The sequence below is a fragment of the Scophthalmus maximus genome, chromosome 9, assembly GCF_022379125.1.
Source record: "Scophthalmus maximus strain ysfricsl-2021 chromosome 9, ASM2237912v1, whole genome shotgun sequence".
Taxonomy (NCBI): domain Eukaryota; kingdom Metazoa; phylum Chordata; class Actinopteri; order Pleuronectiformes; family Scophthalmidae; genus Scophthalmus; species Scophthalmus maximus.
The window spans coordinates 15127957-15195787 of record NC_061523.1 but is presented as its reverse complement, the minus strand read 5'-3'; the positions used below and the strand labels follow the sequence as shown (position 1 = coordinate 15195787).

The 67831-nt window shown below is 42.6% G+C and overlaps 8 protein-coding genes across 18 annotated transcripts in view; 5 read left to right on the top strand and 3 right to left on the bottom strand.

The window, feature by feature from the left end:
• The window catches only part of si:ch211-276i12.4, an 8612-nt gene extending 5489 nt beyond the window's left edge, over positions 1-3123 (bottom strand). For 4 of the 5 annotated variants that reach the window (XR_004796056.2, XM_035650105.2, XM_035650109.2 and 1 more), the window contains exons 1-2: positions 2695-3123; positions 821-2438 (exon numbers count right to left, since the gene is read on the bottom strand). Coding sequence is in view for 4 of the 5 variants with exons in the window: in XM_035650105.2 (XP_035505998.2) it covers positions 821-2438; positions 2695-2807 (1731 nt within the window). In the remaining variant the exon portion in view is untranslated. The remainder of the gene's footprint in view (positions 1-820; positions 2439-2694) is intronic. The other variant, XM_035650108.2, reaches the window with a different exon arrangement.
• Positions 3124-12670: 9547 nt separating this feature from the next.
• scyl1 (SCY1-like, kinase-like 1) lies at positions 12671-22304 on the top strand. 2 transcript variants are annotated; one of them, XM_035650104.2, is made up of 18 exons: positions 12671-12943; positions 14022-14162; positions 14888-15010; positions 15158-15384; positions 15613-15703; positions 16364-16519; positions 16693-16851; positions 17088-17195; positions 17744-17857; positions 17956-18111; positions 18228-18416; positions 18913-18988; positions 19099-19302; positions 19395-19543; positions 19632-19706; positions 19878-20198; positions 20480-20558; positions 20726-22304. In XM_035650104.2, the coding sequence occupies exons 1-18, from the start codon at positions 12686-12688 to the stop codon at positions 20848-20850; spliced, it is 2751 nt and encodes a 916-aa protein (XP_035505997.1). In that variant the 5' UTR covers positions 12671-12685; the 3' UTR covers positions 20851-22304. The 2 variants fall into 2 exon arrangements, with proteins under 2 accessions (XP_035505997.1, XP_035505996.1); XM_035650103.2 differs by having other exon boundaries at positions 12683-12943; positions 19632-19721.
• Positions 22305-23506: 1202 nt separating this feature from the next.
• On the bottom strand, positions 23507-26994 carry LOC118319602 (phospholipase A and acyltransferase 3). 2 transcript variants are annotated; one of them, XR_004796057.2, is made up of 6 exons: positions 26886-26994; positions 25955-26019; positions 25586-25694; positions 25147-25415; positions 24473-24656; positions 24093-24255 (listed from the first exon to the last, which is right to left on the bottom strand). XR_004796057.2 is itself a non-coding variant. In XM_035650111.2 (5 exons), exons 2-5 carry the CDS (start codon positions 25967-25969, stop codon positions 24130-24132), a joined length of 519 nt encoding a protein of 172 aa, XP_035506004.1. In that variant the 5' UTR covers positions 25970-26019; positions 26886-26989; the 3' UTR covers positions 23507-24129. The 2 variants fall into 2 exon arrangements, 1 of the variants encoding a protein (XP_035506004.1); XM_035650111.2 differs by lacking the exon at positions 24473-24656 and having other exon boundaries at positions 23507-24255; positions 26886-26989.
• An 803-nt stretch (positions 26995-27797) lies between these two features.
• ints5 (integrator complex subunit 5) lies at positions 27798-33074 on the top strand. The gene is made up of 4 exons (XM_035650102.2): positions 27798-28033; positions 29077-29329; positions 29489-31465; positions 31917-33074. The coding sequence occupies exons 1-4, from the start codon at positions 27939-27941 to the stop codon at positions 32634-32636; spliced, it is 3045 nt and encodes a 1014-aa protein (XP_035505995.1). The 5' UTR covers positions 27798-27938; the 3' UTR covers positions 32637-33074.
• Positions 33075-34275: 1201 nt separating this feature from the next.
• Positions 34276-46841, top strand: ganabb (glucosidase II alpha subunit b). 3 transcript variants are annotated; one of them, XM_035649978.2, is made up of 25 exons: positions 34276-34381; positions 35118-35219; positions 35312-35420; positions 35729-35856; positions 36697-36876; positions 37026-37091; positions 38297-38354; positions 38479-38560; positions 38668-38764; positions 38883-39063; positions 39255-39408; positions 39877-40112; positions 40253-40379; positions 40555-40634; positions 40975-41115; positions 41260-41356; positions 41619-41720; positions 42482-42725; positions 42922-42986; positions 43165-43241; positions 43416-43490; positions 43660-43773; positions 43892-44001; positions 44305-44405; positions 45352-46841. In XM_035649978.2, the coding sequence occupies exons 1-25, from the start codon at positions 34362-34364 to the stop codon at positions 45459-45461; spliced, it is 2856 nt and encodes a 951-aa protein (XP_035505871.2). In that variant the 5' UTR covers positions 34276-34361; the 3' UTR covers positions 45462-46841. The 3 variants fall into 3 exon arrangements, with proteins under 3 accessions (XP_035505871.2, XP_035505870.2, XP_035505872.2); XM_035649977.2 differs by lacking the exon at positions 34276-34381 and adding an exon at positions 34831-34977; XM_035649979.2 differs by lacking the exons at positions 34276-34381; positions 37026-37091 and adding an exon at positions 34832-34977.
• An 805-nt stretch (positions 46842-47646) lies between these two features.
• Positions 47647-54444, top strand: si:ch211-114c17.1 (pre-mRNA-processing factor 39). Its single transcript, XM_035649840.2, has 15 exons — positions 47647-47783; positions 49541-49791; positions 49915-50040; positions 50158-50276; positions 50540-50707; positions 50856-51036; positions 51161-51265; positions 51436-51553; positions 51670-51824; positions 51984-52110; positions 52336-52607; positions 52912-53096; positions 53190-53264; positions 53621-53792; positions 53919-54444. The coding sequence occupies exons 1-15, from the start codon at positions 47726-47728 to the stop codon at positions 53988-53990; spliced, it is 2184 nt and encodes a 727-aa protein (XP_035505733.1). The 5' UTR covers positions 47647-47725; the 3' UTR covers positions 53991-54444.
• Positions 54445-56305: 1861 nt separating this feature from the next.
• ubxn1 (UBX domain protein 1) lies at positions 56306-61311 on the bottom strand. Of its 3 annotated transcripts, none has more exons than XM_035649843.2 (10): positions 61288-61311; positions 60167-60231; positions 60001-60054; positions 59393-59520; positions 58783-58861; positions 58230-58421; positions 57797-57848; positions 57579-57704; positions 57246-57429; positions 56306-56954 (listed from the first exon to the last, which is right to left on the bottom strand). In XM_035649843.2, the coding sequence occupies exons 2-10, from the start codon at positions 60223-60225 to the stop codon at positions 56914-56916; spliced, it is 915 nt and encodes a 304-aa protein (XP_035505736.1). In that variant the 5' UTR covers positions 60226-60231; positions 61288-61311; the 3' UTR covers positions 56306-56913. The 3 variants fall into 3 exon arrangements, with proteins under 3 accessions (XP_035505736.1, XP_035505734.1, XP_035505735.1); XM_035649841.2 differs by lacking the exon at positions 61288-61311 and adding an exon at positions 60646-60703; XM_035649842.2 differs by lacking the exon at positions 61288-61311 and adding an exon at positions 60338-60620.
• Positions 61312-65333: 4022 nt separating this feature from the next.
• The window catches only part of ehd1a (EH-domain containing 1a), a 13978-nt gene continuing 11480 nt past the window's right edge, over positions 65334-67831 (top strand). The window contains exon 1 of the mRNA XM_035649851.2: positions 65334-66227. Coding sequence (XP_035505744.1) covers positions 65839-66227 — 389 coding nt within the window. The 5' untranslated portion in view covers positions 65334-65838. The remainder of the gene's footprint in view (positions 66228-67831) is intronic.

Genomic DNA, 67831 nt, shown 5'->3' with positions numbered 1-67831 from the left:
TAGCTCTTATTCAACCAATTCACTCTCACATTTTGCTTGGTGCTGCCTGACATGTCTCATTGGATGTACGATGTGTGTCGCTCACTCTCTCAGCCTACATAGTTGAATCATACAACATATACAGTAACTAAGGGTAGCACATTGGGGGGGGGGGGGGGGGGGGGGGGGGGAAACAGCAATAACATCATTTTAATGTATTAATCAGGTAACTTCAAATAGAGTTTCCCTTAAAAGTACGTGGACTATCATCTGCTGCATTGCTGAAGAATGACTCAGCTTGCAATGCGCAATTCGACACAACCCACACAGCCTGTGACGCAGCTGCACTGCCCCTGCAAGAGGACCAGCACTGCGTATGTTATGCTCATCCTGTTCTCTCTACAGTGACACTGCCCCCTCTTCGCAGGCTTTGCCTTTTGGAGCGTAATGACTGACTCATTTTAAAGTTAGACTCACGATATATATATATATATATATATATATATATATATATATATATGGTCTTTATTACATAGAATATACATATTATAGTGGTTAAAGGTTTTAACTGGCTGAGATACTACTAATGGTTACCTAATACTTCCTGTGACTTATTTTCCTGTGGCCCTTAATGGTGGTCAACCATGATGTTTCAACCACATGTTCTTATTCACGTCTCCTGACTTTTCTAAACTGAAATAAGGTGTGTTCACTTGAAGAGTAACATCTCACTTTCATTTTTATAACTTGGCTCCTGGAACCTCTCTTCACTCCCATCTTTTCTGTCTCATAGTGTTGTAACTTATTAAAAAGAGCAAAAACACAGTAAACGTTAACTCACCCTGCGTTGTTTTGAATGCCCCATATATTGCATATGGTGTCGACTACTCCTCTCTGAACTGTGACTGGTAGCTGTGGAGGCTGTGTCTCTGGCCCTGGATGAATCAGATTTTGTAGATGAAGACTCATATCCAAGGCCTGCTCCTGCACCCTGAGCAGAGGATCTCGGGGTGCTGTTGGGTCCTTGGTGACCAGAGTCTGGGTGCACCTGCTGAGGTGGGTGCTGGTGGAAGTGTTGGGTATGTGGAGAGTGGGAGGCAGTGGGCTGCTGTTTGCGATGGTGACGTTGTTTTGGTTGGCTGAGTTCGGGGCTGGTGCTGGTGCCATCAGTTAAGTGAGAGCCACATATGCCATATCTATCTCTTGAGCCTCCAGTGGGCGATGGCCTACTGTCTTTCCGGCTGTTTGCATGGTGAGTATTGTGGATGGCAGGGTGAGGGTGGTAATCGGGGGGGCTACCATCATGGTTCCTGGCTGCATATGAAATCAGTTTTTCAGGATTAGAACAGTCCGGGTGTTTGCGAGAGCTGCCGTGAGCTGATTTCTCCTGTCTGTTGTACTGTTTCGGATGCCGCTCCCTCTCCTCTCCCGAGGTATCTCTGTGCTTCTTGGGTGGGAGCTGAGGTTTGACTGGACTAGGTGTCTGCGGGGTTGGGGCAGCTGCCTTCCCAGTAGATTTAGTATTGTTCACACCCAAGATGGTGAGAGCTGACGGACTTATAACCTGTTTTGTTATCTCATCTAGAAAGGCTGAGAATTGCAGCTTTCCTTGCACAAAATTTGACCTGGCTTGTTGTATCTCAGCTTCAGTGGTCCCTTTACCTTTCTGGGCACTCATATCTTGTCCTTTGGACACTCTTGGTGACAGCACCTCCATCGACTTTGCCTTGCGAATGTCAGTAAAAGGCTTTTTGTTCTTCAGGATCCCTTTGCTGGGTAGCTGGATGGAGGACACTGCTCTCTTCGGGCCCCTGGAGACCCCAAGCACAATATCCTCCTCACTAAAAGCGAGACTTCGGTTCAAACTAGCTGTCTTATATAAAGGCCCATAGTTCATATGCGATACCCTGGATTGTTCTCCTCCACGATCACTTTCATTACGCTGCAGAAGGCCTTCTTCACTTCTGCTGTGACCTCGGTCAAGGGAAGAAAAACAAGGCTTTACCCTTTGTTGTGAGTTTCCATGAATCTCGTCACAAACATTGTCTTTTTTGCCATGTTTGATGGTGGCAATCACAACGGGCTCACCGCTGCTGTCTACCTGAAAATCTCTGCGCACATCTAAGATGTTGGAGCAGGACAAGGAATGCTGTGGACGCGCAGCATGGCGAAGAGAGAAGGGATCATTAGCGCTCGGCCCTGTGTGCCAGGAGGTAGAAGAAGAGGAGGAGGAAGAGGATGAAGAAAGGGAAGAGGATGAGGCTCTAGAGAGAGTTACGGGGGTGTGGTGGTTGTAATGTAGCTCGTCCTCTTCACTGTGGGAAAGTTGTTGTGTTTGATGACGATGGTGGGAATCGTGGTGAGGACTGTCATGGAGATAGTGACCATGATGGTGGTGTCGGGGCTGCCCATGGCTTTCATCTGTATTTCTATCTGTGTCGTCAAACATTGTGTATCTACTGTTCAGCAAAGTAAAAAAAGAAAAAGGAAATTTAGCACAAGCCTAAGTGTACTGTTTTGACAGTAACTGTGAACACTTTGAACTTATAACCACCTGTATATTTGATTCTCAAGGATCAACTATAAAACATCAGTGCCTTGAAACATAAACTCTTCATAACAATGGCACATTTCAGAATGTAAGTTACTTGTGTATGAAAACTTAACATAACAATTTGATATAAACCCAGACCGGACTGGAATGAACCGTCCTACCTGTGTGACTGAGGGTCTTGGTGATGGTGAAAATGATGCTGATGGTGGTGCCTCCGTGGCTTGATCTCGTCCGGGGCAGAGGGGTTGTGAACAGGCTTAAAAAAGGTTTCCATCGCCCTTCTCTTTCCTGATGGTAGGCTGTGGTTTACTGTAGAAGGGGCACTGATGGTGGTCCGTGTTGGTTCCCAGCCGTTTCCTCCTCTCAGGAACTAATATGTTTCTCCGCGAAGCATCTTATCTGTTGATGTCAGCTGCAAAGATCATCACATCAGATGCAACAATAATCTACAGCTATTAACAGTCATTCTGACCACAAAAATGAGTAATAATGTATTCTAGGCTAGTTTATAAGTCCCCAAAAATTTGCTAGCCTGCGCTGAAGATAAATCTCAGCAAAGAGTCCAGCTGTTCTCCCTCCGTGTCTGGCTGCAGAATAATGGGATCATGAGCAGGAATGGATGGATTCCAGGATGGTGGTTTGATTTTTCATAAAGCCTGATGTAACAGCTCGGTGCTCACTGAACCAGCTACAAGAGCGGGACATTTGTCCTCATAGAGAAGACAATCGAACCGAGCCCTGCGGACACGATCCATAACAGGCCTCACTAAAGCCACTAGTTACTGCAAAAAGTAATATTTGTTCAGATGTTTTGGGCTGCCTCACGCTTCAACTTCATGTCTAGATCTTTACATCTTGTGTAACTTTTTTTTAACCTTGTTTTTACCAAAATAGCTGTTAATATACAAAAGGCATGTTTTGGCATCAGCCAAAGCTATTGACCGGTCCACAGCTGCCCCATTTTAAGAGGTTTCCTGTGATCATTCCACAGAGGCCTTTGTAATTACGTCAAGGGTGAGTGATATGACAATATATGTATCCTTCTGTTTTTACTCTGGCAGCTATCCCCTCTAATATTTTAATATTCTCCCCATTAATATTTCAGGTTGTATTGAATAATTGTTTGCAATGTTGCAAGTCAGTAAGTGAGATCTTTAGAGTTTTCGAACATTTTCCCTCAAAGTGGTAAAAGTGCTATGATTTGTATCATGTATTTACTATAGCTGATTACTCTCATTTGTTTCATTAATAAATAAATCATTTTACAGAGAAATGAATCTATTGTGGTAAATACTGTGGTATACTCTCACTTCCTGGTTATAAATAAGTATATCATTCAGTCTGTGAGTCATAATGACTTTGATTAGGAAGTCATCACACCAAGGTCCCGATCACAACATAGGAGTCGAGGCCTTTGTGTGGCATGATGAGTATCACATGAAAGGGTCACTATTTGTAGTGTCTCTGTGGCACCGACTATATCCTGTCTAACGACCATGAAAGAGATCACTTCATTGAGCCTGGGAGGGGCCGAAACTCATCAAGGGAACAACTCCACACATCAGGGTGTTGCTGATCAATGGTACAGAGCTATCACAAGAATAGTTACATAAGGGCGGTTGCCCAGACATGTCCGTGTGAGTGTGATCAATGTCAAAAAATCAGCTCTGCTGGAGAAAAAACACAACCAAGACTGGTTTCATGTATCATGAAACGTGACAAATGGCATGCCCCTGCACTGCGCCCTCTGCTGGTGAACTACAGTATCTCACGTTCTACATTTGAAGGACTGGTAAATTTCCACTGTCACGGCAGCTGGCAGGAGATGTTTCTGGATATTTCCAGTCCTCTCACGTATAGTCTTCAACTAAGTCTAGCACTGTATCACTAGTGTTCATGTTGAATGGGACATGAAGCCTTCAGTAACAATATAAATGATGGGAAATAAATCTAGAGCTACATTATAACCACGACACAGCAGCTTTTACAGCCACTACTAATATACAAAAAAAAAGAGAGAAAGCTATGTTATTGAACATGGCGCACCAAAAGTAGAGGAGATGAGTTGGCTCTTTTCTATTGTTCTTCAATCACAAACAGCAAATCATTGCAGTAAAGGGGAAGTAGATCCGGCGGGTCAGCTACATTCTAGTTTTATCCGGTTTGCAGGACCTTGTTACACACAAGTAAAGATTCATCCGCGTAGCTGTGACGTCAACTGTTTTGCCCATTCGTTTTTCTTCGTTCAATCCTTTGAAGATGTCTTTTTTATAACAATTTACCTCGTTGTTTCGTATTTCAGGTATTTATATATAATCAATTAAGCAAGAAATATCAATAAAAAATACCACAATCCCCTCTTCGTTGTCTTAAAAGGCGACTACAGACAAGAACAGGACCTAGTGTTTTAGTGCTGTGTTTAGCGGTACAAAAGTCATAATTTATCCTCACGAATTTGATCAATTTGTTGTCCCAAATCTTTTGAACACGAGTCTAAAGCCCCGTTCAACACATGTAGGCGTTTTTGTTGCGTGAAAGCGGGACTACTTTTTCCTCATCGGATGAATATCTCTTCGTGTCTCTTCGGCGACTCACCCAAACAGTATAAGTACAGCCAGTGACGCCCCTCCATTTCACTGCAACGACACCATTTCAGCGAGGCGTGATGCGCGGCGCAGGTTAACTCGTTCTCGTCTTGTATTTTATTTCTTCTTCTTAATACTTAGAAAATCTATCGCTAGCAATGACGATATGCCGATTTGTTTCATCTAACTTAACATTTTAAATAGTGTTACAATCTAGTGAACTGATGCGAGTAACCGAGCTTTATGCCGTGCCTTGTGAACTAATATGACTTCGATATCACGATATGCATTCTATAATACTTTTTTTTTTTTTTCGAAGGATGACTTTTTGTCACTAATCCGTTTGTTTGATTAATACGTGTCAGTGGGCAAATATCAATGAAAATTACCCTTGATCGAAACCCAATCTTCTCCGCTTTTGTCGACTCAATTTAGTAATCGAGCTAACGCCATGCTAGGTTGCCCTCAGCCAAGACCGATGTAAACGCTAGCTGTTCAACCTTGAATCGACTTGATGCCATAAAAACGGCTGTAATAACTCTTAACCGGTCGCCGAGATAATACGTCAGCTCAATGTATTCTTTTAATAATAAAACCCAGGTCGCTGTTTTTCCAAACTGCAGTTGGCTCAAGATGGGGGCCGTGACGTAGGAGCTTGCTGGCTATTGGTTGATTTGAATAACGCGCCTACGTGGCCGATCTTATTTTTGCCTTTTGTCACTTAAACTAGACAAAGTTGGAAATTATGAGTCAGGAATTATTTCCACCACGAGCCTAACAATGGGTACAATTTTTTTTTATTGTCTCGAAAAACTATTACTTATTGTATGAGAGCAATTCATAACACAATAGCCGTTTAATTGTGACTGAGAAAAAAATATAATTTTTTATTCTTACCAGACAGCGAAGTCCAGAATAGTTAAAATGTTTAAAGGCTACATATCTAATATCATTAGATAATATAGAGGACTGAAACTAAAGCAAGCCAAGATGGAAGACATCAAATTAAATGTAAAAACTCTAGCTTGTTTGAAAACCAAAGAGACGGTCAAGACAATCAGTTTGTCGACAATTAAAATGTTCCATGAGGCCCAGACCTCGGTTGATGGCATTGTTTGAGCAAGCAAGTTTTAAAAAATTTTTTTATTTATAACTGAGTAATCCGAGTAGTCACCCGTTGGTATTGACCGAAGAAATGAAGAAAGGGGAAACTGCAGTCTTGAAGGAATCAAAGCTCACATTACTAGAGTTCTAGGCTGTAGCTCATGACATCACTACTGAGATAATTCTACGTGGACGTTTTTTTTTGTTATCAATTTTTTTTAAAGTTGTTTAGAAGACAGAAGATTTTTTTTGGTGGGGGAAATGGACTGAGTTATCACAGGGAGGAATGGACTTAGTTATTAGAGGAAGATCACTGGACCAGCGCGGCGCGAGGCCATGGGATTCGGGGAGGACCAGAGTGGCGCCAGGGAGGACAGGACCAAAGGGCAGGACAGGACCAGAGTGGTGCCAGGCAGGGGAGGACCAGAGGGCATGGAGGGCAGAGCAAAGGGAAGCAGCTGTCGGCGAGTGTACACCAGAGGGAGCCAGAGCCGCAGAGCAGAGTAGCAGCGCACCACTGAAGCAGCAGTTCCAGAGCAAGCCTGCCAGTGATCAGAGCGAAGGACAGGGTGCAAAAGTGTCTTCTAGCGTCACAAGTTAAAGCAAGGCGGTTTGTATTTTGGGTAGAGGTATCGCTGTAACATTCTCATTCATTTAGGTTTTTTTTTAATTACCGTACAACTGTTGTAGAACACAATTTCTCGCACAGCTCTCTCTTCCTCTTTTCAGGCAAGCCGTGTAAATCGTTTTGTACCGTGGTCACCCCTCCTGTATTGCGCTGACATGAATGTGGTGGTGTCTGCCGTGGTGAATGCCTTGATAAGTGTGCTGGCGAGAGGACCATCTTATCGGATTCTCCGACCCCCCTGCAATCAGAAGTAGTTCCCCCAGCTGGAGGGAGAGGCGCTCTCTTGTTGTTCAATAGGTCTTCCCCAACGAAGTTTCTGCATTGGAGTGTGAGAGTGGATGGTCTCCTGTGCAGCCGGTTGATGTGTCTATACAACATCTCTTCAGTACTTCAGCAGCACCGCATCATTGGTACAGATCAGCTACATCTACCTCTTAACCCAGCAGTGAGTTAATGCATGAAATGTACATGTGGGTGTAACTATCCTGTACATAAACTCATCATTGCCTATGCTGTATAGAATACAGTTATTTTGGAGTCAACAGCAAAATTGTCCAAATGGTTGTTCTTAGCTGTGGTACATATTTTTGTTAAGGGGAGGGGGTGGGGGGTATTTAAAATGTGTTTCGAGTTCTTCTTTTCACAGGCCTCGCCCCAAAAAGCTGATCCATCGAAAGAATTCCCCCGTGCTAGCCGCTTGCTTCAAGTTGAGCTCATCTTATTTTCTATAGTGCTATGGATCGGGATCATGTGCACCCACTGCTGTTTAAAGAAATGTAGGAAGGTATCTGGTTTTTTACAAATGAATGTTAGATTCTTTATTCTACGCTATTTGGAAAGTGGTGTAAATGGGGTTTCATGTTCTGGGCAATGGGAGGGTGGGTGTGGGCCTTAATCAGTCTCTCCCTAGACTTCACAGCTCCATGTTACCAGCACAAAATGGCGACCTATTTGAGTAGGAAACATCCAGGGGCACCAACAAGCTTCAAGTGGACACTTTGCTTCGCAGGATAGCAGCCCCAAAACTAGTCTCCAGATGTAGCAGGGAGTGTGGTAACGAGTCTCTTTACTAGAAGTCATTGTAATTTTGTACAGGCTTCAAGTTGTTGTGGGGTTGGGAGGGGGCTGTGTATTTGTGACTCTTGCAGATTAAGTTAAATGGCCCGCCCTTCAAAAATCTACGTTCAAGTCCTCGGCTACGGTTCATAAAGGAAGGAATCCCTCGTCCTCAGGCCTGTGGTATTTAAATGCTTCTTCAGGAAAATGGTTTCCATCTTTGAATTGTTTTCATAGTTTAACAGTTGTCCCTATTAAGGCAGGTGTACTTGATTACTGTAATGCCAGTGATTGTCTTGTAGTGGTGTACTGCTTTATTGTATTTGGGAAGGGTATTGTGGGGAGAGAGGCTTTTTTTCCTTTGCGTTTTTCAGTGTGCTGTGTCCTGTGCGCTTTCCAATACCCAAGATCATCGGGAATTCTCCTAACTCATTGTATGTACAAGTTTCCTTGCGCATCGAGTATCACGTAAGGGCACTAAATGTATTCACATTTCTCTTAACATTCATTGTCTGGCTAGATGCCTCCATTGCAATTCCTTTGCAATTAGTTACTATGCTTTGTATTAACAAATACAATGAGTCAACTATCTGTAAAGGATTTTCTTATTGCATAATAAATGCATAGCTTGTTGTGATTGAATACAGTTTTGGTATGCATTTGTTCTTTTGGGGGGCTTGTGTGGGGGAGCTTTTCTTGTGCTTTTTCAGGTATGACTAAAGCTTGGAGCTTTGTAGAGCACGGATGTGACCTGGGCTCGAATGACATCCTTTTCAAAGTGGAAATTGAAGGCAGATAAGTTGGATCCATCAAATATTGATGTTGGAAAGCAGACCCTAAATGGGTCACTTATCATCTTGAATGGGCTCAACTGCCCTCATTGTTCTTGAAATGAAAGCAACTTGCTATACTTGACTGTAGAATAGCACTGCTGTGCTTTCTTAAGAGTCTCTTGTGATAACTGGAAGATTTGATGGGCTGTCATTGATTCTGACGTTATCTGCAGTAAAGCATTTGGGTAAGGATAACAACAGTCAGTTCTACGATACTGTGGGGGGGACGGGGGTGTTTCTTGTCTGCCTCTCGTCTGATCTTACAGAACAGCCCAAAGGAAGAATGCAGTCTACCTAGGACAACACAGGAGTCATCTCAACCAACACGCAGTTTGACCTATCGGGAGTCAGGTTCTTTTGATAGATTGAAACAATTAGCCCTCAGCTATTAGCCCTTGCGCAAATGTGCATGTGGCAGGTTAGTCATATCGAAGTACGTGGATTCGTGCAACTGCGAAATTTAAAAAAGAAAAAAACAGTAGCTGGGGAAAGCTGTGCATTGTGCAGCTATAATTTGGTCTGGTAGTGCAGCGCAAATGTGTTGCTGTAGTTATGTTGTGCATTGGGTTTGCCTGGGTGTATCCCTACGCTTCTCTTCACAGAAATAAGAGTGCAAGACTGGTTCAAGCACGAGTGAAGTCTTCTAACCTGGAGCATGTAGTAAGATGTTGGCTTAACTTTTCCAAATAAACTTCTGCAATGTTGTAGTTGAAAAATGTAATCTTGGAACTGGCTCTATGTTAACCTCAAATCATCAGTAACAACAATGCTTTACTAGCATTCCTCTTTGGCCACAGGGCCTTTTGCTTTGCATCTTAAACCATAAGATGATTAGAACTCAAATCTTTGAGTATTGTGTGGTGGGTGTGTTGTGTAGATCACTCTTTGTTTCAGATCATTCTCGTCTGTCCACTCGATCTCGCCTGCCTCTGAATGCAAAGCCATCTGTGGAAGCTGTCAGCGAAAATGAGTGTGGCCCCTGAATGAAGTACCAACCCCCTCTGCGCTTGAGCTTTAATCTGAACCCCCGTCGTCCTTCGCAGAAGCCCCGCTCTGTTTGTGTGCCTTTTTCTTTTCCCTTTGGTTTCTCAGGTCAAATTGCCCAAATTGTCTTTGTCATCTGGGATGGCCTAACCTGTGATGGAACACTGAGAATCCAGTCACATTAAGATCGAGCTGCAAGCTTTTCTCGCTAATACTGCATCACTTCCGTCTCATGGGTGCTAAGTTAAGTAATTTCGGTTCCCTTGATTTTTCTTTAACATACCATGGCTTAAATGTGTAACTCAACATATTGCATGCACATCAGCTCTGCATAACATTTTACTCGTAATACACAACATGATGTTCGTGGAAGTCTTGTAAACATTGCAGTAGTGTTCGGTCAGATGGTGGGGGGGGGGCAACACTTTTCTCTCTTTTCAGATTTCTTATTCAGCTAAACTTGCTGCTGAGCCAGTCGACTTAAACCTCTGCAGGGAGTCATGGGATGTCTTGGTACAGCCAGCCTCTAGGGTCTTTATTACTTTGACGGATTGAGCATCGCGGAGGAACAGTAGCCGTGGTAAATGGTGCTACGCCGTTGGTGGTAAACGAAAACTACATTGACAATTTGTCATATTGGATGATTGTTGGGAGTTTATGTGGGAGGGGGTGGGGTGGTTTAAATTGTCCATCTTCTCTCCATTACAGCGTTAAACGTGGCAAGAAAGCCTTCACAGATCGTTTGACCCGCGAGTCCTGCCGAAGGGAAAGCGGCTTTTAATATCACCAGGGATTCTGGTATCATGGCTTTGTTAACATGGATAAAAGAATATCGTGGAATGAGTCACGCCAATTCAGTGTCGTTGTGGGGAATGCTGGGGATTGGGGAAACCAGTTGTCTCTTTCTTCTAGTTTCAGCCTCGTGACCAAGAGAAATCCCCTTGTGGTGACAATAATATAGCAGCCCGGTGTGGAGGGGTTTTCTTTTCCTGGAGGAACAAACTTTGTTTTGTTCCTCCAGGTTTTGCTTTTTGCCCTTAATGCAGCAACAACAAAAAAGCAAAAGACTCCGGTGGTGGCACTCCTGACTGTCAGGACAGGGTTCAATTCCCTGCGGTGTCTTGCTTTTTTTTTAGTATGCTTGGTGGGTGTGATAAATTTAAATGGCAAATATGTTGGGGTCAGTCCCCTTTCAAATTGGGTATTGCAGGCCTTTTACTCCTGCTCACTAACATGACAAAACATTTGACAGGAATATAAATGGGGTTATGATTAAAACATTTTTACATTCTCTTCTAGATAAAGTGTATAATGCATTTATCTTTTTAAACTTTTTAAAAATATATATATGTAATTTTAGTATAATTTTGATCAATAAAGCTTTCCTTTTTGTTTCCCAGGCTTACAATTGTATTGTACATTTCTACACACTACTTAGTCAGGTTAAATGATAATGAAATTCTGGCAAACAGGATTGACATTGGGAAGCTGAAATCCTTTACTTATGTTTATCACACAGCGTTGCAAATGCCTTATGCAGCCTAATATTGAGTGATTGTAATTCACATGAGGAATTGGAACTTTGAGTGAAGGGAGGCAGTATGATCCAGGTGATAAAGCATTGGATTGTCTTGAATGTCTTTTTCAATGTTGAATGTTGGGTTCAGGTTTAATTATCTCAGAAATGATGGCCACATATAGCTTGGAAAGTACTTGTCATAAATACAAAAGTGTACATAAATGATGTATTTCCTGTTCGTTTTCTATCATTGTGACAATTAAAAATATATTTAATTGGATTTTGTGTCATTGTTTGAGTCTTAAACATATCTTCATGTATTTAAGATTCAACTGCCATCAGTGTTTGCAAACATGTAACACAAATTTTTAAATAACAAGTGTTAAAACTGTACATCTCCAAACCCATATGTTATCCCTGTTAACCGTATCAACTCGGTCTCAAAAGCTCAGAGGTCAGGAACCTTTAATGTCCAGTGCATTTGTATTTTCCACGACATACTTGGAAACGCGTAAATTGAGCAGAAGGTAATAATACACAAATGAGTGACAAAGGAATAAAACAAGTCACCAGAACAGCTTCAATACACCTGCATGTCACACTATCCCATGTTACAGTATTGTTATAGTACTGTATATTTGTAAAAATAAATAAATAGCATGAGATGCAATCAAATAGTTGAGAAAAATTGAAACATAACACCCTGAAGGTTAAAGTGACCTAAGCAGAGTCTTGATGTGACAATAGCTTATACTCACAGATTGGAGGTCTGACATCTAGGTGTGTCATAGCAATAACATTGAATGTTAAGGTGATAAATAGAGGCCATCATAATGATACTAATGATTCAGGTAAATTTTTAGCGTTAGGTTTGGGTGAGGGACCTTTTTTGCGTTTGGATTGATCCACGACAAAGGCACATGGAACAAAAAAAACGAATATCTTTGGGGTCTTATTGACCCCTGTTGGTGGTTTATTGGGTTAACACAAATTTAGCTTTAGATGAAAAATGTTGTACCTTAAAGACCAAAAATATTTGAGTTCATATTCTGACTTACTGGTGCAGAAGGAAATGTTTTGATAATTCAAATGACACCAAATCATTTAACGATCTTTGGGGCCTGTTGGCTCCATAGCCATGTTGTTAATCCATGTGGTGCATGGGAGGCCATAATCTTCATCTCTCATAATCCCTGTTTTCTAAATTTTATTTTCTGATTTACCTTTAACTGCCATGTGGTGGACATTTTACTGTGATGAGAAATTGTGCTGTATTCCTAATTCTAACCAATGACTGAAAAGGACAACACGAGGTTTCACTGACAAAAAAGGCAACGGATTGGGGATTTTAAATGTAATTTAAAAGTTGATCTTAATTAGAATGTAATTGATATGAAGTTAAATTACAAATAAAATGTTTACTGACACTTATGACTGACACCAATGTACTGTGGAACTAATGGGCAGAAGCAAGGTTTCCACGGAGCCATTTCACGTCCGGCCCATATGCGAGCTAGCCTCTTCCTCCAGCGGTCTGTTTGGTTCTTCGTGAGTGCGTTGTGTGTGTTTGATGCGGTGTGGAGGAAAGAGGAGATGTGGTCCTTTTTCGCCAGGGATCCTGTCAAAGACTTCGCTTATGAAATTCTCCCGGACACCCAAGAAAAGTCTGGAATATGGACTCTACATCGCGGGAAGCGGAAGGTGAGAGACGCAGCCCGCTGGCGAGCCGTCGCTTGGCGACTAGCGTCCGGCCGCTTCGCCGCGGAGGCCCGTCCGTCAGTTAGCATGTAGAGACGTGGTCCGGTGTCGCACCGGCGCGGCTATAAGACAAATGTGTCGGGGTCCGTCTCGTCTGTGTGGCTCATTCCCTGTGAGACGTCCGACTTGGGCTCATTTTCTCGCCAACGAAGTGAACCCGTGCTTTGTTTATTCGCACGCACAGACACGTCTTTCTCGCCACGTCACCCGCCTTCAGCCGAATTAACGACCTTCATTTCCGTCGTGTTCAGGCTGAAGCGTCGGCACACGAATACAGGTGTCGTCTCTCATCGCCGGCAACACCTCGCATCACCACAGTCCAGGTTATTATCGCCGGGAAGCTGAATCTAGACAGTCGTCCTCGACTGTGCAGGGCTACACGGTGACAGCTACGCTGCAGCAACTTCCTGTTTCCATCGTCCTGAACCGACTCCTTTAGTCCATGATGTGGTGGCATGAGAAGACCTGACTGGTCGTTGTCTGATTTGATTGTTAAGCGTGAATGTTATAAATCTGGCATTTTCACCAGCACTGATTTTAAAATGTTGTTTGTTTTTGTATCACTGAACGCTTTAGAGCCTCGTTACCTCCCTGATTAAAAAGAAACCCACAACGTTACACTCACCCATACGATCACTGAGTTCTACCAATCAGATCCTTCTGGATGTCCCGAGGTCCAGACTGAAGCATGAAGCACATCTGGCCTTTGCAGTAGTTGCTACTAAACTGTGGAATGGTCTCTGCCCCTCCACATCAGGACCAGTCCAACTCTCCACACATTAAAAACTTGCCTGAAAATAAACATTTTTTACTCTGACTTTTGAAACAAGTTGAGATTTATTGTGTGGTTTTATTCTAATTTGGTTTCTTGGCTTCTTGTTTCATCTTCTCTAATCTCCCCTATTTTAGCTGTACAGCACTTTGGTCACCGACGTCTGTTGTTTTCAAACGCGCTTCGCAAATAAATTTACTCGACTTGACGTCAACAAGTGATTCATTTCACCCAAACCTGTCTCCACAGACCAATGGAGAGCCAGTGTCTGTGTTTGTGTACGAGGTATCACAGGGAACAGATCCGCAGACACAGCTGGCCAAGGCTGCCGTCAAGCGTATGAAGACCCTGCGTCACCCCAACATCCTGGCCTATGTGGATGGATTAGAGGTATGTGTGGTTTTGTCAGTTTATTGGCACCTACTCTCATCTTCTTCTTCCCACGCTGCCGCTGTTTATGATGTTTTGCGGGAAATGTCGTAGCATGCTAAGTGACAGCTTTAGTGTTCAGATTTGTTTTGTCTTGTAACTATTCCATAGTATGATTAGTTAAATCTCATCTCAACTATCTGCTCTTCTCTGCATGTTTACGCTCAGGTAGAGGTGAGTGTGAATATGCCACTGCAGGCCGTGAATATTTGTCCAATAGTTTTAGTGAATAGTGTACTACATAATGTACATGGATTCTTACACTGTTTCCTCAGTTTGTTTGTGAATTAAAGTACAATTGTCTTCGGCGTTGTCTGTGATTGTACATATTTGTAATTCTGAAGACGTTTACCACTGAACACACTGCCTTAATGTAGTATGATTCCAGACATAGAGCCGTTTAAAATGTTATTGTTTGTACATGACTGTGTTGTCTCTCACTTAGAGAATGGGGAATGATTATGGTCCTACTTTTATTGCCTTTTATACAAACCTGTTCTGCTGAATCAGTATAGTTTATTGTTTTATGAAACATTGCTCTTTTGTATAGTTCATCTATTGTTTCTTTGTGTATTGGTAGAATATTTTTTTGCCATTGTGAGGTGAGTTGTGAGTTTTTTCAGAGTGAGTCTGGTGCAATTAAATTGGCCATTTTTAACAGTTGAATTTTCTTGTTGGTGCTACAGACAGAGAAGAGCCTTTACCTGGTTACTGAGCAGGTGACACCCCTGGCAGTCCACCTGAAAGCCCAGGCAGAGAAAGGCGGTGCTGGGGAACTGGAGATCTCCTGGGGACTGCACCAGATAGTGGTAAGGACAGGACTTTTTGCCAGTTGATACTTTTAGGTGAGTCATTTCTTTCACCGTCCTCTTCCTGCTATTTAATCCTTTACTCTACCTCTGCCATTTGCCACCCCCCCCCCCCCCCCCCCCCCCCCCCCCCCCACACACACACAGAAAGCTCTGAGTTTTCTGGTCAATGACTGCCACCTGCTCCATAACAACTTGGGTGTGTGGTCTGTTTTTGTGGATCGAGCCGGAGAGTGGAAACTAGGGGCCCTCGACCATGTGGCCCCTGAGCAGGGCGACCCAAGCGGGTTCTCGCTTCCTGCCCCAAAGGCCGTTTACCCAGACATGGAGAAATACGACCCACCAGAGATGTCCAACGGCAATGGAGAGAAATGGTAAAGGAGCGATCTCAATCCTGAATCCTCTAAAATTGAGAGATCATAATGAAACAGGAGAAGCAATAAGAATAGTTGAAGGAAGTATAAATACGACAACATGGTTCATGATAGGACTATGTAAAGATAACTGAGTAAAGTGTTGATGAGATGGTTAAACCCGGCCCTGGTCACTGCCTACCGTTCTGTGGAAACTTTTGTATTGAACTATATGCATGTCTGTTGCAGGGCAGGGGAAGTGTGGCGGCTTGGCTGCCTGATCTGGGAAGTGTTCAATGGGCCACTACCTCGCGCTTCCTCACTCCGTTCACTGGGAAAGGTACATCACCTCGACAGTTTCTTTGTGTAACATCTGCCATTGATACCATGGAATAGGCTCTTCTGGGAGCAGTATGTTCCCTTTGCTGTGGACTTTTTCATGCACAAAAAAGCTTATTGACTCTCTGCAGGAAGGGGAAAACCCGAGGAGAATAATCTGTCCACTTATAGTCACATGCTTCATGTACTGTATATCATGATTTATTTGCTAAGCCTGTGTCCATTATATTTTGTTTTGGTTTCTATTCATTTAAACATATTTATATATACACTTTCTCACCCCAACAAAGCATAAAACAGATCTTTATGCCCAAATTGAAAAAGTGTATAAAAATTGGTAGTTGGAAACTCTTCTTATGGTGATGTCAAATGAATAGCTAATATTCAACATGTTTGAAATGTATATTAATCTATTATTTATTTTGCATCAAAAGACAGCCATTTTGCACATGTAAAGATTACACATTGTCAAATTGAACTTAGAAGACTCGGCAGAGACCATGAATGAGACCAGTTTGTTCTTGCTAAGTTGCCTTTAGAGCAATTCGACCTACATTTGCTTCGTGGGTTTGGTGACAACTAAAGGGAATCTTTGTTTGTGACACATAGAAGTGTCGTTCACAGGCTTGTGTTCTCTGTCTTGTCCTCTTTGTGCCCACAGATCCCGAAGGCCTTGGTCCCTCATTACTGTGAGCTGGTGGGGGCCAATGCCCGGGCTCGGCCCAACCCAGCCCGCTTTCTCCAGAACTGTAGAGCCGCCGGGGGATTCCTCAGTAACAGCTTTGTGGAAAGCAACCTTTTCCTGGAGGAGATACAGGTCTGCAGACTTGAACACAATGCCTTAGAGCTACAGTCACACCCTACTTGAATAGTGACATTTTTAAATTGGGGAAAAAAAGTTTTAATGTGACAGCATAATAAAAATATATAGTTATTAACTGTATACAATAGATGATATGATAGCTCACAGTATAAAATGGCCCTGTCTAGATCAAGGAGCCAGCCGAGAAGCAGCAGTTCTTCCAGGACCTTAGCGACAATCTTGACTCCTTCCCCGAAGACTTCTGTAAACACAAGGTCCTGCCTCAGCTGCTCACCGCCTTCGAGTTTGGCAGTGCGGGCGCCGTTGTCCTCACACCACTCTTCAAGGTAAATCTAAACGTTGACGCCCTATTAGAAATCAAATGGATTACCAGAGAACCCCGCCAGTATGAGCATTCCAAATAAAGGATTAACAAACCATTGTCTAAACTAAGTCAAAGTAAGACATGGTTTTTATTTGTATTAATATCCCAATGTACACTTCATTTCAGGCTCAGCAAAGTTACACCTCTAACCACTTTCAAATCTCTCTCTGATCTCATCCCCGTCTGTCCGTGTGCTAGGTTGGAAAGTTCCTTTCGGCAGAAGAATACCAACAGAAAATTATCCCCGTCATTGTGAAGATGTTTTCCTCCACAGACCGAGCCATGAGGATACGACTGCTGCAGCAGGTGTGTATTTATTATATACTATACACATGCAAGTGAAAATGTTATGTCTTTTTTTGCTTTGAATGTTATACATGGAATAAGTGCAGGCCTGTACTGTATGTTATTTCATTTCCCTCAGGTCTCCCATTAAAATCTGCTACTCACCTATTTTATAGCCAGGAAAGAATAACACCATTAACGAGAATGTCCCAAACAGTCCCAACAGTCCCCTTGAATTCAATCAAGAAGCACCAAATTGCACATATTCACAGATTTCACTCCCCTCAACATACCAGACATGGCCTTTCATTGAGATCCATGAATTATTCCCTGGATAATTGGAAAAATGTTTTTGTTTTTTTTAACACTCTCTCTTGCAAAGTTTCAAAATCCGTTCAATAGTTTTTGTGTAATCCAGGGGGGCAAGAACGTAACCTCCGGAGGTAAAAGGTAAAATAGAATAAAATAAAATTATTAAGCCTGGAAGTTTTAGTCTTTGTTTAAGGACAAACGTTTATTCGCTCTATCATTCTTCCTTCTTTGCTTCTGTCCGTCTCTCTGCATCTCAGATGGAGCAGTTCATTCAGTACCTGAATGAAGCAGCAGTCAACTCCCAGATTTTTCCTCACGTAGTTCACGGCTTCACGGACACCAACCCTGCCATAAGAGAACAGACTGTCAAGGTAGTTTGCACAACACAACCTCAACCCAGGAGGAGTTATACCTCTGTGCTGGTTGTTTTTGTTGCAGCCACTGCTGTCTTTTTTTCCTTCCTCTCCAGTCGATGTTGTTGCTGGCTCCCAAACTGAACGAGGCCAACCTGAACCAGGAGCTCATGCGCCACTTTGCCCGGCTGCAGGCCCGAGACGAACAAGGCCCGATCCGGTGCAACACCACTGTATGCCTGGGCAAGATCGCTTCCTACCTCAATGCCGGGGTAAAGCACACCCACACCGTCATGCAACGCTTCATTTTATGCAAAAAAACAACTTAAACCAAAGTTCAGCAAGAATCTGTTCAAACGGGGGAATGTGGTAAATCCTCCCTTCACAGACTCGACAGCGTGTTCTGATTTCTGCCTTCTCGCGAGGCACTAAAGATCCCTTCCCAGCTTCCCGCTCCGCTGGTGTGCTGGGCTTCGCCGCTACACACAACTACTACAGTGTAACGGAGATTGCTGCCCGCATCCTCCCCACCCTCTGTGCCATTACTGTCGACCCTGATAAGAGCGTCAGGGACCAGGTAAACATGACATTACTTTCATAACATATTAAAAGAGTACTTGGATTGTTATTTTTAGTTGTTATAACTCCTATTTGATGGTGAAGAAAGACCTGGATTGAAGCTAATAGTTAATTCTTGTGGCAGATGTTTATTGTTGTTACATAAAACGTAGAAGAGAAAATGTATTTAAGGTTATTTAAGAACAAAATAATGGTAGATTCTTTGTACTTGTGACCAGCGGTGTGGTGAGCTTATACACACTCTCTCCTCTGTCTACACTTTGACTGTTTATCTGAAAACACAGCAATTCTTCAAATTCTTGTATGAGACAAGGACATTAGTTATAAGCTTTAGTGTTTATCTGACTTTGTTATACCAGTTGTTTTTACTAAGGCTAAGCATCTCTCTGGCTTATTTATTCAACTTTGCATTCTGATGTTTAACCGTTGTAGATCCTTTTTGTTGTTTCTCGATTACACTAATGTATGAGCTCTATTGTCTTTCTCTCTGTTAGGCATTCAAAGCTATCAAGAGTTTCCTTTCCAAGCTGGAGACTGTGTCAGAAGACCCCACCAAGCTGGCTGATATAGGTATGTAACATATTTACTGAGTTGCAAAGTCTGCTCTCATTTTCATGTCTAAATTTGGCAAGGAAATCTAATACGTTTTTTAATAATTCTCTCTGGTGTTTGTCCTCCAGAAAAGGATGTAGCGTCATGTGCTCAGCCTGCCGGTGCTTCTTCCGGCTGGGCCGGCTGGGCCGTGACTGGCATGTCCTCGCTGACTTCTAAGCTGATCCGCAATGCTCCAGGGACCGAAGGAAGTGCAGCAGCTGAGGGAAGTGGGTCCACCAGCACCACCGGCCCTACTAGTGCCACCGACACAGAACCTGCCCCTGCATCTGGTAAAGTTAGCAAATATTATTGAACCAGTACAGACAAAGTCTTAAGACATGCTATCTGAAACCTAAGCTCTTGTTTTTCTTTCTTTTCACAGGTTCTGATGATAAAACTCCACAACTCTCTCTGAGTCACCCTGCTGCCTCTAGTCTTGCCAACCAATCACAGACTCTCGAGGTAACAGACAAAGATCAAGAGCCAATAGGAGACCGGTGGGATGAGGAGGAGGACTGGGGAAGTTTGGAGGTTGGATTTCACCACTTTTCACTGAAATAGAATCCTGTTACATAATTGTAATTTAAATCTTATAAATCGTTGATTCTTTGCCTCAAAGGAGCCACAGAAATCTCACACAGAACCCGAAGACTGGAACACCGACTGGTCAGGAATGGCATCTTCCAAAAAGAAGGTCGGCGACAGAGGAGTATGAGCCCTTTAAATATGATAATAATTATATCAAAACACAATAAACCCATCTGTCTGTAGGAGTAAAGGAATTTTGCTGCTGGTATTCTCCAAATGTTTTTGCTTTTAATAGTATTTCTTCATTTCGATCTTTTATCCTCTCCCCAATGTGTAGGTGGGCCGGTCGTCATCCTCGGTGACGGTGAAAAAGCAGAGCTCTGACTGGAGCAGCTCAGGCTGGGACGCTGACGACAGCTGGTCCAACGAGAAGGAAGGCCAGGGACAGAGCTCTGCAGGCGAGGAGGGCTGGGGCAACGACTGGGGGGAGGAGGAGACGGACACAACTCTGGCCAATAAGACGCTCTCTCTGCCGGAAGGGGTACGGTTAGCCAGCGAATACAACTGGGACAAAAGCATTGCATCAAAGGGAGCCAGTCAGAACGACCTGTTCGCCAGCGTGTCCCAGAGAAACGCAGCCAGCACTGCTGACACCACGGTGAGGATAGAGGCAGGCAGATTGAATAAGTGCTGATTAGATTTGACATAAGTAGTGTGTCAGAAATTGTGAATTCTGAAAGTGATGAAAAGAATCAAATTGAGAGGAAATGCTGCATTCATGGTGGATCTATTTTACAGTTTAAAGTGTTCTAGTGAAGGCGAGTAGATAATATAGAAAAAGTTTTAAGATAATAAAACAAGACGATATTAGAAAGGTGAATAGAGCCCGGGATTTCTTGAGGGCACGAGGATTTAAGTTCAGTGTTCTCCCCTCTTTAGGCTGGAGATGGCTGGAGTGCAGAGGCAACAGGAGACTGGGGAGCTGAGGAGAGTTGGGAGTCAGTGGATGGAAGCCAGGGTAAGGCTGGCCTCCCTCGTCAGAAATTCTCAAAATGAGCTGCAGACAGATGTCACATTCATACTAATGTGATTTAAGTAACCTCACTGTCATTTGTCATTAATGGACTTTATCTAAACTTCTTCTGTATTCACACCAATGCTCAAGTGTTCTTGTTTGATGACCAGGTCTCAGCAAGGCCGAGCTGTCCAAGAAGAAACGGGAGGAGAGGAGGAAGGAGCTGGAGGCAAAACGGGCTGAGCGCAAGGCTGCCAAAGGTCCTCTCAAACTGGGCGCACGCAAGCTGGATTAAAGAGGAGGGGAGAAGACGATGATCCCAGAGCTGTGGACAGAGGCCAGACATTCCATAAGTAAAGGACCAGAAAGAGGTGTTATAAAAGCTGCTATAATGGAGGTTTGTTGGTTTGAGCATGAGGTGAAAATGTAAATTCTGCCGAGTAAATTACTCTCAACGTTGAAGGAAAATGATAGATGAGCGAAATGGCAACAATCCATTGCTTTGTGAAAGCAGTGTTGGTGATGGAGGAGTTAAAACAACGGAAAACAAAACCCAGAGAGATGTGAAACGGCACCGAGCAGCATTCCTGACAGCAGACGTGATTTAACAAAATGTCCCTCTGTTCTTTTTTTTTTTTTAAGTCATCACTCCTGCAGTTGTAAAGTAAATGTATATAAATGATGAATCTCGTCTTAAAATGAAAAAAAGAAAGAACACTTTTTAAGAAGACAATTGAGAAATATATAGTATATATAACAACATTTCAGTATCAAACATATTATGGTACTGAAAAAGTTTTTTTCAGTGTGCGCGCACTCACACAAACACACACACACACACACACACACACGCACAGAGTGGATATGAATGTTTTAGTTCAGCTTTCACTTAATTACAGATTTTTAGACTTAAAATCAATCCATGCATGCACTTGTTCATTTTTGATGCCTATCAAAAGGCTCCATGACAAGATGATACAAATCTGCTGGTTTTATTTTGCACATTCAACACTGTGTTTTACTGAACTGACATTCGGGTCATTTGACTGGTTTCAGATCTGTACATAAGAAACATGCACTGCAGACACGAAATGGAGCAGCTGGGCCATGGGAGTACATTGTTCAATAGAAGCTGGAAACCTGATTTTATCCTTTGTGTTTACATGCCATTTCCTATTTCTCCCTCGAGGTTTAGTGCAGTGGTGGAGGGGGTTTATGAAATCAAATGAGTTTTATTTTCAAGTCCTTTGAAGGGTTTTTTACCTGTAGAATCCCACAGATTTCACTTAAATCCTTCATGAGTATCTGAGGAGAAGTAACTTTAGGGGTGGGGTCTGGGTAAAGGAGAATCTTCTTTTACTCTTTTATTTGTGCCTTTTTTTTGTAAATCGCAGATCTGTTTTGTAGGATCACTTCCTAGAAAACCCCACATTTCATCAGGCAATTACAGAAGTGTACCTGAAACTTGTCCAACCAGCAGATTCTGTGTTTCCATCAAACTTTTCAGTGTGACCCCATACCTGCTGTCTGTGATGGATATGGTGTTGTTAGGTCCGGTGTTGTTCTGTTATAATACTACACGCTGTGTAGGAAAGCCAGCTGACACAATCAATGGCCATCATTGGAGCTAATGTCCTGGTATGGGGTGGTCAGGTCAGGAACGATTATTCTGACTGCAGACATTGGTTTACAGAAAGTCTAAATCATGTAGCATGTGAGCTGTTGTTAAATAAAAATACATAACATGAACTCATGCTTCTTGTGTACGTCAAAAGGGCTGTCACATGTTAACTGTGGCTCCTCCTCCACATTTTAAGGTCATGCTGATTTGACGAGGACAACCTGAGCCTGTCAAATGTACAGAGACATTTAATACTGAAATGTTTTTTTTCAGGTGCTGTAGTCATGTCACAACGGCGTCTGTGATCTGCGCTTTGTCCACACCACAAACCGGCAACAGGATTACTCCAAATAGTTTTCCAAATGTCTGAAAGTTGGCTAACAGTTTGTTGCTCAGCCGAGATGCTGAGGATTGACTCATACATGTAAATAGTGCATTGCATATACATTTGTGAGGATTAAATATTTTGAATACAGACACCTCATGAATAAGGCTTCGTGTGATTGTATTCTGCATATGAACCATGTAACTCGTGAGGCAGAATGCCAACACACGTTCCGTAAGTAAACAAGAAGATGACTTACAGTAAATTTGTTCCAAAGTAAGAAAGGAAATAGAAAGTCAAACACTTTCATATCCAGACTCACTCAGAGTTCATGTTCCTTATCTGTAGTATACAGGGCCAGGGCTGGTTCTTACTTTGTCACAGACACACACACACACAGCATTGCTTTTATCTCACTACTGTCACTTTTCCACATCGTAATAAAAAACAATAATGGCTAAATTCCCTTTAGTTGCTTCCGTTTCAGGGACCTTCTACTTCTCATGCTGGATGTGTGACCACATAACCAAAACCAAATAAATGAAATACTGAAACAGACCTCAATCATTGATGGAATGTAACAAAGTACATTTATTTTTATGGTCTTTTTTAATCTAACAACTGTAGCTACTATTTAACTTTGCACATGCAAACTTAAAAAAACTTTTTGGCATGAATTCATTTAAATAGTTGTATGAAGCCCAAAGAGCAAACATTTTCCATTATTTCCCGTTATTTTCCATTTTGTAAAAACCACAAACATTTGTGTAGCAGAGCATAATGCTATAAATAATAAGAGCAGCAATTATGGGAGCACCTAATAATATAGTAATAATTATTAAAATAATACTTACTTAATTGGCTAAAAATGATAATAATAAATGAGTAGCAGTGTCCAGTATGTGGAGTCAGTTCCCTGCAGAAGGACAGAGGAAAAGCACAAACCACAGGAGAATACAGAACGTCGATGACTCGCGTAGTCGTGATATAAATTCATCAGACAGGTTATCATCACAAATCAGACAAATATCTTTATTCCCTTCATTTAGAAACAATTAAAAATCAGAGGATGAATATAGTGAAGTGTGACATTACTTGGCTTTTCTTTGAGGTATACACCATTTCATAACCTTAGCTTATTTTGATTATTTATTCTTCAATAGCAAACATCTGTCACCATTTAGATTTGACCTAAATACCCAATGCTGTTTCTTCATGAGCAACTTTCAGTAAACATTTTTGTTCAAAACTTTTCAAAATGATAAACAAAACAAAACAAAAACCCTATAATCAGTAGAAAAGACTCAAAGTTCACAAGAGAAAAACTATCTTGAGTCATTTTCAAGTTGTCTCATTAAGAATTGAATCGTATTTCATCTTGGCGCATTGATTTGTGGTAATCCCAGGACTTAATGTACTTAGTGTGCTATCTGTAGAAATGTTAAAAAAGGCTAAAAAGTCTGAAGAATGTAGTGCATCGATCAAAGAAACAGACATCATTTGTTGCTTACTCATAAATGCTTGTTAAAAGTTGTAATACTTGATTTAGTTTGATAGTGATTAGTACGAGTTAGTTGTTGCTGGTAATTTGTAAATCAAGCCGGCGAACGGACGAGTCAGGACTTCGATCACTGCGTGTTCTTCCTTTCCTTTTTGTTGTCGCCTCCCAGGAAAGCAGACACAACTCCCGCCAGAGCCATGAAGCCCAGACCCACCCCTACCACCATGCCTGCGGTTTGGACTGCCTGACGCACCTGCAGACACAGAGACACGTTTTAGTATGGGAGCAGTGAGGAGCAGAGTTTTCTTGACACGCAAAACTCAAAATTAACCACAGCTTGGGGTAAAATCTCTTTGGTTTTGGTGATAAGTTTATTCAACAAAAATTAACTTTTTTATTACTAATGATTTTTTTCTCACCATAAAAACTGGTTGGAATCTGTTGTTAACTGACAAAACTTTTCAACTTGCCTTGAAAAAATCAATTGCTAGTTCATGTGATTCAAGTTTAGTTGTCTTTTTTCTGATTGTCACTTCACAGAAAGAAGGTTCTGTGTTTGAGCCTGACGGCCTCTCTGTGTGGAGTTTGTAAATCATTCTTCAGGCGGCTCGTTGAACATGTCCACTTTTCCTCTTCCACACCGAAGTGTAGCATCTACAAACAAAAAGTACCAAATCAAACTTCACCACAATAAATGAAAATGAAGCTATCAAGCCCCCACGGCTTCGTAACAGATCACACTAGAAACCTTTTTTACAGGCAGCTTTCTTTAAAAGATAAAACAGTGTGAAGTTTTGGCCTTTAGAAGTTTCTACACTGCTTTATGGGATAATTCCACTTTTCGTTTCGTAATCCAGTCCGTACCACTGCACTGTTCAGACTCTGTTGACATTTAGAGTTTTGCCTCTGATTAGCTGCATTTGCTTCATTTCTCTCTTGGAGAGAGCTGAAGAGCCACAATATGTGGAAGATCCTAGATTCATTTCTCATTCCATGTTTTTATGATAACGATCCCAAATCAGCTCTACAGACTCGATCTTAAGTGTCTTTATCACTCCTCTGATGTCGGACCACTCTGGCATCACTCTGTCCTCTGGTCCAAAAAATGTCTCGCATGTAAAAGACCCAACACGTCTCGACCCACCTGACGGGACTGGGGCTTGCCGTAGCGCAGCTCGGTGACAAAGTGCTCGCAGTTCCTTTTGAAGACGCAGTACGGCAGCTTCTTGCCCACCCATTGACGGGCCTCCCTCACAATTTCAGGAACCGGACGGGGCTCGTACTCATTGTCCAGGCTGTTGTTTATCTCCCACCGGTCTGTTCCCACCACATCCCACAGCTCCTCTCTCTTCACATAGGCGTTTTCACATAGGACAGACATCATGCTGCTGGCGCCTGCACCCGGGACCTCGGCTATAGGTAAAAAGGAAACGCAGGATGAGAGACACACAGACATAATCGCGTGAGTTCACCAAATGTTGCAGCATCTTTTTTGTTTGGATTAATGAATTATTATCAGGTCAAGGTGCTGGGACTGCTTAGGTTTTGAGTCACAGCCCACGTAGTCGTGTGGCAGGACTCACAGGGTGGGGCCAAGTGAACAACGAAGCCATCGCCAATGTACAAGGCCCAGTGCTGGTAGTTGCCACGGAAGATTTCGATCAAGTCGCCAGGCTCTGGTTTCTGATCAAACTTGGATGAGGAGACAGAGAAAGGGGTTTGACATTGCAATAGACTGTTCTTAGCAACAACAGCAACACATTTGACCTGACTGCACTCTGACATAATCAGGGTTAAACAAAAGTATAATAATACTTTCAAATCATATTAAATTAAATCAATAATAATGTATTGAGCACGTACACATGACCCATAATTGCTTTAACAAACACAAAAACGTATAATCGGGTCTAATCCTCTATGTTCTGATTAAGTAATAAGCATTTCCTGACCAGAGTTGGGGCCATTTCAGGTTCTCTTTAGTCTTGGAACCTTGGACAGGTTTTACTTTCAGCACCTGCAGGGACAAATCATTTTACAGGCAAAATATTAACAAACAACATGAGTTACAATGATATTAAATGAGTCTATGTACACAGCACAGCATTTTATATATTTAATTTGTCTTCTCGTCTGTTCATGCACTTATAAAAAGGTGCCAGGAAAGTGACTTCAGATTTTGGCAGGGAAAGTAACACGAAAACGAAACCTAAATCTGATAGGCAAGAGAGGAGGTGACAGTAAAAGGATTTTAAAAAATCGGGTTTGGCGCAGAAAAAAACCCGTGGCATTTTATATTTCCCAAACTTTCCACACAAAAAAGAGTGAATATCACTTTAATTTTACAGTGATTTTCTGTTTTTTAACCAACAATAGAAACTAAGTACAGCCTCTAACAGTTTGAACAAATACTGAGCATTGGTCTCCATGGCTGTAGGATTTACAGCAGGAATTTTGCTTTTGATTACATTCGTTTTTGGCTGAGTACGGCTAATGATAGACAATAGAGATAGAGTTCACATGGATTATACAGATTGTCTATTAACAAAATGTCCCTGAAGAATAAAGAAAGACTTGGGATGTTACTTGGTCTTTTCGATCGGATAAGAGGCTGTTTTTAGTGGGAGATAACCAAAATGTATTTGTTTCAATTTGAGATAAATTTACAGTTTTAGCAAAGAATACGATGAACCAATACAGGCGACAAAGAGGTCGAAGTATATTAGTTATAAGCGGATCTGTGTCATCGGTCTCCAATACCTTGGGGTTAAAAGAACAAAAAAATACAAAAAAAACAGCGTAGACGTTACTTCATGTAAAAACCACGCGGCATCACGAAAACCGTCCCGGCCTGACCTGACAGCCCGGCGCCGGCCCTCTTACCTCGGGACGACGGTGTCCACTGTCCTCTGTCCACTGTCCTCTGTCCACTGTCCTCTGTCCGCTGTTCGCTGCTCAGACTCTGGGCGGAGCACTGAGAGCGATCAGCTGATCGTTGCTCTCTGCAGCCAGGGCTCAGACCTTCACAATAAAAGCAGCTCCCGCCCCGTTATTATTGATGCAGGAGGCATCAATAACATGTATGCGAAATAAATAGATAAATACACTATATATTCAATAACTATATTATTATTATTATTATTATTATTATTATTATTATTATTATTATTATAAATGTTATTTCTTCCGTCCGTCCCGGGCTATAGGAGATTTGTGCTGTTTTATTGATGTAGCTTTAATAATAGTTTTGTATTATTATTATTATTATTATTATTATTATTATTATTATTATTATTATTATTATTTAAATGAATTGGATCCAACGGGAATATCACAAATTATAGATTTTTTAACAACCTAAATGTCATATGTGCCATATTGAATATTTCATTAATTAGTCATTCCTTTTTTATATTGATTACGGGCTTTGTAAAACCAATTGCACGTACTACCTCAACGCAAGTGGACAACTATTTTGTTATATTTATATACTGTTTTTGTTTTTGACTTGCCCTTAACCAAATTGCCATCTATGTTATGTTATTATGCTGTATTGTATTGTATATGGAGCCTGGCCTCAAACTTTTCATATTTAAGTGACAACATTAATAACACAAGTGATGATATCTCAAAAAAAAAAAAAGATAGATACAAGGTTTTTTTGACGGAACAATAAAGGTAGACACATAAATACAAGATCAAAGCAGATCTCTGACAATAACTGAGTCATGGCCACTAGGTGTCGCCAGTGGCACCACGTGTCCGTGTCTGGTGTCCTTTCCTGAGCGACGAAGAAGTTCCTTCTTCCGGCTTTGTAGCACCGTTTCTGTGTGGTTCTGTCCTGAAGCGAGACAGAGGAAACAACTGAAGACGGTCGGAAGTGTTCACCTCGAAGCCCCGTGAGCCGAAGAGGGAGGATTTGATGCGACTGCTCTGATGTTAAAAGACCAAGCGATGTCGGTGGTGTTTGACGGGAGTCCGCTGAAAGCGATGCAGAGCTCCCACACTCACAGCCCGCACACCGCCCCGAGGTGAGTGCCGGAGGACCGGAGCCTTCAGACCCGCAACTCACCTCGACGCGAGTCTGCTTCTGCGTTGTTTAAATTATTATCTGCAGAGACACTGATCGGCGACACTTTGACGTGTCACCACATTGTTCTGTGGAGCCAAATCACTGAGAGAGTGACTGGATTGACAACAGGCGTCAATGTTATTCAGATATTTTTATGAATGCATGTACACGCATAACAAAATGATAGAGCCCACAATGACTAATACACAACAGCACGTAGAATATTTTTGAACTGGAGCAAAGCACGTATTAGAAAAGCAGTGTCCAACACATTTTGGGTTAGATTTGATATATTTCGGGCTGCGGTGAAACTAAGTAAGTACTGTTTCAATTATTTGGAAAATAGTGAAGCAGATCTGCTTTACAGACCGCTGAGGTCAAATCACTGAACCCCAAATATTCAGATTGAAAAGAAACAAAACAGAGGAGAGCATACAAAAAACCATCAAAATCCGATATTGAAAAGCTTGTGTGCATTTGTCATATGATTGATACTTTCTTTAATTGATTAATAGGCTGCCAAACTGTTGAGGATTCATTTTTTGTATTACAACTAATTGATTACTCATTCAATTGCCCTAGGACTAATAGATTTATTGCAAAATGACCTTATTTATATATTTGTATTAGAGCCACAGCCAACTTTAGATAGTCATTTGAATTGTTTAATGACTGAAAAGATTATGATATATATATATATATATATATATATATATATATATATATATATATATATAGTTTGGTTTTGGGTCTTTGGTCAAAGCCAAGCAGTTTGAAGATGCCACTCAGGGCTGTGAGATGTTGCCATTGGCGACTAAATGATTAATTGAAATCTGGAATGACAAGAATTGTTACTTATACCCCTTAAATATCTGTTTCGTTTTCTTGTATGAATACATTGTATGGGTAGTCTCAATTTAACCTTCCCCTCTCACACACATACAGACACACATCTCGGTTTTTTTTCATTCCTTTGTCTCATCATTTCTGCATTTCCCCTAGTGCCCAGGAACTATCTCAGGAGATCAAGTCCTTTATCAGTGGCGTTGACACCGTTCAGGGCCGGAAGCTCAGTGTCCGGGAACACGCCCGCTGTGCAGTCCGGCTGCTGCGCTCAGTCCCGGCCTGTCGAGGGGCTGTGCTGGAGCATCTGAGGGGTGTGTACGATGAACACGTCTCGGCCTTCCTGCACAACCTGGAGACAGAGGGGAATGGCGGCTCTGGGGTCAGCTCCAATCTGGAGGACATCATACAGGTGGGACACACCAAAATCATAAAGTGATGAAAATATTAAGGTTAATAAAGATTGAAGATATACATTAAAGGTTGCATGCCAAATCAACTGCCAATCTCTCATAATTATAGGTTGATACTCAAGAAACTCCTGGTCACAATTATTTCTCTTTGTCTGTAGGAAGTCCATGGCGTGCTTTCAGAGTTCATCCGACTCAACCCCCGGGCCTGGGCCCCCCTGGTGTCTTCCTGGGCGGTGGACTTGTTGGGCCAACTGAGCAGCAAGCACGCAGGCCGCAGGGTGGCCCCCCACTCCTCCAGCCTCAACGAGTTGCTCCAGCTCTGGATGTCTTGTGCTGCTACCCGCTCCCTCATGGAGGCCTACTCGCAGTGTTTGGCCGCCATGCTGGCCTGGTGCCCTGATGCCTGTGTTGATGCGCTGTTGGACACCTCGGTTCAGCACTCCCCGCATTTTGACTGGGTGGTGGCTCACATTGGGTCTGCCTTCCCCGGTACTATCATCAGCCGAGTCTTGGCATGTGGACTTAAGGACTTCTGCTCTCATGGTGCCAAGGACCAAGGGTTAATGGTGATGGGCTTGGAAAAAGGTAACAGAGTGCCTAAGATCGGCTCTGTTGTGGGAATCCTAGGACACCTCGCAGCGCATCACTCAGACAGCATCAGGAAGGAGCTGCTCAGGATGTTTCAGGAGAGCTTGAGTCCATCAAGCCCCCTTTCTCCCACTTCATCCTCCACTTCCTGGGAGAGTTCCCCTCAGCTTCGTCGAGCTGCAGTGCCATTTCTGCTCCAGCTGGCTGCCATGTCCCCTAACCTCTTTGGTGCTGTGTCTGCAGAGCTGGTCGAACTGTTACGCCCCCCTGTCCTGCTCCAGCTGCAGGCCTTGCTGCAGGGCCTCCCCAGAGAGGAGCTGGATAACATGCTGGGTCTTGCTGTCCACCTTATTAGCCAGAGTCCGTCAGGAGGAGCCCGTGTGCTCCGTTTTCTGGCGGACACTGCGACTCCGGCCTCAGTCATCATCTCTGGCCCAACACCGTCCCCGCATGAAGGAGTCAGAGAAGGCTGTGACCGCCTCCTCCAGATGCTGCTTCTGCATCTCCACAAACTGGTCTTCAACCGCTCAGATGGAGTTGAGGGAAATCCACATCACTCTGCTTCGTCTCAACCCCAGAGGGTCATCCTCTTCTTGGAGGAGCTGCAGTCTCATGTGGGTGAGCTCTGTGCTGAGACACTGCGACTGGAGAGAAAACGTCACCTCTGGCTGCACCAGCTTCTGTGTCTGCTGTCCATCTATGGGGGTCCCAGTGTGGCCACCGAGGCCCTCTGCCAGCTACTCACCCAGGCCCGCAACCCAGAGGAGTTGGCTCTGGCCTGGCAGCTTCACACCACCCTCTCCTCTTGCATGGCAGGACTCATTCCCACTGCTGTAACTCGCTGTGTGGCCCAGATCCACACACACACCCTGGGGCCTCGGCAGCTGAGGCAGCTGCTGCTCAACTTGGCTGCAGCCATCCAGAGTCAGGATGAGGAGAGAAGAGGATCAGCTAGTGCTCAGTCCTCCATGGCCACCCAGTTGGGTTCAGCGGTCTCTGTACACCTCCATGATTTTGGCCCACTCCTTCTCCACGGTGACCCAGCTGTATCTCATGCCACAGTGCGCCTCCTGTCCTGTAGCCCCCTCCCTCGGACCTTCTGCCCAGCACACCTGCTCCTGCTCTCCCGTGCCGCTGTCACTCATTTCTTTCAGGCACTTCGTAGAAGAGGAGAAGCGGGGAAGGTGGGTAAAGATGGGGGACAGGCGGGCGAGGCGGTGAATTGTTCAGTCCTTCTCCTGTCCCGTTTAGCGGTGTACTCTCCGCTCACACTCAAGGCAGTGCTTCAGCAGCTGGTTGAGGGAGCGCTGCATAAAGGCAACACTGACCTGTTTGGAGGGCAGATTGCAGACATGTCTGGTGCCCCTGTGCCTTCCCCCTCTGTGACCCCTGATGTTGGAGCCTCCCTGCTTGACATCAACTGTCGGTTCGGCACCACTGTCAACTTTTCTGGCAGCGTGTGGTCTGTATTTCATGCTGGGGTAATTGGCAAGGGGCTGAAGGTACGCTCTGACATACAGCTGCCTGACCCATCTGGGGTCATCCAGGTGAGTTGGACATTTTTTTATACTTGAACAGTTTTTTTTGCAAAATATGGGTTGGATAAAAGCAGTGCTGTCAAAGCAATATGCCAATTGCCGAGTTGATTTTCGAGTGGGTCATGAATTCACACATTGAACATTTTCTCTTCGGTTTGTTTCAAATTTAAAACTACATTTTCTAGCAAACATTTCACAGGACAGAAATACTGGAGGTAGATGTAAGTTCTGTATGTTGTAAACACTGCAACTATATTTGCAACTAACAGAAATGTATTGATTTGTATGCTTCATATTGATTCCTGCATGTGATTATTATCAACAGTTCTTGAAATTCATCAAACAAATACTGTTTTAATTCACAGTTTGGGTGTGATTATGTGTATTTGGGGTTTGATGTGCTGCAGCAGAAAAGACTGAAAATATGTCAATGTGTCCCCATCATTCCTTCTCTCTGTAGAACATCCAGACTATTCTGGCTGTCGTGGTACAGTGTTGCAGCTCCTCTGGTCTCAACGGCTCTATGAACGGCTCACGTCCAGCATCTGACCCCGACGAGCCGCTGCCCATCAACGCCGAGGCAGCCAAGGTTGTTGCAATCACACTGGTGGAAAGCGTCTGTCCGGATGTGGCCAATGGGGAGCTGTCTTGGCCCCCAGAGGAGCACGCCCGCACCACGGTGGAGCGAGACATCCACATTCGACGCTGGTTTGAGGCCCACCCGGTGATTTTCCCTCTGCTTCAGGTGGTGGCAGCTGGACGTCCGGCTCTCTGCTACTGCTCAGCTGTGCTCAGAGGCCTCCTAGCTACTCTGCTGGCCCACTGGGAGGCGTCCCGTGAGATGTCATCCACAGACTCCCCGTGGCACCTTCAGGCCTCCTGCCTTCTGGTGTCCTGCATGGGAGAGGGCCAGCTCCTGCCTCCTGTTCTGGCCAACGTCCACGAAGCCTTCCCCCACCTCACTCCCTTCGAGGTGAGGCTGCTCCTCCTGGCTGTGTGGGAGTATGTGAGGGGCAATGGACCAATGCCCCAGAAGTTTGTCTTCAGCTCAGAGAAGGGCCTGTTCTGCAGGGATTTCTCACGGGACGGTGATGTGGCAAGATACGTGGCACCGATTCACAGCGTCCTGCATAAAAACATTGATAGATTGGGACACCTGTGCTGGCGGTTCCAGCTCTAAGATAAGATGAACCTTTATAGATTTACCTGTAGGGGAAATTCAAAAGGGTAGTAGGGAGCAAACTGTGAAGAGCGTGTGACGTGGAATAAATAGATGCAGTAAAATAGATGTAGTACTTACATTGCTCAGAGAGTGGACTGCCGTGTTCTTCACTTTTATTCTTGTGTGTGTGTCTTCTGTAACATTTTTCGACTTTTCTAACAAGTTGTTATTGTGAGAAAGGGACATGCAAACAGGCACACATGTACAATAGTGTGTTTATACAGAATGTCCTCACAAAAAACAACCTTAATAAGTCATTTTTGGTTTTGAAAATACAACATGCTTTGGCTAAATCATTTATAATTTTGTGAAATTTTCAGATTTTTCATGTCCTAAAATTGTGGCTGCAATCTTTCCTTGTTTTTTTCAACAAAATAAACCCTCATTTGTTTCTGAGATGCGTCTTGCCTTGAGCATCGTGGTTGATGCTAAAATGATTCATTCATGGGGATTCATGTGATCACCACAAAGTCTAACTACCACATTTTTTATATACCATAAATCATCCAAGCCAGTGGTTTCCAAATATATTCACGATACAATAGAAAGCACTATATCACAGGGAGATGGTTCGTCCTTCTTAGAGCCTGATTTAAAATTCTCAGAAATAAACATAATTCTGTGTAGTAGAATGAAGTGGTTTTTTTTTATCACCTTCCAGCTCCTGAGAGGCATATTGCTGAGGTCCTGATCACCAGAAGCCCTGTCTTTGTACTTGGGTGGTACAAAATAACACTAATGTTTTAGAATAATATTCACCACAATTCAACACAACAAACTAGTATTAAAAAAAAACCAAACATTTTGTTTTGCTTTGTAGCCCTTGAGATTATCTGATGGGTAGTCACTGTATAGTTATTGAAGGACATGTCTAATTAGTTGATATTTTACTAAAAATATATATCTATAATTTTGTTTCCCAAATTCTGCCATGCCAGTGCTAAAGATGGGACAAAGATGTGAATGGTCAGTGGACTAATTAGTCCTTTGAAAAATTATGAATTGGTTGTCTTTTTGAATATTTTGATAGTAGATTAATTGTTGAAGTTGTTTTTAGGCCAACGCACACACATTTAATGGTTTCAGTTTTGCAAATATAACAACTTGCTGATTTTCTTAAAGCAAAGTGATTATATTAAATATTTTTGTGTTGTGGCATGATTGTCGGACAAAACCAGACATTTAATTACATAAGTCCCAAGGACACTGTGATGTAGGCTAAACAAAATAACCTAGAAAATAATCTTGAGTGATTAGTATGAAGTACGAATTATTAGTTGCAGATTTCATTTTTAGGAGAATGTTTTGGCTGACGTGGCTCATGTTTTTTTCCCCTGCAGCACTGTTGTATTGAATTACATCAGTCCTCTCCTGTTTTAAACACTGAGCACTGGAACAAATCCGGGACAAGTGTGTGCACTACAATGACTGGAGCTTGGCGATGACGTGTCATCCATTCATACGAAGTTCACATGTTCATTTTTATCACAAAACATAAACAATTACACAGTGATAGAAAATAAAACAGATTTTAAATAAAATTGATTTGAATTTGAAGAAGAAGAAACAAATCCGCATTATATTTAATAGCACAAATATTCCTGCGCGTTGCGGCCACTCTTACTTTATAACGATCTTTGACGTAGACTGAAATGGGCGGAGTCCACCGGGAGCATTATCAAGATGGCCTCCTTCGCTGAGAGGTAAGACAAAGCAGTTCCGCTCTTTCGTCGCGGAATTATCGTTTGACTGATACATTATAAGTGCGGGGAAGCCGGTGATTATTGCTCCGGGTGCACGCTCGGTAAACGTGTCGGCCAAGTCAACATTCCGGGGTTTAGCGGCCGCCAGAAAGGAAAATAAAGCAGGAATAAAGCCGCGATGCCCCTCAATTGAATTAGCGGCTTGACAGGAAGCCTGTTAGCACGATGAACCGTCCAAACGGCTGAATAACGACCACGCCGCTGTCAAACAGTTCGGCATGAATGTGTCCGCAGAAGACTAATACATCACTGCTGCCACATTCATGAACAATAGGTACTGTTTTGGTTTTTTGTTGTTTTGCTTTTTTTGTAATCCCCATTTAAGCTAGCACACATTAGCCGACACGTTAGCTAATGCTGCCGCTGGGCATCGTTTCACTGCGTTGACAGCGAGGACTGGAAACAAGGCTGGCTGTCGAAACACTCTGGATACGGTGTGAAACGTTGACGTGTGCGAGGGGACGGGACATGGTTGACAGCCTGCGACGTTTGTCTGGCGCTGCCTTCCAACTGAAGAGAGCGAAGTCCGTCCGTCCGTGCGTGTTTCATAATGCCCGTGTTGATGTCGGACTCGGGCATTGCTCAACCAAATGTGAATCATTAAAGTGGAGAGGCGAACACTGGCAGCAGCCGGACCACGTTTGAATTGAGGTCGAGTCCTCCGTGTCGTTTGTAGGATGGCGTCTGCCTTGGTGCTGTGGCTGGCCGTGTACCTCAGCGGGACGTGGGCAGTGGACAAGGGCAACTTCAAGACCTGCGACCAGAGCTCCTTCTGCAAGTGCGTGCAAGCAAAATACATTTACACTCGCAAAAGTGTGAAAACCAAACTAACAAACTGGTGCCTTTGCTTGGCTTCTGAATTTCAAACAGGCGTCAGCGAGCGTTGAAGCCTGGTGAGTCTCCCTATCGAGCCCTGCTGGAGACCATGGAGCTGACCAACACCAGGCTCACCCTGCAGCTCATCAATGACAACAACAAGGTAGGTGGCACACACACTTACCATTTCATACAAAGTCTTCTTTTGTATGTTGTCCTCCTCTCAAAACTTCCCTCCTGTCCACACTGGCTTATTAAGCCCGTTTCCCAGAGTGACCTCCCTCCCTGCTCCAGCAAAATTTGACATTCACAAATTAGTTTTTCCTTCCTCCGTGTATCAAAACCAAATGCCCTAATATGGTAAACTAAGTGAAATGCCATTTGCCAACCTCTGCTTTAGTGGTTATAAGATAATAATGACATTCCTCTGCACCCTCCTTTTCTTCTCCTGGATCCCCCCCCCTCTCTCAGGTGCATCTGCTGCTCGAGCTCTACCGTCTCCAGGGAAACATAACGAGGGTGAAGATTAACGAGCTGAAGCCACTGAAGCCTCGCTACGAGGTCCCAGACGTGCTCATCAGGGAGCCGCCGACTGAGCCGTAAGTCCTCTCCTCTGATCCGCCGGTGTGTGCGTGGAGCTTTAGATATTAAAGATCTGGGAAAGATTAACAATCTGTATCCGTACTTACCATTGTGAGTTTTATCAATGTAGCCAAAACTCACACTTTTCCACTGCTACCTCCATTTGGAAAGGGAAAAAAACAAATTCCCTCAAGATGCTTTAACAGGTGAAGGAAAGGAAATATCAGGATCAACAATAATAGAATGAATGAATGGCTGAATTCCATGTTCCATTCCTGGGACACAGAACAGAACAGAGACATTTAAAATTGGCCATTTAAAAATGTTATCAAAATTTTAAACATAAAATCATATCATTTTTAAAGTTTTACCATAACCTAAACCTGTGCTTAACCAACTGTGAATAATCCAAACAGTTGCTGTGAAAAAGGCCAATAAAGTCAATAAGTGACTCAAAGGTAAATGTGAATTGAAGAATACTACATTTTTAATTGACTCCAAATATTGAAACGAAACATATTTGCTCTTCTCTATAGGTTGACGCATGTACCCATGGGGCATTGCTCGACTGTAAAGGTGGCAGGAAATGTGAGAATTACACTGAAACAAAATAAGCCACCTTTAAAAAAGCGCCAATCTCCTCAGATAATTGCTTTCTGAATTTATCTCTCAGAATCTCATTTCAAACTTCCAACTGCAAGTTTATTCTGGCTTCAACTGGGTTTGATAATAGCGTTAATGTGTTTGGAGAAGATAACGGGTTGATGATAAAGGAGTCGGACGATTCAAATTTTCCCGACTTTTCTTTTTCAAAACTAAAATCCTCTCTTGACCCTCACCTCCTCTCTCTGCCTCAGCCTGTCTCTCTTGTCTCAGGACGAGAACGGGGTCGTGCTGTCCCTGGGGGTGGAGTCTCAGAGGGTCATTATTAGCGCCCGGCCCTTCCGACTGGACATCGTGGAGGGACATGAAGTGCTGATGTCGTTGAACTCGCGTGGCCTGCTGGCCTTCGAGCACCTGAGGATGCGCAAGGACACGTGAGAACCACGCATGCACACACTTTTACAAATACACGCCCTCTCTTTTAATCCACATGGATGATTTCTATTTTTGTTCCCATGAAATGGTTTGTTTTTGAGTATTGTCTCTGACTCAATGTTCTGTCCTCTTCTCCCTATCATCCTAGTTTCTCCTATAAAGTAACTAGCACAGTGGCTAGCGTGTGGGATAATATCAAGAGTGTATTCTCTAGGTAAAGACCCTTAAGATTTGTAAGTGTGTACTCTGTTCTTGTGCCAATGCTGCCAGTAGTGACATCAGATTTAGGGACGCCCATTACATTAAGTTTTGTATTTACCCTCAAACAAGTGTGACTGGATGCATTTGATTTGATCCAGAGTTAATGGGTTAGTCCATCCCCGACCGTCATTGTCCTTGTGACAGAAACTAAGGATGTTGATTTTTATGATTTATTTTTTTTATGAAATTAAGAAAATAAAAATCATCCTAATCATCAAAAAACACGTTCACTTAGAGATTACGCTGTAGGGTCAACATAGACTTTTCTGTGATTGTAATGTATCTGATTAACTAAACACACCCCTCTAGTGTCACTTCAACAGCTCGTCTGATAAACTGATCTAACACTGCTACTGCATGACTGACTTAAGTCTCTCGGCCATTTATGTTGTCTGAATTTATTAGTTACGCTTTGCTCAGTTAACAGAGAGAGCTAGCCGCACTAGTTGTCAAGTAATGCTACTACTGAGTGTATCCTGGATTAGAACAATGTATTTCTGCCTTCACACACTTGTAGTCTGTGTCCCACCAGATAATCTCGTCCACTTAAAACTCAACAGCAACATCTCTCTTTGTGGTTAATGCTCATGTTTGTATTTTTTTTTTCTAGGTGTAAATTGGGGCCATTTAACCTGAGAACATAATTGTTTCCTATGAGCTTTACCAAACGTAAAAAACAAACCTCTGTCACATCTGCCTCTTGCATGTGTGCTGCTACAACTGTGTGTGACTACAAAAAAAAATGTTTGCAGTTCAAGGCTCATGTGAAGGGTCTTAAGTGCCATGGCCTGGAGTACACCTTCGTGGAGGATCAGTTAGTCCTTTTGTAAGGAGTCTTTTAGGTGTTACATGCTGCAGCCTCTAGAGCTCCTTACTCACAAGGCCTAGCTTGAAATAGCCACAAGGCAGGGAGTTGCTCAATCCCCTTTGTCATTAAACGTAGGTCATTTAATACTGTGTAGTGTACTTCATTGTTGTTAGTGTGGAGTCAGGGGGCAGACACCAACCTCCCTATTTTTGTGTCCTTTTCCATTTTTATCATACTCCCATAAGTTGTCGCTTTTCGCAAGATATCATGGTTTTGTCAGAATGTCTCATCTTTCTTTTTCCCATATCCCCCGCCTCACCCCTCCCTCCACTCTCTGTGCCATGGAGCAGTCAGGCAGACCCAGAGCCCGAGAAGGAAGAGGAGGCTGATCCAGATAACCAGGCCGAGGTACCGCACAATAGAATACAATTTATTTTCCTCTTCCACTCTTATTTTGAGGAAATGATTTCTGCACTGTATCTCTGCCTCAATCTCCTCTCGTAAATTTCTGTTCTACCCATTTGCCTACCAGACAGCAAAAGAAGAAGAAGAGAAAGTAGAAGAAGGGATGTGGGAGGAAACCTTTAAATCACACTCAGACGGCAAACCTAATGGTAAGTCATGATGCTTTCTGTTTGTGCTTGTTTGTTTGTTGAGTTGTAGCATGGTCCTTTTTCAGACCAGTTTCTCTAACTGGTTATGGGTTTTTTTCACCCCACAGGTCCATCATCTGTTAGTTTAGACTTTTCGTTGCCAGGGGTGGAGCACGTATACGGCATCCCTGAACATGCAGACACCCTCAGGCTCAAAACAACAGAGTGAGTGGCAACACCAGGTCATATTTCTCACACAAAATGGATATGTTGTCTTCCATATTGCTTGGTACTTGTACAGTGCAGTGCACGGGATCAAGCCTGTTGTGTTTGTGTGTTCCAGTAATGGAGATCCCTATCGGCTCTACAACCTGGATGTGTTCCAGTATGAGCTGTATAATCCTATGGCCCTTTACGGGGCTGTCCCTGTTATGTTGGCCCACCACGCCCAGCGGACCACAGGTGTCTTCTGGCTCAATGCTGCTGAAACCTGGGTGGACATCAGCTCCAACACCGCTGGAAAGGTTTGTCTTTTCCTCTGCAGAAAACTTTTCAGACAGCCTCTGTCATTTTTATTGGAGGAACTTCACTTGCAGTTTGGCTGCAGGAACTAATTTTAAGTTTTTCCTTTTGGATTCCTGGGTCAAAGTTTGTTTAAGAACAATGGCAACTCTCTGCCGTGTCCTTTTTATTCAACTGCCTTTTCTCTTCCCAGACGGTGTTTGGGAAAATGCTGGACTATGTTCAGGGCTCCAGTGAGACGCCACAGACAGATGTCCGTTGGATCTCTGAAAGCGGCATCATCGACGTCTTCATCATGCTCGGACCAACACCCAAAGATGTTTTCTCTCAGTATGCCTCCCTTACAGGTAGGAAGATGGATGATACATGAACATCTCTTTCAAAGTAGCACCTTCTCCTTTCAATACATATTCTTCATACTCACGTAAATGTAAAGCAAAAGTATAAAGAGATCGCTCATTACTTACTTTTAACTGCATAGGAGCTGTAATATCAGCAATAATTCTGATTTTACAATTGAATCCACTATTTTTAACTTGACTGTTTTAAAAGAAGAAATACAGCTAATTATTTATATAAACTGTGCCCTTCCAAATCCAGTTTGAAAATAATTAGGAATAGAATTTGATAATAAAAAAACGTATTCAGCACAGACGCATTTAATGATTATAATTTGTTCATTTAAAGTTTAATGTTTTACTTACTGAAACCAGCATGGATTTTTTTAGCCTAATAAATATCAGATATCACCTACCCTCATCAGTCGCACTTTGTCTTCTGCTGTGGTCTTACCTCCTTCTCATGTCGTCCCTCAGGCACCCAGTCCTTCCCTCCCCTGACATCTCTGGGCTACCACCAGTGCCGCTGGAACTACAATGACCAGGAAGACGTGCAGTCAGTAGATGCCGGCTTCGACGAGCACGACATCCCCTATGACTTCATCTGGCTTGATATTGAGCACACGGATGGGAAGCGCTACTTCACCTGGGATCCACACAAGTTCGCAACACCAAAGGAAATGCTGCAGGGTATCATGGACAAGAAGCGTAAGGTACAGATGATGAATAATCCAGCGCCACTTAACCAGCAGTCAATGTTATGGTTACTTTTTGGACTTTTTTCTCAGAAATCTTTACACTGTCAATACTTTCTGCTACATTTCCTTTTTTTGAAATCATTCCTTTTTAATAGATGGTGGCCATTGTTGACCCTCATATCAAGGTAGACAGCAACTACAAGATCCATAATGAAATCCGTTCTCGGGGTTTCTATATCAAAAATAAAGATGGTGGAGACTATGAGGGCTGGTGCTGGCCTGGTAAGAGACTGACCCCTTTACATCAATCACCAGAAAATCTGTAGGAAATTATTTTTGGAAATATATTTTATGAATTGAATCTTCACTGAGAAACATTTTAATTTTAACTGTTGGTATAAAAATATATTCCTTTCTGTTCTTCCTTTCTCTCCTGGGGATGGATGATGTCCTTCAGGAAGCGCCGGATATCCAGACTTCACCCGTGCAGACATGAGGGCCTGGTGGGCCAGCATGTTCGCCTACGATCAGTATGAGGTGAGTGTCGAGACCACTTCTGAGAAGAGATACTAAATATTTGGCATGCCTGGTGCCGGCTTCTATAAGAAAAGACAATGATTGAAAAACAAATATACACACTGATAAGCATGACACAACAAACATTTTAAAACCCTTTTTGAAAGAAGTATCACTAAAACGTCCAGTGGAATTAGCATTTTTTAAAGCCACTGATTCTGAATTTTTAGGTATTTGAAAGAATTATTCACTTGTAATTTCTGTGCCCAGATTTACCAAATCTGGTCATGGATTTAAAATGGCACTCTGTAATATGGTTGGTCTGGCCTTGAGACATCCACAATTTTTGACCACTCTCCAGGGTTCCATGGAGAATCTGTACACGTGGAATGACATGAATGAGCCATCGGTCTTCAATGGGCCGGAGGTCACCATGCACAAGGATGCGATGCACGGAGACTGGGAGCACCGGGACGTGCACAACCTCTATGGCTTCTATGTGGTGAGTGCACGCAATTCATCTATGGCTTTGTGTGGAAAAACTGAGCCCATCTGTATGAGCATGAGCATGACTGTTTCTACTATCACTGTGGGGAAAAAATTTGAAAATTTCTACTCTCCTGATTACCATGTGTACAACCTGCAGCAAATGGCAACAGCTGAGGGTCTGATCCAGAGGTCCGGAGGAGTTGAGCGGCCGTTTGTCTTGACCAGAGCCTTCTTTGCTGGCTCACAGCGCTACGGTGAGCCCTTCACTGCTTTTGCTAATCATTCTAAACGCAACCTAATTTTTACTACTCCTGGTTAGAAAAATACACACAAGCTCAGATGTATTGTTGGTTACATCCGTCACACCTCCCTCCCCTATTTTTGTCAGACCAGTGTTAATTTGTTTGTTTTTTTAAATAAAATACACTAGAACATTAATTACACTAATTTAAAACTTACTGTTAAGAAGGCTGTTTTGTTGTAAGATCTTGAGTCACTGTTTTTTTGGTTCTGCAGGTGCTGTGTGGACCGGAGATAACGCTGCAGAGTGGGACCATCTGAAGATTTCTATCCCCATGTGTCTGAGTCTGGGCCTGGTTGGAATCTCTTTCTGTGGTGGTGAGTCTAATCATGTTTCTGTTTGCTGCTACGCTGGTTAGTTGTCAAAGTAAAATTACAAACTTGTTTAAAGAACAAAATGTCGAGAACATGTCGGTCACCTTTTTAAATCAGTTGATATGTTTGTGTGTAAATGGATTTAACAATATTTAAATGTACGTATATCAAAAGGGGCTACTAATGATGCTGTGAATGAAGTGATGATACACTTCACAGCAGACCTTAAAATATATTAGACAAACCATCACTTTTTAATGCCACATTGTTTAGTTAATAAACACAGCTCAGAACATTTACAGAAAACGCGAGTGTCATGTTTTAGCTTCTCATAAAGTTGAACTTTATTCCTCAAAAGAGTTTTGTGAGAAACTGCATATTTAAATAGCTGTTCAAAGTCAATACTATCTGGACTATTCCAACTTGTTCAAAGGTCTAGTAGATTTTTAAAAAAATTTTTTTTAAACTGTCTGACCTTTAGAGCTCATACTTAACTTCTAAAAAAAAGTTTTTAGCTGCGTCATCCTTTAGAACATGTCCAACTTGCAAACAATTTAGTTTACGCTGACTGTATGTTTCATACACTGTTCAGAGTATGAAAATTCATGATCAGATCGGTTGTTTTATGACACCACATTAAATAAAGTTGATTATGTACAAGAAAATCACACATGAATTCCCTTTCAGTTCCAGCCTCTCAAGATGTTGTTTTGTCTATTTTCTCTCTGAAGTTTGACTAACTTTTAACCCTCTCCACCTCCAAGCTGACGTTGGTGGCTTCTTTAAGTCACCAAGCACGGAGCTGTTGGTGCGTTGGTACCAGACGGGGGCGTATCAGCCGTTCTTCAGGGCCCACGCCCACCTGGACACACCTCGCCGTGAGCCCTGGCTGTTTGGTCCTGAAAACACGGCGCTAATCCGTGATGCGGTGCGCCAGCGCTATACCCTCATGCCCTACTGGTACCTGCAATTCTACCAGGCACACCGCACTGGACAGCCCGTCATGAGGTGAGGAGAGGCGAGGGGAAATTGTGTCTCTCATGATTTCACTTATTTACTTTGGTTAAATTTTATTCACCGCAAATCTCAGCATTATGTAATGTCGTTAACTAAAGTATTGGATCATGTCAAGCTCCCACACAGTAAAAACATATTCTGAATTCCTTGTTACTCTTCTCTGCTCACTTGTGCATTTCTGTTGCAGACCTCTGTGGGTAGAGTATCCTCAGGATCCTGCTACTTTCGCACTGGATGACGAGTTCCTAATCGGTGAGACACCGCCAAAACTCAATTATTTTCTGGAAATTTCTTACAAAAACAATTGTTGATCAAATTAAATGGAGAATATCTACAACTCGGCTCAAAAACAACTGGGATGTTGTTATTGAACCAGAATTAAATCAGACGTATTGATCGTCTCCACTGAAGTTGTTTAACTTTGCTGCAGGGAGAGACTTGCTGGTGCACCCAGTTACTGAGGAGGGAGTCAGGGGAGTCACCGCCTACCTGCCGGGTAAAGATGAGGTAAGAAGAGTAAACAGGTTTAAACATCTTAGCGTTTCTGTATCACACCGTTATCGTTGCGCTGAACTTCAGCATTAAACTTGAATGGTTCTGTCAGTAACACATCTGCAGATGTCTACGATCTTGATTTGTGGTCAACTGTTGTCCTGTCTTTTCTGTGTGTTTGTTCCTCAGGTTTGGTTTGATGTCCACACCTTCCAGAAGCACAACGGGGCCCAGAACCTTTACATCCCTGTCACCATCAGTTCTGTAAGACAATCACAAAGATGTCCACAGTGCTCTCATACTTCACTACATCTGTGTGAAATGATTTGGCAATCATTTACAGAGCACATATTTCTGCATGTCAAAGCCTTTAACAGTTGGTATTGTCCTTTATTTCTCAGGTTTTAATTTGAAGCCTTCGTTTTCTTTTCAGATCCCCGTTTTCCAGCGTGGGGGCTCCATTATTCCCCGGAAGCTTCGAGTTCGCAGGTCATCCTCCTGCATGGAGCACGATCCCTACAGTCTATATGTGGCTCTTAACCCCCAGGTAACTCAGAAGTGTAAACACACACGCACACACACAGCTGTCATCTGCTACTGCTGTGACATGCTGCGTGCCAAGTGCCACACTGTCATCCTTAAAGTTTTCATCTTTTGTCTGACAGAGAACTGCCGAGGGTGAGCTCTACATCGACGATGGCCACACCTTTAACTATGAAAAGAAGGAATTTGTGCATAGGAGGCTTTCCTTTGCCAACAACCTTCTCTCTTCTGTGTAAGTATTTCACTTCAGCTGATAACTCTGCCTCTCGTTGGCTATAAATCCACCCACAATTGGTCCTTCAGGAAGTTTCAGATGTAATATCCTGGAAATTATAAAACATAAAAACACTGTAATGCAACCTAAGACATGTTAGTTCCTGTGACAAAAGCATAGATAAACAGCAACAATGAGAATATGAATGAGATTAAGTCCTACAGTTTGTGTGTAACTATTCCGAATTTGCATTATAGGTCATACTTTTATAACTGTTGAATTGTAATCCCTCTTAAATTCACGCCTCTGCTTGTTCCATAGTGATCTGGCCCCAGATGCCCAGTTTACTACCCATTCCTGGATTGAACGTATTATAATACTGGGAGCGAGTAAGCCCAGTAAGGTCACCCTCAAAACTGCTGGTAAGTGCTTTACAATGGATTCCTCACGTTAGTGCTCTTGGGTTGATTCATATAACTGTAGAGACTGTATACTAGCAGAAGGAGTGTTGACATGCCTCTAACTATTTCACAAGTGGCAGTTCAACTGGATTTATACCATTTTGTTTGAAGAGGAGGATTTTTTTTTGTTGTCAAAAACATGTTTGCACTAACATTAAAATGCAACTTCACCTCCAGCTCTACTACATGAAATATCCAACAAATGTAGAGCGACGCACCAATAATTTCCTTTATATAATAATGAGGCCAGACCACAGTTTGTCTTTAATCACCATTTCCCCAGTTTGAAAATTAACCCGCCCACATGTGATTTGATGATGTTGAGACGACCCAAACAGTTGACTGTGAGCATTGGCCTTGCACGGTCCAAGACAATTTGAAACACCGGACGGCGTCATGAGCCATGTTCAACCCATGAAATGCTGATTTTTTTAAATAAATTTAGTAAGAAAGGTGATATTAAAACCAACATCAATGAGTTTCATTACAGCACAGTCATATCATTAGGTAATTAGGTTTAAAAACACAATACACATTTGATTGGATGACGTAACAGCCAGGTGGTAATGAAAGGTAAAGTCATCTAGTGACAAAACACCCTTCCCAAAATAATAATACTGAATGACTCTAAACTTTGTGCATGTGGCATCTCCAGTAAAAGAAAATTAGACGGTTAGAAAACGGCTGTAGAAATGTTTTCTCATCTCAAAATAGATGATATATCACCTGTGTAATTTAGTACAAAGGCTTTCAGCTTGGGTGCTGCTTCCTGAGAGTGGTTGTTTTCTGACTCAGTCAAATTGTGCCTCTAGAAGTACAAAGATCTTATTATCCCATAATCTGTTTGAGTATATGAGATTTTCTCCCCACAGACTTTCTCTAACATTGTCTCTGTTTCCTTTTGCAGATGGTCAGGAGAGCCACATAGATTTTGAGTTTGATGCCTCCATGTCTGTGTTGACGCTCCGCAAGCCCGGCATGAACTCAGGGGCAGACTGGACAGTGATGTTGCAGTAACCACGGAGGAGGAGCAGGAGTAGGAAATGACTGAAGTGGACTGAATGGGAGGAGAGAGGAGTGAGGGCACTAATACCTAAGACTAACTAAAGCAAGACAACAGGATAACCACCATGGAAAATAATAGGACACACACACACACACACACACACACACACACACACACACACACACACACACACACACATAGACCACATTACATCTCGGCTTTGTCCCTCTTCTCTCTGTTCAGTCGCACTGTAATACCTAACAAAAAGGGGTTAATACTAGATAGATAATTATGTTTGTAAATTTTTTAGAAAGCTCACAAATGAGTGACAAAACCATGACATTGTAACGAATCTTTTGGGTTAGAAAAAATATTCAGGCACTTTTTGTTGTGTGATTGTCGTCTTGGTTTTCCATCACAAGAAAAATCACTGTAGGGAGATAGTTTGCTAATTAAAATGAAGGCTCACACTCACAGCACATGGTCCACCTGCTGGTGATACCCTGTATCTGTTTCTGACCTGATGCCGATCACACATTCATTCCATTCCTCTTATTAAGTAAAGCACTTCAATCAAGGCAATTAAGTGCTCGACCTTCTTTACACGCACCATAATTCGTAAATGTGTGTGTGGGGAGTTTCTTAATTTTCCTGATACTGAAAAATATAAAGAAATGATCGACTTTCTTACCAATGCTGGTTAGTTTATTATCGTTTAGCCTCTCCCTGAATTTTAGTGATTGATGTGCATGGAAATGACTCATTATCACAGCGTCACTATACAAGTGATCGGGTCATTCTCGCGGAGGGTGTATTCAGCTGTTTTGAACAAACTTGGCTATGAGAATCACTTCAGGGGACTGAAGCACTGACAGTGTGGATCATCCTGATAATGTGCTTTTTGTTTTTCTTTTTCAGCATTGTTTACTAGACTATGTTTAATGCACTTGAGGAAGAGTGAGAACTTAAAAGTTTTTTAGATTTTCATGTGTTACTTTGTCAGGACTGTCCAGGATTTCCAGTGCGTCATTTGCATCCTAATGAGCAGGTTACATTTAATTCTTGACAGGTATTTCTTGTGCAAATATCTATGTAAATTTCTTTGATTTACATAAAAATCCATTCTAAATGCACACTGATCAGGCATGACTGTTCAAATGATTCTCTAGAGCCTCTGGTTTATGTCCAATCTTGTCAAATCATGTCTATTTTTAGAGGGTTGTTTGTTCTGAGTTTCTTATAAAGTTACATGTTGATGCAGTTTTGTTTGTGATGATTTGAAGTGGTGAAAATGGAAGTGAAGGAACAAATTTCAGCTGTCAATCAAAGTTGTCAGATGTACTTTAAAAGTTGAGACCAAGTGATAATAAAGTCGACCAAATGTGAAAGAAGTCCCTGGTCCCAGTGTTCTTTACCTACTACCTTTAGTGGGATGCCATTTCTTCTAACGTGTCAACACTAAGTTCGTTTGGATCTGAAAAATTAACACTTTGCTAAACGTTATGAATACTGCTGTGTATTATTAGACATGGAAATGGTCCCTTCAGTAAATAAATGTCTAATTTTTCACATTTTCTTGAAGTAAATTGACAGTCTTAGTTTGTTAAACCCATTATGTTAACTACCACATACAATTTGAACTTTTAACTGGAAACTTTATATTGGAACATATATTTTTAGAATTACCATTTGTACAGTGGCATAGACTGTATATACAGTGGACAATACAAAAATCTTGTGATTGTGATTGTTTCTCCCAAAATCAATCTACTTGTATCCAGTGGTGAAAGAAGTACTCTGTTTAAATATCTTAAGCATGTGAAAGTGGCACTACAGCATCTAGAAATACTGTTGGACGTATCTATTTATCTACAATTTAACTAGTATATTTATCAAATAAATGGAGTATATGGTACAGTACTTGTCTCTTCTATCTGTAGTGGAATATTAATATGCAGTGACGGGAAAGGGAAATACTCAAAGTACATTAAGTCTCTACTCAAATGTACTTCATTACTTTTCGCATCTGCTTGTCATTCATTCCACATTTCAAATTCCTCAGAGAAATAGATGAGAACCAAAATCTGTCCAGAAAATGCGATGGAAGCGACGTTTCTTTAAAAAAAAAAGAAAAAAAAGACACGTGTTCAGTTGATGGTAGGAAAAGAAAAAGAAAAAAACACTTTTTATCCAGATCACATTTTCCGTCGTTGGTGCACTTTCAACCAACGTCCTTTTGTCGCGTCCGAATGACGTCAGCGAGACGTTTTCCATCATGGCGGCGGAAGGCGGTGAGGAGTTGAGCGGCAACGGGGAGCTCGAAGTGTCTTCAGGTTGTTCTGATTAACTTGTGTTAACTTCACGATATGCGAGTGTTTGTCGTGTCACGTGTGTGTCTGCCCCCTGGCCTCGTGTGCAGGTGTTCTGAGTGACGGCTCAGACTTGCACCTGCTTTGAGAGCAAGCGTGAGAAGCTAGGCTAGGCTAACGAGATCTCAGCTCCCAACAGTGTCTGTGAACTAACTTTAACCAACACCGACCGACCTCCCTTTGTTTAGCGACGGGTTTCATCGCCGTTGTCCACAAACCAATCGAGCCGCATCCTGCAGTCTAATCTCGCTGCTCCGATCTTTTAATGAATGGAACCAACCTGTGCAGGTGTAGACGAGAGGTGTTTCCAAAATAAAAGCCCTAAACTACTGTTCTTTGCATGATCTAGTCGTCGTGTGTGCGCATCACCGGCTGCAGGCGGCGAATACTTCACTCTCGTGTTCAGCTGCAGAACCGGATTGACTGCTCGCTCAGTGGAACAAAAGATTTATCTCTTTATAACAACCACGCACACAGACACTGTTTGCATTTGGGCAGAACTTTAAACGTTACCTCCTACTAGTTTACTACAGTGTCCGTGCGTTTGCGAATGCTTGGTTTTCACACACATGGTCATTCGTTTTGTGTCCAGGAAGCAGAGGAACTGAAATATGTAATGAATTACATCACATTACATTCAATTGGCAAACGCCTTTTTCCTTACAGAGGTTCAATGGAATTTTCTAAGCTGTTGTCAACCTCCAAACAAACCGGTTAGAGCATTCTTAGTGCTAAAAATAGAGGTTTGTTTCTGTGGAGCACCACACCTCATGAACACTATGGGGCTCATTATGTGGGAAGGTCAGGTGGGTCATGGAATGTGACAAGACTGCAACCTGAATTATTTAAAGCAACTAAGTTTTGTTTTTAGTCATGTGCATCTGGGAAAAGCTGTGTTTGGAAATGTCTGATTGCCTATCTGACAGGAGTGTCGAGGCAGGCTGCTGACATCTAGTAGTCAAAGATCACGATGCACTAAAATGATTTAAGTATTCTGAGTTAAGTAGTGGTGAAACTGTCAATCAGTCAATTAGTCGTTTGACAGAACAAAATGATCATCAACTATTAATTATGAATTCATTTTGGCTTAATTTCCCTGTTTTTATATTCTGTAAATTAAATCTTTGGTTTTGGGTTGTTGGTGGAACAAAAAACAGTGAAACATATCTGTCTCTTTATTTTCATTATCAATTAATCTGTCTGTTATTATCTGCTCAATTCGTTTTTTTGTCTATAAAATGTTGAGAAATGTCGATCATGGTTCTCGAACCCCAACATGATGTTTTGTTTCATCCACACACTAAAGATATTTAGTTTACTGTCATAGAGGAGCAAAGAAACCAGGAAATATTCACATTTAAGAAGCTAAAATAATATAATTTTGCCTTGTTTTCCCACAGAAACTACTTGAAGCGATGAATCGATTATCAAAATAGTTGGCAGTTAATTAAGTAGTCGATTGCTAATTGATTAACTGTTGCAGCTCTACATTAATCTACAAAGAAAATAATTGTGCGTTGCAGATCTGTGGCGAGTAGTAAAAACTTCGCCCCAGGTAGTATGTGATGCATTATAAATTCAGAATCTGGTTGCTCCAGCACAAGATTCGATTTCAGGTCACGGATTTATGAGAATTGTCCAGCATTGTGGGAAGCATTTTAGATAATCTTAAAATAGAGATCAATCTGAGTTAATCACCTGTGATCTTCTCCCCTCTGCAGCCATGGAGTCCTCTGAGGTTCCTCCACCGCCTCCAATTGAGATGGCTGAGATGTTGGAAGAGAACGGCAGTCCCGCCGCTGCCCCTGAAGCTCCTGTGGACCCCGACCCATCTTCCTTCTCCATGCCTCTGGTTGCAGAGGACGAGGAGGGGGAGCTGCCTGCTGACTTTGAGCGCCTGTGGAAGGCTGCCCATGACAACCCTCAAGACTTCACCAGCTGGACCGACCTGCTACAATACTGCGAGCAAGAGGTACGATACAGATATACGTCAGTAATGATGGGATACCGTCACACCCCATAAGACATGTTTGATCTGGAAGCTTGCTAGAGCCTCATGTAACCTTTCTACATAAATGTTCTCTCGCCTGTTCAGAGTCACATGACAGCGTCACGCAGAGCGCTGGTGGCCTTCCTCATTCGTTACCCGCTCTGTTACGGCTACTGGAAGAAATTTGCTGATCTGGAGCGCCGCGCAGGCTACAACGACAAAGCAGAGGAGGTAAAAAGGGAGATAACCATTCAGTTTTCCTTCATTCCCCACACCATGAAGTGTTTTTCACTGATTTTATGAGCTGATGATGTTGATTGCTTTTTTTGTTTTTGTTTTTTTATGTAGGTGTGTGTCCAGGGTCTCCAGGCAATCCCTCTGAGTGTAGATCTGTGGATCCACTACGTCAATCTGTTGCTGGGAACATTGGACATGAACCTGCCCGAGTCGCCAAAGAGGATTCGCCGGTAGACAAACACACACTCACACGCACATTTATGACTCATAATTGTAATTTTTCATTGTTTCAACAGAACCAAATTATTTTTGACTCCTCATACAAGGAACACTGTTTGTTCACCACAGAAGCAAATGGTTCTTAACAAAACTGCATGCATGCAAATGCTGCTGATCATGAGCCTTTGTTTTGTTTTCGTTAGATTATTTTTCAACCCTTTTTTCAGAAAGTGATTTTCAAGTTTTAATGTTTTTTTCCCATCTCAACCGTCAGTGTGTTTGAGGATGCGGTTGCGGCAGCAGGTCTGGACTTCCACTCAGACCGCCTTTGGGATCTGTATGTTGAGTGGGAGAAGGAACAGGGGAACATGCAGAACGCGACCGCCGTCCTCGACAGAGTCCTCAAAGTCCCCACTCAACTCTACAACACCCACTATGACAAGTAAGACCACACACACACCCAAGTAGGTTTTTGCTTTTGCTTTTAAGGGGAACAATTAATCAAGACAGTATTGTCTCTCTCTCCCTTTCTCAGTCTTTTCTTCTCACAAATTTCACTTTGTGTCCGGCTCTGTCCTTCCCCCCTTCAGGTTCAAGGAGCACCTGAACAGCCATGAGCCCAAAGAGGTGCTTCCCCCGGAGGAGTACGAGGAGCTGAGGACGTTGTGCCGTCAGAGCCAGAAGGCAGAGCGTGCCGAACAGGCCCAGGAGGAGGTGGAGGAGAGGCCGCCGGGCGAGGAACAGCCAGCCACACCTGAGGGCACAGATTCAGTGAGTAACATCTGACTCTTTTTCAATCAACGCTGAGGATTTTGGTTGGTTTAAACATGAGATATGAATTTAAGAAATGGCTTAAAAGATTATAATCTTTATCATATTTACTCTCTGTGTTTAGGAGGAGCTGATGCAGAAGATCCGGGAACAAGTCCTGGTTCGCAGGGATAAAGTTTATCAGGACAACGAGGGAGAAGTCCGCCAGAGATGGAACTTTGAAGATGCTGTGAGGTTTTTTTTTCTAATCATTGTATCTTTGTCATGTTCTTGTGTTTTCCTCCCTCTATTTTCCATTCAAAGTATTTGAACACATGCACACATTTATGTAATTGCACCCAGCTCACCCACTCATCAAAAACACGTCTGCTTTCGCCTCTATTTCTCTCTGTCGTGCAGATCAAGCGGCCCTACTTCCACGTCAAGTCACTGGACCGCCTGCAGCTGCGATCCTGGCACTCTTACCTGGACTGGGAGGTCGCTCAGCTGAACAAGGACACCAAAGAACCCGACCAAGGTGAATAAATACACAATGGAGATATTGTCTGTTATCACCTTTTGTATCTGTGATTTCTTAATTTTTCGTCAACATCTGAAAGTACTTGCAGTTTTGACACCACTGTCTCCTACCAGATCTGGACCAGGCAGCCACAGAGGGGTCAGAGGTCACAGCTCAGCCCCATGGAGTGTCAGAGGAGGTGGCGGTTGCCCGTGATGACCACAGTGTTCGCATCCTCTTTGAGCGTTGCTTGATCGCTTGCGCTCTGTATGAGGAGTTTTGGACCAGAGTAAGTGTGTGAGATGGAGAGCATATTTTCATTTGAGTGTGTATTAATGTCTAGTGTGCTGGTAGCAGTGAGGGCTTAAAGACGAGATTTAAAAAGAGAAGTTTCTGTGTGTATGATTATATACTATATGTGTGTACGATCTCTGCTTGTGTCGTTCAGTACATTCAGTACCTGGAGCCGCAGAGTGTGGACGAGGCTCGAGCGGTTTACAGACGAGCCTGTGAGGTCCACCTGACTTACAAACCCAACATCCACATGCAGTGGGCCACCTTCGAGGAGAGGCACGGTACGACACCCACCACATCTGTTTTGGTTGTTTAAAGGCCTTCAAGGCATTTTAATTTGATTTACCTGAACTTACAGAAACTCATTTCATTATTCTAACACATTAAAGTTGAGTTTGAAGTGTCACCGAGCCCCAAATCTTCCTTTAGTGAGTCCTTTTAGTGAAACAGTCATAAAGGTTTTGTCGCCAACACACCCATGTGAACTCCTTCACCTTCTCCAACAGGTGATTTAACCGAGGCTCGGCGAGTGCTGGAGGCACTGGAGAAGAATCTGCCGGGGCTGGCAGTGGTCCGTCTCCGCCGGGCGGCTCTGGAGAGACGAGCGGGCAACCTGGACCAATCAGAGGCCTTGCTGCAGGAGGCGGTGGCTGCATCCAAAGAGAAGCCCACGTTGCACGCGTTCTACTCCATCAAGCTGGCTCGCCTGCTGCTGAAACTGGGCAGGGACCCGAGCAGAGCGCGCAGAGTTTTACAGGAGGCGCTGGAGATCAGTCCGGTGAGATAATTAACACCCATGGTGACTGCCACAAAATATTTCAGCCAATAGAGTGTTGATCCATCTTCTCTTTTTGAAACTTAAAGAATGTGAAAGTAGTTTTACTTTAAAATCTGTTTTACATTTCACATTTTGCATATTAGTGGCTGAGATTTACTAATTTAGTTTTTTTGTGACAGTTAGAGATTATACACCAAATGTTCAGATTGTCCATCAGCTGAGTGAAAATAGCAGGTGCATTAATGATTAGTTGCACACTATGATTTACATCCCACATTAGCTTTTGTGTTGAATCACTCCTCAGGACAACGATAAACTGCATGTGAACCTGTTGGAGCTGGAGGTGTCAGGGGACCCCTGGGCCTCAGCGGAGGCGGTGCAGGAGTGTGTGACACGAGCTCTGGCAGCTCCTCTCGCTCCACACACCAAGATCCTGTTCTCACAGAGAGGCCTGCAGTTTGCCGAGGACTACAGCAACTCCATCCAGAGGTCAGAGTTCAACTTCAGTTTCGTGATTGACAAATGCTTTAAATCCAGTTTGATTGTCTCTAACAAGCCGTTCATTGTCTCTGTCCTCTGCAGCGTGCTGTCTGTCTACGAGGAGCACCAGAAACTGTTGAGGGAGCACGGTGGAACAAAGAGAGAAGCAGAAAACGGGTGAGAGGCGAAGATAAAACCTCCAGAGATCATTTGATCAAGTTCAGAAGAAATATTTTTCTGTGAACTGCAACTGGCAGTGTTTAACAAAATAGCTCATTGATTGATTGTATTTTATATATGCCCGACCGTGTGCTGATCAGTCACTGCTGTTCAACAACAACAATGTAAGAAATCAGTGATGACTACTCAAAAAAAAAATACTCAAAATGCTGTTATTGATCGATAGCATACTGCATAGATAATCTTATAAAGATGGTTCATTGCACTGATAATGAGGCTGATGTTGAGCAGATGGAAGGTTGGAGATCCGATGAAGCGTTGGCATGCTGTTGATCCGGTGTTTGATTTTGCAGTGACGAGGATTCAGAGAAACTCAGCAAAAGCGAGGACGGCTCTGCTGTTGCCGTGTCCGGGCAAGTCCCACCCACCATGCCGCATGTCCCCATCACAACGCCCCCTCCTCCTGTGACGGGCACCGACGCGAGCGCGCAGGCCGGCTACGGAGGATACGGCAACTGGTACCAGGTAGGACTGAGATTTTAACAAAGACGGCCACTTCAAAAAAATATATAAGATCGATTGTATGTAAAACTATTTTGGGTGTACAGCTCAAGATGTTCTCATTTCCTCTCTGTCTTGATTCGTTTCCAGCAATCACAGTACGGTGGCTACGGCTACCAGAACACCTGGAACTACAACCAGGGCTACTATCCCCCCAGCTAAAGAGAGCAGCGGCAATTGTAGCGCCTAAAGGCCACAGGAAGCAGGTTTGACCCAGGATGGCGTCTCACCTGGACAACAAACTGAAGCAACCTTTCCTCTCCGTCCTTCCTCTGAGAGTCCTGGATTTGTAAACAAAATAAGGGGCTGGAGTTGAGCTCTCTCAAAAAAAACAAAAAACATGTCGTGTCATTTCAGTGTTGAGTCTGAGAGACTGATGAGAAGACGATGAAAGGAAACAGTGACATTCATTTTCAGTAGATCTATCTCTCTGCATTTTAATCAGAACTATTTTTGTATTTGTTTGCAAGGCAACCCCTTTGCTCATGTTTTAAAGTGACACAGTTTGTCCACAAACTTTACAGGTGATGTATGATCGACATTTTGTACCATTCCACATCATAGGCCATTTGTTTTGTTTTTTCTAATGTATATAAAGTTGTTTTATAGTGTGTCACATCAGCCCTCCTTTGTGTTGTGTGTGTGTGTCTTTATTTGTCTCCGTGATGCTAAGACGTGAGGCCTGTGTGTCCTGATCTGTATCTACAGCCGTGTTTGTAAAAAGTTTTGAGTCTGGAAATTTCTGTACATTACTGTATTGCTGCTGCTCTCATGTCATCACATTAGGTAATGTTACTGTGATGGGTACATACCAGTAGGAAGAGTTAGATCATTACCAACAATCCACTCATGCCTCTGCCTTTCTCAAGCTGTTTTCAGACATGAACTCCAGATAAAGTCCGGAAAATTGGGTCCGGACTTGTCCTGGGGTCGTTCACATATAACGAGTGAAGACAGAAGATTGTCAGTCTACACACGTTCACACCAGTAGGAATATTTCAGGATCATTCTCTGGTGTCTGGGTAGACCATGCATGAGGCAGGACAGGGCAAAAAAATTTCGCTGCGGAAAGCTTCCGTTTTGTTTAGTCATCAACACGCCCACTCGCTCGTGAATATATCCAGAAAATGTCCCGCTGTATTCTCACGTGGTCTCACAAGGATATTTTTTCCCAGAGATTTTCGAATTTGCTTGGCGAGTGGTAGGAAGGGTTCCTGAAAATATCTAAAGCAAAATTCAGCCCCTTAGAAAACTTCAGGCAAATTCAGTGCATGTCTGAAACAGCGAGTATATAAACAGGTCTGAAAGCAGCTTCAGTCTTTTATGGAGAAAGCATGCGAGTGCTGGTTGTACTTGTCTGAGCTTGTGGCTGGCTGGAGAGATGTTAAGACTAATGGTTTCTTCCTTTCATTTACCCATAATTTTGAAAATCGATATTAAAAGTCACTGTAATCCATATTTAAAAAATGGCATTTCAAACAATGTGAAAACTGAGAAAATGTGAAAGGGGGTCACCTGTAACAATAAACCCACAGAGAATTATCACCTTAATCTGCTGCCGCCCTCAGCTTTGTTTAGCTTCATAGTGAGTTTCAGCTCATGGTTCAGCCGGTCGACTCCTCTCGCACTCAACACTTCAGCCACAGAAGGAAACTTAAAAAAAAAAAAAAAAAACTTCTGCTGTACACTTCCTGCTCAGCACCAAACAGCAGACACAAAGTGAGCCACACACTGGCAAACATTTAGTGACTAAAGAGCCAGACATTTGCCTCAGGAGTTGGTTAAGAACAAAAGTCAAGATGATACTAGAGTAAATATTAGACTTTATGCATTCAGCAGGTTGATACAAACATGATCCCAGGTGAGACTACACTGCTCTTTATCTGCTGGATGTTTAAATAAGCAATTTCTTGCTACAAATATTGTCAGATCAACTTAAAAAGTGACGTTATGTAAATGTGCAAACTGCTCATTCCCACTGCTTCCAAGTGGTAAATAACGTGTCAATTATTGAGTAAGGTTGAAATTACAGCCTCTGAAAGCTACTGGCTTTGAGAAGCAGGTTTCACAGCACTGAATCGGACTTACAATAAAAAAGCATGGATGTTTCTGATAACACGTACGATGTCTTAGGTCTATCCAGGACTTCCAATCAATCATGATAGTGACTGTGCATTATAATGCTTTATTTATATGTAGAGAACTTCCAGCTCACTAGATGTATTAAAATCCAGTGGGCATGTGAACTGTAGATGCTTGGCTTTTTTGGGGGGCCTCTTCCAGTTTTCCATTCAACAATAAAATTAGGTAAAGTGGATTATGATTAACTTCAGTTTGTTCTGTCAGTCTTCAATACTCCTTTTGAAACCAATCCCCTGATAATCAATCCTGATAGTGAGATCATTTTTGGTCAAAAACAGTTGTTTCAAGTAAGACTACCAAAGTGATGGTTAGAAAAATCCAGTCCACCATCACAATTCTCCAAGTCAGTTTTATTTCAGTAGATTGTTGGTGATTATGAAGACATAACTCATTATATTTCAAGTTATTAAAAAACTTTCAAAGTAGGATGTCACAGAATCAGGAAGATTGTGAGGGTTAAATTTAAGGCTCTTTCAGAACCAGTCGAGCAAGTGTCGGGTGGTTGCTTTGCTGCAAGAATCAGGTTAAAACTCAACGATTTTGTTCTGTATTGGTTTATGAAAAAAAAATCTGTTGCTGAAACCATGAGCGGCGTTCCTTGAAGGAGTATCAGTCAAAAGCCAGCTATCCCCACTTCACCACGAATCAATAAATTCTCAGACTCATTGCACACACGCCAGTCTACAGTCGGTGAAATCAGCCCAGAATGACAAGGGGCTGCATTCCGTTTGTTTTAAAAAAAACAACTCCCTCCCCCCAAAAAACAACAACAAACATTTATCCTATAACACATCGTCTAAACACAGCTTCCAGCTCCGTCTGTGCTTAAGTTCTGTTAGCTGGCTTATTGAGCGATACTGAAACATGGCGGCTCTGCGTCTCTGGTGGTGATGTCGTGAAGGTGGTGAGGTAGGCTCACAGAGCAGATCCTCCTGGTCCCTTCTCACTTTTTGGCAACAACCAGCACAGCTGAAGGCACCAAACCTGAAAAAAAAAAAGACAGAAAAGGAAAAGTTGTGAAAAGGGTCGGACACAGTCTGTAGGTGTCTGAGCACCGCAAACCTGTGTGATGTGACTCTTGGTCCCTTCAGTATATAGTCCAGTCTACATTACTTGACAACTGCAATCTGAGAGATTACAGAAATTAAACATTCTAAACCTATTTTTAAAATAAAAAAATCACATCTGTGTAATATACAACATTTATACTGGTATGAACATGTGCTCTGGGGCGGGATATGCTATTCCAAAACTGCTCCGTGGACCAGTGTTTACCCAGCTCCTTCAGGGGCTTCTCCATGTCCAGCTCGGTGTAGACGTGACGTGGGTAGGGGGACAGCAGCGTGAAGTCCTGACCCTCGGGTGTGTTGCCGTTCATCTGCACGTAAACGCGCACTGCCGCCAGCGGCTCCTGGGCCTTGAAGACTGCCGTTATGGTCGAGCCGTCCAGCATGCGTACCTGCAAAGAGAGAGATAAATATGTATCAATGTCAGTTTGTCTCACAGTCCTAAATATCTGCTGTTTCAGAAGGGACCAATTTCTGTCTGGTCCATTTGTTAAGAGAAAACTAAAAAAAGATGCAAAAACAGAATGTCTGAAGCCTGCACCTGTATCCTGGACTCATCATACTCCTTCTTTGTGGGCGGAGGGCCCTGGCTGGTTGGTGATGAGGGGCTGGGCAGGGCAGGTTCGGGTGCAGCAGCCGCCGTGCTCGGGGGTCCTCCGCCTCCAAACTAGACAGTACCCCCAAAAAAATCTAAGTTATTGGTTCCAACAGAGAAGGGAAACAGGCAGAAATGGAAAGTGAACTCAACGACAGCAGTACCTTCTGTGCTCTCTCCTCTCTGTCTCGTGCTATCTTGTCTTTAACCCTTTGCCTGCCGGAAAATAAACATAAGGAACACAGAAACATTAAGAATATAACTTGCCAAAGATTAGCAACCTATGGTGAAGTGTAGATGCCGGTTCATGTTAGTTCATTTGCATTTGCTACATTGGCCCTAACCTCTGAAGAATAATAAATGATAATGTAAAAAATAAAACAACATTCCAGCCTGATTGTTGAAAAAATATTTTTTTTGCCATTTTAATGAAACTTTCCCTTGACCTCCTTGGCATACATTCCAGAGGGAGGTCATGAAAATATTTTTAAAATAGGTGGAAACATTGCTGAATCATTTATATTATACAGCTTCAACATGTTGATAAACTGGTCCACAAAACTTTTGCTTACTCAGTGTTTTAAAGAAAGACCTTACCTCGCCATTTTGTCCTCCATCTTTTCCTTCCTGCGCTGGTCAGCCAGCTTCTTCATATCATTGTCCTGCAGTTTCTGGCGGATCTGTTGCAGTTCTTGGCCATGCCTCCTCCGCTGCTTCTCCCTCTCCACCTCTTCTGCCCGCTCTCGCTCTCGTCTCTCCGCCTGCTTCACTCGCATCAGCTCTTCTAGCCTGAAAAAGAGACATGCCGACACAGCAATCAGCCTCCATACAATAAGGTCAATATCTACAACAAAGAGGACTCCTACACACGGGCTATTTTTTGTAGATAAAGGTTATGACCAGTGCATTAAATCTGTATAATCAGTTTCAGGGCACTTTCACACCTACCTTGTTTGGTCCGGACTTTCTGACTTTTCAGTTTGGTCCGAGTAGGTGATAACGACAGGACGTAAGGTGTCAAGTTCTTTAGTGCGTTTGCAAAATTGCAATGTGAAACCATAACTAACCAGATCAAATGTATACAATGTAACAAAAACACAAGCGTTGGTTTGGACGTTGGTGTGAAAAGTTACTGTGTGCGCACTCTGACCTCTTAACTTGCTCATGTTTCTCCTCCTCTGTCATTGGCTGTGCATTCTCGTCATCCTCATTGTAGGCGATGTCGCCAGCTGTTGTCAGGAGAGCCAAAACAAATGGACATGAAAAAAAAAAAAGAAACATATGGAGACAGAATGAGCTAACGGTTGTGTGGTATTGAATTGTTTTTTACTGATAAAAGGCCAAGAAAGTAACCAGCTCTCATCTTATTACTGTACGTACAGTGTAAAAGAACAGGGACTGCCACTTAAGTTTGCTAAAGTTAGTTTAGAGATTATATAGTGTTTACAGAAACAAAAATATGAATAAAATCCTCTTTCGCTCTAATTATGCAATTTTATATCACAGGTATTTTTGGTATATATCCTGATGTTGTAGCTTTCCTGAAAACATCAATTAAGAAACTCTTTATAGATTAAGTACCCAGGTGTACTGTCTAATTTTGTCTCATGTGAATTAAATAAAATACAATGCTCATTTGCCTAATAAACGTCACCCAGAAATATAACAAGGACAGCTGCCATGGTATACATTTCTGACAAAATATTGGACAGCAGACTACAGTAGACAGGCTGTCCCCACAAAACACAACAGCCAGTGACCTTCAGTGGTATCGGCTTGTGTGGACTGTTCAGCGCTGGGCTGGCTTTCTGTGTCTCCTCCCAGGACGTTGCCCACAGGCGGCACATAGGGCTCGTCGATGTCGGGGTCGTTCTCGTGTTCCATTAACCTGCAGAAAGCACGTCACGGAAGAAAGACGAAGGCGGAACTCTTGTGATCAACACTATCGGTAGTACACTGGGATAATGGGGAACACTTGGTGCCTTTAAAACGGAGACGTGTGAGTGTAGAAGTGGACTGCGGCACTGAGGACTTGGTCCAGTTCAACACCAGTACAGAGCTGCAACAGTTAATGGATTAATCGATTAGTAATCAACTACTAAATGAATCACCAACTATTTAAATAATCGATTCATCGGTTTGAGTAGTTTTTATGGAGAAAAAAAGTCAAAATTCTCTGATTTAAGCTTCTAAAATGTGAATATTTTCTGGTCTCCTTGCTCCTCTGTGACAGTACACTGAATATATTTGGTGTGTGGACGAAACAAAACTGCGGCAAAAATAATCAACGGATTAATCGATCATGAAAATAATGGTTGGTTGCAGCCCTGCACCAGTGTGTTTTACTTCCTGTGCCTGTGAGACTCACCAGTCCATGGCTTGTTCTATCCCCTGGTTCCCCGTGTTGGCAACTGCCTTCTCTCTAGAAACACAACAGAAGAGGACAGGCGTGGTCACTGTGGGGCAGGTCTGCTCTCACTTCATACCAGTCTCTTCTCTGGACACTACATTCTGCAGCATGCGGTGTCACTCACGCTCTGTTTCGGTCGAAGCCCATCTCCAGCAGACTCTCTTGTGTTGTTAGTTCTGCCATTTTGACCTGAAACACATTGTGTACATTGTCACTACATCAACAAGAGGCTCGTCATTTCCAATGTGCCCCGTTGTTCTAGCAGGTGAATCACAACAGACACACGTTGAACCACCTGAAGTCAACACCACAGCAGAGTCCTGTGTGGAGGACTGAGCCTCGAGGTGGAGCTATTCAATATCACAATTCACGTTATTCTGAGAGCTAAAATTAGCTATGTGGCTAACGGTCAAATTGCGGAAAGCTAGCTGGGTAGCTAGCGCGATTAAAAAGGAAAAAGAACCCTCACAACCCCTCCATCCCTCTATCTGCTGATGTTCACTTGAATGCTACACATTTAGTTACACGGAGGTGTTATTGTGTTTCTCGGGGAGGTGATATTAGCTACTATTCTCCCAAAGACACCGCTGTTTAGCTACTCACACATCAGCCAACACCGCCTCGATAGTACGGGAGCCCACATGGGTCAAACAGAACAGAACGCGAAATCAAGCTGAAATTCAAAAACTACTCAGATCTTTTGTTCGATGTAAGTTTAACCAGAACATTATTTTTATTTGTTCTCTGGATGACTCTATATTGCTGGGTTATTATTGAATGTGTGAGAAGTTCTCCTTCTTGAGCAATTTGTTTACAAAATTATTTTTAAAATGTACCATGCTTTGTTGAGCGATACATGCAGAACATACAGATAAAAGAAAGAAACATTGTTAACTGAGGACTGCTCAGTAAATATGAATTCTTCTCTTTGGGGGAAAAACATTAACCTCTTCACTGTGACAAAATGGAACAATGCACTACATATTTGTCTACATAGGTTATAATGACAAAACCAGAAAGATAAATGTATACTCCTGATTCAAAAGGAACCACTGTTATGAGATAAAATCAATGTCCTTGAATTAAGTTATTTCATATTTCAAAGGACTTGGTTGTATCATCTGTGAATGATTGTCTCTCCATTCGGATGTTTAAAAGCAGTTCATTGGAAAGACATCTGCACCACATGAGGTATATCCCTATATGTTTTTGGAATATGTTATAGCAGAGACAGGATTCACTGACTGTACGAAGAGATATCAGCGTGAAGTGGTTTGAAGAAGTTTGATGAGGAATTGTGTCTCATTGGCTGTTCTCTGTCTTGTATCATTGTATCCCATCCTTGTGTGTCTGAGGGTTTTAAACAGAATGCAAGTTGCTCAGTTTTATGGGCAGGTTGAATCTGTTACATATTTACAGTAAGTGTAATGATTGATTTTTTTCCTTTCCCCCTCACAGTCTTAAGCAGCCCTAATTCACGAGTCTTCCATTACTCAGACTTGTGTCTCTGCCTGCTCACTTCTGTCTTACTTCTTTTCAACTTTGTGAAGGGTTTGTCCACGAACCCCCTTTCTCTCCTTTTGACTGACTTGCTTTTCCTTAAACTTTGTACCGTTTTTCTTTTATTCGTTTTACTCTTTTCTCTCCTAGAAATGAGCCTCATGTGCAGTATTTACTTGGTGAGTATGTTTTTTTTATATACGTTTCAATGTAGTTAATGATCTAAAAAATAACACTTAAAAACTGTTTTTCTTCATCAATATACATCAATTTAGATTCAATTTTTATACTATGGGGCATATAGTCACCATAGTCTACACCTATTATAATTGATCAAATGTCTTGATTAAATAATATGCACCTCTGCCAGCAACTGAGCAACTATTATTTGGGAATACAATCATTTTCTTTTAACAGTAAAATCTTAATCACAGATTATCCTTTGAAAAAGTCTTGCCATCTATTTTGAATTTACCTGAATAATTTATGAAACCTGAATTGACACCCATATGCTTCCTTTTGGTCATTGGTTGCCAGACAATAAACATGGAGTTGTGTAAATTATGTTGTTGTATGATTGAAATTCATTTGCATAGCTGTGAATGAGGCTAAAGTTGACTTTCCATGTTTCATATCAGTAACGGAGGGTCTTCCTCCTTATAATCATTGCATCTGTTATATTTCTCCACAAAGCTTAACAACTTTTGGCAAGGGGTGGTTTTGAGATTGACTAAAATGTAATTTTGTTCAGGATATGACAGGTAATTTCTGCCTGCAGCACAAAAGTCTGGTTTGAAATATGAAATTCTCTTCTCAAACTCAATCTTCCCAATTTCACAAACATATTCATTTGAATTAGAGTGCAGAGATTCATTAAAGAGAGTCTCTGAATGCACTGTCAGGGGAATTGTCTAGCAAACAAAGGGGCAAAGTCAAAGGACACACAATAAGGCTGAAGGTATCTATAGTCTACCCTTAACCTGCTTTATGGCTCTGTTTTTTAACAGAAGGAGAAGGTTAAGTGTCAAAGTTCAGCCAGGATAAATTAAGATAATCTGGGAAACTAAAGAGAAGAGATGTACACAAGTAAATGATACATGCTCCTGTTTACTACGTCTTCAAAGCCATATCAATGCTTATATGTAAAAGATTCATTTTATTGGACTTTAGGCCAAAATTCATTTGCTGGGATGGCACTCCCTCTTGACTCCTGGCACACTTTAACAGAGTGAATGACCCTGATTTTATTGGAGTCATATGGATAACATGTAACCTTAGAAGCAGTAAAAACCAAGATCAGGAGACATTCAGCTTTGGTGGACAATACTGAACTAATCATTTATTAGGTGTGGGTTGTATTACCACATGAGTGCTCAGAGGAAAAAAAAAAATTGGATTTATATAGTCAGTGATGCCCGACCAAAAGAGGGCAGCATTATTTCAATTGTGGGAAACTGGTGCCATGTAGGTTAAATATGTTGTGTTATGAACGACTTTGAGTAATTGAATATAGTAACAAAAAATCCCATGATTCTGGCCTCTGCTGGGGACCAGCTGAACATTTCACACACCATATGTGATTATCTTAATTAAACATAATCAAATGAGGACAATCACAATTGCAAATATTTCAAAGCACTTTAAGTAACTCGAATCTCCTTGTGTCATTGAATGTAGATTACAGCAGAAATCTGTACAACCAATCCTGTGAGGAAATAAATACTATGTCTTTCTCCTGGTCTATGAGAGATGTCAGCTGTGTTGTTTCTGAGGGTCTCACCAGCTGTAACAGCATCTCCATATGGAAAAACTCTGGCTTCCAGTGGAGCTGCTGTTATCTCTGGAGGGACACCTTTTATCATCGAAATGCTGCTGGGACTCTTCTTAATAGTAGACACATTTGACTTTCAAAAGTTATAGTAACTCCTTCATTTCATTTTCCAACTCATTTCTGTGCAGTTTGCTCTTTGCATTCAATTAAAGCAAATCCTGAAAATCCTGTATGATTCTCTCTATGTTGTTTCTTTCTCATACTGTTCGTTCAGAGCAAACACAATTATGATGTTGAATAACATCTAATTTATTATTACATTATATTACGCTCATGCAATTTTGCCCAGGTAGTGCAATTGTATATAGCTATATGGAATTAAATCCAAAACAAGATGTGACTATTTAGGCAACATTTGTAGTTAATGGTAATACCTGAATGAATGAATGAATGAAAGAAATGTAACATATTTTTGTTCAAAACAACATATTAGAGTCAGACTTTAAACCTTTCCAAGGGTTGAAAGTCAAAATTCTAACATAAAGTGCAACTACAAAACTGGAAAAAGACAGAAAGAAAGGAGTGAATTAAGAAAATGAATAAATCATTTGATTTATGGCACTGTGATATGGTACTGTATCTACTTTCATGCTGATAATGGCACCATAAGAGGCAGGAGTAAATTCATTTCTATAATTTCAATTTAGAAAAAGGTTATTAGTATTAGTATTTTTAGGAGATTTTGGTTGAGACTAGTAATCAAAGTGCTAGAATAAGAGGTCCTATCATGTGTCACATCTAATCAATGCTAAGAGAAGAAAGGAAAAGAAAAGATCAGAACAAGACTATAAACTTTTCTCAGGCTCAAAACAAAAACATGTGAAAAATAAACATCACAGACTCTGAAAAATACACAGTATAAGTTAACTCTGTGAGATACAAACCACACGGACATTTGACATTTGAAATAAAGATAAGATAAGTTAAGATAAGATTAGTCCCACTATGGGGAGGTTTCACGCTTTACAGCAGCGAAGGGGGGTGGGATTGGTTCTCCATCACAGATTATATTTTAGCTATCATTCTCCTCTGTCCCACCACCTCCACTTGGTCAAGAGCTGGCCTTCCCAATGAGTCTGTCCAGTCTCTTCCTGATATCTGTCGAGTTGCTGCTGCCCCAGCAGACCACTCCAAAGAGTCGTAAAATACTGACACGTTTTGGAAATGTAAAGCTTGGTGCATAAAGCTGAAGCTGTGGAAGAGAGGAGGACACTGAACAACCTGTTATCTATCATGGATGATCCTTACCATCCTCTCCACCGCATACTGGACAGACAACTTTTCTGTTACAAGGAGCGTTGCAGGAAATTTGTGTAGTGTACAACACTTCACCTCTGTCTGACAGAGAACACCCTGGATTCCTGCACCTTTCACCCTCCTGTCACCATGTACACATGCACATTATTCATAAGTAATTGCACACCTGCACAATATGTATATATTCTTTATATCTTCATACCTTATATTTCTAGAGTTTTACATAGTTGTATATACAAAGGGATAGTTTATGGAATGAGTAGTTCCCTCACTCTTAAATAATCATGTAAATAAGTCTTGTACCTTAAACTTTTTTCAATTTTTCCAAATGTTTTTATTATTGTTGCTCAGAATAAAATGTTTTATGGTCACGATTCATCTCGTGGTTTGTTGTTGACTGGTTTTCGAGGCTTAAAACTCTTTATATAGGGATTTTATGAAACCGTTCAAAAACTGGGAGGTCACCGTCGAGCTTAATATCTGCTGCGCTCGTCACGTTACTATAACCTCTTTTGTCCCAGTCAGGATCCTGTAGAATGATGACACCAGTTTGCCATGTGATCTGATTGGTCAGTAGTCCGACTGGTGACTGGCTGTGAACTCGTAACTCGAACGTCACCACATGAGTTACCATGGTTACAAAGCTGCTATACAACGTTAAATCTGAAGTTTCCCTGATAACCGCAAATCCTGCCTCCTAGTACAGTGATCAGGAAACTGATCAGGAGTTGAAGAGATTCATTTAACAAAAACAAATGTATTTTCCACTGGGACATGAAGTCTATTCGTTCATTTATTTGAAAGAGACAGGACTTCATTTAACTATTTGTATTTATTTATTTGTATTTATTTATTTCTGTTCTATTTATTGCCTAGCTAACTCTGGTTCACGCGCCAACATAGTAGGTGGCGGTAATGTTCCTTAACGCTGGGTGCCGAACGCCTAAAAGGGAAGAAGAAGAAGAAGAAGGCGACGACAACAACAACAAAGAAGAAGAAGAAGAAGAAGAAGAGGCGTCCTCCCTGAATGACTAGCGAAGAGGAGGGTGGGGACAAAAAAAAAACTTGCTAGACCTCGCCCAGCCGTTGCTTCATTCCAGCGGGCAGCTACTCTCTCGGCGGCGTGAGAGACCCACACCACTCGAGCCGACAACCATTCAAGGGGAGACGGACACGACCGTGTCAACTACGGGCCAAAACTAGCAACCATGTTCAGGAAAAGCTTGCGGAAGGACCCCGAGCTGTTTCAGAACGTGTCGGAGGGGCTGCGGCAGCTCTACCGGACCAAGCTGTTCCCGCTGGAGGACACGTATCGATTCCACGACTTCCACTCCCCCGCGCTCGAGGATGCCGACTTCGACAACAAGCCCATGGTGCTCCTTGTGGGCCAGTACTCCACCGGCAAGACCACGTTCATCCGCCACCTCATGGAGCAGGACTTCCCCGGTATGCGGATTGGCCCCGAGCCCACCACGGACTCGTTCATCGCGGTGATGCACGGCGAACAGGACGGGGTGATACCGGGTAACGCGCTGGTGGTCGACCCCAAGAAGCCCTTCCGAAAACTCAACGCCTTTGGCAACGCGTTCCTCAACAGGTAAAGGCCACGAAAGAGCTTAACGCTGTGGATCACGTAGGAGCCGAGCAGCGAGGTCTTTTTATTAATATGGGGATGAATTTGTCAATGTCTCTCGAATCCACATCTGTGTGTTTACAACCCTGTCACAGCCACTCACCTGTGATTTAAATGCCCCCTCCCTACAAGTCCTTACATGTGCCATACGTTCTCAGTGAGTTCACCGTATGCTGTTGCACAATCTTGCCAGCAGTGCAAAAGTGTGTGTGTGTGTGTGTGTGTGTGTGTGTGTGAGACAGTTCCCCCCTCTGCCATCACCCTGAGAGAATGCAGGTGTTTAGTGTCAACAGCAAGGTGGAAGAGCCAGTCTGTGTATGCAAAAGCAAAAGGACAGGAAGGTGCCTTCCAGGACCACATGACATTCACACAAGCCCCTTTAACTTTGAACAGTTAACATGGTACCTTGCCCTCCTTCTTGTTCTTCTTCCCACCCTAAAAGCGCCTGGCAGAGTCACTCGTGACAGTCGGTTCTGTCCCAGTGTCTCGTCAGACTCCTTGAACGCAGGAATAGTCGCAAGTGATGGTTGCTAGGCAGCAGGCTGACCTTGACCCCGTCCTCGGACGTCGGTGCCGTAGGTGTTGCCACTTCAGTAGAAGCTGACGTTTCACTTCCCGCGAGTGTGCCTTGTGAAATCTTATCGCCAAGGGTTAAAGGTATGGGAGTGTCAATCAATCTTCTTCTAGTATTGTTAAATGGAGTCAGCGGGGGTTTTTATGAAGGTTACACTTAGGTTATAGTGACAAGACCTACAGCTCACTGGAGTTTGATCCACGCGCCCGGTGAGTTGGAGGAGTCGAGACAACTTCACAAAGTTTCATGAATCACCCCGGGTGACACTTCGGTCGGTTTAGTCTTCCCGTCGGAAGCAGAGCTTTCCTCATGGCAAAAAAATCTGATGACTCAGAAGTCTTACTCAGCAATTATTGCAAGATAGCAGAGGCAAAGATTTAGAAACCATAGCAAACAGAAGGGGACGTCAAACATTATACATGGAAATGGATAGAAAAGGAGCTATGAAGGACAATAGCCAGTGTTTCACGTGGTAAATGAAATGAGCTCCTCCTAAGTCAGCGTTACAAGTTGAAACTGCACAAGCAAGGTGCTACGGGACAGAACCAGCGGCTTGGGGAAAGATAAAACATCTTAATCCAGTGTGTATTTGCGGTGACATCAGATAGCTAACATCTGATTGTTGAAGGTGTCACTTCCTTCTCATCCCGGTAGCCAGTGAAAATGGACTATATATATTTATATATCGCTTTTCTCGTCTTATTGACCACTCAAAGCATTTCAAATTCACATTCACCCATTCACACACTGCCGGAAGGCAATTTAGTGTTAAGTGTCTCGCCAAAGGACACATCGGCATTCGGACCGGGGGAAGCTGGGAATCGAAACGCCAAACCTCGGGTTAGTGGACGACCGACTCGACCTCCCTGAGCCACAGCTGCCCCTACAAAGGAGTGGCCAGAAAAACAGATGCTCAAATAATACACAAACAAATGACTAATTTGTCTTGATCTCGTATTGGCCTCAGATTATCAGGTGGGTCACGAAGCCATGT

Coding starts and splice junctions, on each gene's coding strand:
- scyl1 (XM_035650103.2), top strand. CDS start 12,686: ATGTACTGTGGAACTAATGGGCAGAAGCAAGGTTTCCACGGAGCCATT. Junction 19,303..19,394: donor AGAACCTGCCCCTGCATCTG/GTAAAGTTAGCA, acceptor TTCTTTTCACAG/GTTCTGATGATAAAACTCCA. Junction 19,722..19,877: donor AGAAGGTCGGCGACAGAGGA/GTATGAGCCCTT, acceptor CCCAATGTGTAG/GTGGGCCGGTCGTCATCCTC.
- LOC118319602 (XM_035650111.2), bottom strand. Junction 25,416..25,585: donor TGTTCACTTGGCCCCACCCT/GTGAGTCCTGCC, acceptor TTTTACCTATAG/CCGAGGTCCCGGGTGCAGGC. Junction 24,256..25,146: donor GCAAGCCCCAGTCCCGTCAG/GTGGGTCGAGAC, acceptor CTGTGTCTGCAG/GTGCGTCAGGCAGTCCAAAC.
- ints5 (XM_035650102.2), top strand. CDS start 27,939: ATGTTAAAAGACCAAGCGATGTCGGTGGTGTTTGACGGGAGTCCGCTG. Junction 28,034..29,076: donor AGCCCGCACACCGCCCCGAG/GTGAGTGCCGGA, acceptor CATTTCCCCTAG/TGCCCAGGAACTATCTCAGG. Junction 29,330..29,488: donor ATCTGGAGGACATCATACAG/GTGGGACACACC, acceptor CTTTGTCTGTAG/GAAGTCCATGGCGTGCTTTC.
- ganabb (XM_035649977.2), top strand. CDS start 34,910: ATGGTTGACAGCCTGCGACGTTTGTCTGGCGCTGCCTTCCAACTGAAG. Junction 35,220..35,311: donor GACCAGAGCTCCTTCTGCAA/GTGCGTGCAAGC, acceptor AATTTCAAACAG/GCGTCAGCGAGCGTTGAAGC. Junction 40,113..40,252: donor TCATGGACAAGAAGCGTAAG/GTACAGATGATG, acceptor CCTTTTTAATAG/ATGGTGGCCATTGTTGACCC.
- si:ch211-114c17.1 (XM_035649840.2), top strand. CDS start 47,726: ATGGCGGCGGAAGGCGGTGAGGAGTTGAGCGGCAACGGGGAGCTCGAA. Junction 47,784..49,540: donor GGAGCTCGAAGTGTCTTCAG/GTTGTTCTGATT, acceptor TCCCCTCTGCAG/CCATGGAGTCCTCTGAGGTT. Junction 51,554..51,669: donor CACCAAAGAACCCGACCAAG/GTGAATAAATAC, acceptor GTCTCCTACCAG/ATCTGGACCAGGCAGCCACA.
- ubxn1 (XM_035649843.2), bottom strand. CDS start 60,225: ATGGCAGAACTAACAACACAAGAGAGTCTGCTGGAGATGGGCTTCGAC. Junction 57,705..57,796: donor GAGAGGAGAGAGCACAGAAG/GTACTGCTGTCG, acceptor GGTACTGTCTAG/TTTGGAGGCGGAGGACCCCC. Junction 56,955..57,245: donor GAAGCCCCTGAAGGAGCTGG/GTAAACACTGGT, acceptor TTTTTTTTTCAG/GTTTGGTGCCTTCAGCTGTG.